This window comes from Eschrichtius robustus, chromosome 5 (assembly GCF_028021215.1).
Source record: "Eschrichtius robustus isolate mEscRob2 chromosome 5, mEscRob2.pri, whole genome shotgun sequence".
Lineage (NCBI taxonomy): Eukaryota > Metazoa > Chordata > Mammalia > Artiodactyla > Eschrichtiidae > Eschrichtius > Eschrichtius robustus.
Genome location: NC_090828.1, coordinates 69,119,833 through 69,191,921, shown reverse-complemented (window position 1 = coordinate 69,191,921; position 72,089 = coordinate 69,119,833).

The window sequence follows — 72,089 nt, the reverse complement described above, 5'->3', positions numbered from 1 at the left end:
CAGAACATTTTTTTTTGAAATTGCTAGGGCACCAGAAGTTCACCACTCATCTACTGCTTTAAAATATTAGAATATTCTAGAAAATGAAAATGAAATGTAAGAAAGAGAAAGATATGAGATCCAAAATATAGTTGGTCTGACCCAGGAGTACTTTAAGTCCTAGAAAGTAGTTTGTCCAAATTTCATGATGCATCCAGTAGTATAAAGAGTATATAGTTCTATTTTTAATGAGGAAATTATATAATTGGAAACTCTACCTGTTCAAGAAAGTCATAGCCCCAAATTTTGGGGTATTGATTGATTGTAAGATAATAAAAGATGTTTGACTTTGACATTTAGATTATGCCTCTTTAAGAGAAATATATTTAGTTCAAAAAAACTGTACTTGCTTTTCTACAGAACCAATGACTACATACTGCATCCTATACTCTACAGAACTCATTATTTTTATAATAATAATATTTCAAATACTAATCACGCAATTTTCAGAATTAATCTAGATACAAAGTATAGAAAACTAAATTATTCTATATAAATATACATAAATTTTATTATACTATGTTATTATATTATATATACTATTATTATATAGTATAAAATTAGATAAAAGAAAAGAAGGAAGGGAGGGAGGGAGGGAGGAAGGAAGGAAGGGAGGGAGGGAGGGAGGGAGGAAGGAAGGAAGGAAAATAGAAACAAATGACACAGCTAACAAAAGTTGGGAGGGGTACAAGAAAGAGGCATGGAGAAAAAGACAGAGTATCAACATCTTCTTATGTGTAGATGTGTTATATATAACACCAAAAATCTATGGATTAAGAAATAACATGTTAAGAATAGAATTAGATTTTTAGAGGTAACCCATATAACTAAAGATAAAAATATAATTCACAAACTTTGAAGGAGTTTAAAAAGAAGAAAATATTAGTGAGATCAATTCTTTTTCTTTCTTAATGAGAAACCAATAGAAGCCACTTATGATTGACAGATTAGTAGAATTGAGAGCTTAGTACTTAGTGTTACGGAGGAAAGCAGTGGAAAGAGTTGACAGGAAAACTCACTTTTAATGTTATGTCTTTCTATACTTTCAAATACTTCTTTTTAAAGTATAGTTACATATGTAGGGGACATATTTTCAAGCCAAGGAAGGAAGCTACATGGAGAAGATGGCAGCCAGTCTTGTGGAATCCTCTGTTCATTAGCAGCAGAATCATATATTGACAATTCACTGTTCCTTTGCAGAATATTGTCAATTTTAGCATATACATTTTGTTGTTTACATGATGTAGCTTGATAAAGGCCCCCCAAAATGTCCCATATCCTAAGAGATGGCTTGTATACAGTGTACAGAAAGTACATAGTAAATATGGATCAAATATTTGATTTCTCCATTACTTATTGCTGCATAAATATTTCTAAAACACAAGCTTCCTACTTTATGTTATCTTAGAGGTGTAATACACACATACACACAAACACACATGCACACACATATTGAGTTTCCTTAAAACGATAGCCCTATCTATCACCTGCACCATGGAATTACACCCAAGAAGAAAATGGAAAAAACTAAGCCGTGTTTTATTTTGATATGTGCTGCTTTGTTATTTAGCCATTTGGAATTTATGCTACATGACTTAAAAGAAAGAACAAATCATAAGTATTTGGGATCATAACAGACAAAGGAGTTAAAACAAATGTAAGTTGAATATCTAACCTCAAGAGAATGGTTAAAAATGAACATTGTGAAACAGATGCACATTATATAAGATTGACATATTTTTAGACTTAAACATTACATGTCATGCTGTTTTGGAGGAAATTTTTAACCTTATTAAAAATGCTAGAAACATGTATGTAATTTGTAATATCAGGAGTCAAAAAACGAAGGCAAGGAGGATGGCCTTGGACTGACTGTATACACTAAGATATTTAGTCATTTCACAGTTGCTTTTTGTTATGCTTAACCCTCAATATAATGTTTAACTTTCAAACAACTTCTCTACAAAATTTTAAGTTCCCAGACAGCAAGTAGTAATATCTTATTCATTTCCTTAACAACCTCAACATCTAGCAGACATGTACATAAAAGACAGTTAATAAATATTTATTAAATAATTCATTGAGTTCCATACTATGTGGGTAGTATGGGTAGTATAGGAAATATAATAGAAAAATTAAGCCATTTATCAAGAAATTTGATAAAAATTAGAAAAACAGAGAAATCATGTACATGAAAATATTTCTAAGAGAAAAATCTGAGCAAGAATGGCCGGGTACCATCATCAAACAATCTGCAAACAATAAATGCTGGAGAGGGTGTGGAGAAAAGGGAACTCTCTTGCACTGTTGGTGGAAATGTGAATTGATACAGCCACTATGGAGAACAGTATGGAGGTTCCTCAAAAAACTAAAAAAAGAACTACCATATGACCCAGCAATCCCACTACTGGGCATATACTCTGAGAAAACCATAATTCAAAAAGAGTCATGTACCACAATGTTCATTGCAGCTCTATTTACAATAGCCAGGACATGGAAGCAACCTAAGTGTCCACCAACAGATGAATGGATAAAGAAGATGTGGCCCATATATATAATGGAATATTACTCAGCCATAAAAAGAAACGAAATTGAGTTATTTGTAGCAAGGTGGATGAAACTTGAATCTGTCATACAGAGTGAAGTAAGTCAGAAAGAGAAAAACAAATACCGTATGCTAACACATATATATGGAATCTAAAAAACAAAAAAAAGAAGTTCTGAAGAACCTAGGGGCAGGACAGGAATAAAGACACAGACCTACTAGAGAATGGACTTGAGGACATGGGGAGGGGGAAGGGTAAGCTGGGACGAAGTGAGAGAGTGGCATGGACATATATACACTACCAAATGTAAAACCGATAGCTAGTGGGAAGCAGTCGCATAGCACAGGGAGATCAGCTCGGTACTCTGTGTCTACCTAGACGGGTGGGATAGGGAGGGTGGGAGAGAGACACAAGAGGGAGGAGATATGGGGACATATGTATATGTATAGCTGATTCACTTTGTTATAAAGCAGAAAGTAACACATGATTGTAAAGCAATTATCCTCCAATAAAGATGTTAAAAAAATACATGATGTCCAGGTATATCTCACATTATATTTGAGTATGATAAGAACTTTACATTAGAGAAAAATAATTATAAAATGTGTTAAACTGAGGAGGAGCTTCAAGATGGCGTAAGAGTAAGAAGTGGAGATCACCTTCCTCCCCACAAATACATCAGAAATACATCTACATGTAGAACAACTCCTACAGAACACCTACTGAACGCTGGCTGAAGAACTCAGACCTCCCAAAAGGCAAGAAACTCCCCACATACCTGGGTAGGGCAAAAGAAAAAAGAAAAAAACAGAGACAAAAGAATAGGGACGAGACCTGCACCAGTGGGAGGGAGCTGTGAAGGAGGAAAGGTTTCCACACACTAGGAAGCCCCTTCGCAGGCGGAGACTGCGGGTGGCAGAGGGAGGAAGCTTCGGAGCCACGGAGGAGAGCACAGCCACAGGGGTGTGGAGGGCAAAGCGGAGAGATCCCCGCACAGAGGATCGGTGCCGACCAGCACTCACCAGCCCGAGAGGCCTGTCTGCTCAGCCGCCAGGGTGGGCGGGGGCTGGGAGCTGAGGCTCGGCCTTCCGTTGGATCCCAGGGAGAGGACTGGTGTTGGCAGCGTGAACACAGCCTGAAGGGGGCTAGTGCGCCACAGCTGGCCGGGAGGGAGTCCGGGAAAAAGTCTGGAGCTGCCGAACAGGCAAGAGACTTTTTCTTGCCTCTTTGTTTCCTGGTGCGCGAGGAGAGGGGATTAATAGCGCCTTTTAAAGGCGCTCCAGAGACGGGGGCAATCCGCGGCAATCAGCGCGGACCCCAGAGACGGGCATTAGACGCTAAGGCTGCTACTGCAGCCAACAAGAAGCCTGTGTGCAAGCACAGGTCACTATCCACACCGCCCCTCCCGGGAGCCTGTGCAGCCTACCACTGCCAGGGTCCCGTGATCCAGGGACAACTTCCCCGGGAGAACACACTGGGCGCCTCAGGCTGCTGCAACTTCACGCTGGCCTCTGCCGCTGCAGGCTCGCCCCACATCTCTACCCCTCCCTCCCCCGGCCTGAGTGAGCGAGAGCCCCCGAAGCAGCTGCTCCTTTAACCCTGTCCTGTCTGAGCAAAGAACAGATGCCCTCAGGTCACCTACACAGAGAGGCGGGTCCAAATCCAAAGCTGAACCCCGGGAGCTGTGCGAACAAAGAAGAGGAAGGGAAATCTCTCCCAGCAGCCTCAGAAGCAGCGGATTAAATCTCCACAATCAACTTGATGTACCCTGCATCTGTGCAATAACTGAATAGACAATGAATCATCCCAAATTGAGGAGGTGGACTTTAAGAGCAACGATATATATATCTTTTTCCTTTTTCTCTTCTTGCGAGTGTGTATGTGTATGCTTCTGTGAGTGATTTTCTCTGTATAGCTTTGCTTTTACCATTTGTCCTAGGGTTCTGTCTGTCCTTTTTGTTTGTTTGTTTTTATAGTATAGTTTTTAGCACTTGTTATCATTGGTAGATTTGTTTTTTGGTTGGTTGGTCTCTCTTTTTTCTTTTATTTTTATTACTTTCTTAATTGTTTTTATTTTTAATAATTATTTTTTATTTTAATAACTTTATTTTATTTATTTATTTTTTCTGTCTTTCTTTCTTTTTTTCTCCCTTTTATTCTGAGCTGTGTGGATGACAGGGTCTTGGTGCTCTGGCCGGGGGTCAGGCCTGTGCCTCTGAGGTGGGAGACCCGAGTTCAGGTTATTGGTCCACCAGAGACCTCCCAGCTCCACATAATATCAAATGGCAAAAATCTCCCAGAGATCTCCATCTCAATGCCAAGACCCAGCTCCACTCAATAACCATCAAGCTAGGGTATTTGGACACCCTATGCCAAACAACTAGCAAGACCGGAACACAACCCCACCCATTACCAGAGAGGCTGCCTAAAATCATAATAAGGTCACAGACACCCCAAAACACACCACCAGATTCAGACCTAACCACCAGAAAGACAAGATCCAGCCTCATCCACCAGAACACAGGCACTAGTCCCCTCCACCAGGAAGCCTACACAACCCACTGAACCAACCTTAGCCACTGCGGGCAGACACCATAAACAATGGAAACTACGAACCTGCAGCCTGCAAAAAGGAGACCCCAAACACAGTAAGTTAAGCAAAATGAGAAGACAGAGAAACACACAGCAGATGAAGGAGAAAGGTAAAAACCCACCACACCAAACAAATGAAGAGGAAATAGGCAGTCTACCTGAAAAAGAATTCAGAATGATAATAGTAAAGATGATCCAAAATTGTAGAAATAGAATGGAGAAAATAAAAGAAACATTTAACAAGGACCTAGTTTAGTTTGCACTAAAGAACAAACAAACAATGATGAACAACACAATAAATGAAATGAAAAATTCTCTAGAAGGAATCAATAGCAGAATAACTGAGGCAGAAGAACGGATAAATGACCTGGAAGATAAAATAGTGGAAATAACTACTGCAGAGCAGAATAAAGAAAAAAGAATGAAAAGAATTGAGGACAGTCTCAGAGACCTCTGGGACAACATTAAACACACCAACATTCGAATTATAGGGGTCCCAGAAGAAGAAGAGAAAAAGAAAGGGACTGAGAAAATATTTGAAGAGATTATAGTTGAAAACTTCCCTAATATGGGAAAGGAAATAGTTAATCAAGTCCAGGAAGCACAGAGAGTCCCATACAGGATAAATCCAAGGAGAAACACGCCAAGACACATATTAATCAAACTATCAAAAATCAAATACAAAGAAAAAATATTAAAAGCAGCAAGGGAAAAACAACAAATAACATACAAGGGAATCCCCATAAGGTTAACAGCTGATCTTTCATCAGAAGCTCTGCAAGCCAGAAGGGAGTGGCAGAACATACTTAAAGTGATGAAAGGGAAAAACCTACATCCAAGATTACTCTACCCAGAAGGGATCTCATTCAGATTCGATGGAGAAATTAAAACCTTTACAGACAAGCAAAAGCTAAGAGAATTCAGCACTACCAAACCAGCTTTACAACAAATGCTAAAGGAACTTCTCTAGGCAGGAAACACAAGAGAAGGAAAAGACCTACAATAACAAACCCAAAACAATTAAGACAATGGTAATAGGAACATACATATCAATAACTACCTTAAATGTAAACGGATTAAATGCTGCAACCAAAAGATACAGACTGGCTGAATGGATACAAAAACAAGACCCATATATATGCTGTCTACAAGAGACCACTTCAGACCTAGGGACACATACAGACTGAAAGTGAGGGGATGGAAAAAGATATTCCATGCAAATGGAAATCAAAAGTAAGCTGGAGTAGCAATTCTCATATCAGACCAAATAGACTTTAAAACAAAGACTATTACAAGAGACAAAGAAGCTCAATATCAAAAAAACAAACAACCGAATCCAAAAATGGGCAGAAGATCTAAATAGACATTTCTCCAAAGAAGATATACAGATTTCCAACAAACACATGAAAGAATGCTCAACATCATTAATCATTAGAGAAATGCAAATCAAAAACTACAATGAGGTATCACCTCTCACCAGTCAGAATGGCCTACATCAAAAAATCTACAAAAAATAAATGCTGGAGAGGGTGTGGAGAAAAGGGAACCCTCTTGCACTCTTGGTAGGAAAGTAAATTGATACAGCCCCTATGGAGAACAGTATGGAGGGTCCTTAAAAAACTAAAAATAGAACTACCATACATCCCAGAAATCCCACTACTGGGCATATACCCTGAGAAAACCATAATTCAAAAAGAGTCATGTACCACAATGTTCATTGCAGCTCTATTTACAATAGCCAGGACATGGAAGCAACCTAAGTGTCCACCAACAGATGAATGGATAAAGAAGATGTGGCCCATATATATAATGGAATATTACGCAGCCATAAAAAGAAACGAAACTGAGTTATTTGTAGCAAGGTGGATGAAACTTGAATCTGTCATACAGAGTGAAGTAAGTCAGAAAGAGAAAAACAAATACCGTATGCTAATACATATACATGGAATCTAAAAAACAAAAAGAAGTTCTGAAGAACCTAGGGGCAGGACAGGAATAAAGACACAGACCTACTAGAGAATGGACTTGAGGACATGGGGAGGGGGAAGGGTAAGCTGGGACGAAGTGAGAGAGTGGCATGGACATATATACACTACCAAATGTAAAACCGATAGCTAGTGGGAAGCAGCCGCATAGCACAGGGAGATCAGCTCTGTGCTTTGTGACCACCTAGAGGGGTGGGATAGGGAGGGTGGGAGGGAGACGCAAGAGGGAGGAGATATAGGGATATATGTATACATATAGCCGATTTACTTTGTTATAAAGCAGAAACTAACACACCATTGTAAAGCAATTATACTCCAATAAAGATGTTAAGAAAATAAAAAATAAAAATAAATAAATAAATAAAATGTGTTAAACTGATAAGAGTTTTAGACAATGGGGGACTAACCCATACCTTAAAGGTGAGAAGAATTAGTTATAGGGTGTTGGGGTGCGGGGGGAGCTCAGCTCAGAGCAGACCCCTCAAGGCAGGAACAAGTATCTGTGATTGGTTGGGGGGTTGTATGTTAGATAATAATAAGAAATCGTTTTTAAGACAAAGTTTGTAATAATTTTCTAATTTTTTCCTTATTAAATAGAAGACATTTTCTGCATGCAGACTGAGATTTCATGGATTCTCATGAACTTTGGTTTTGTGCTTGTTATTGGTCTGTGGAAGGGTTGGTGCTTATTGCAGCATAAATACTGTTTCTTCAATATTTAGCACATCTAAACAATATGTTCATAAGTATACGTTTTCTTTGATTATTTTGAATTATTAAAATCAGCTCAAATTTGGGGAAAAAGAATTTTTGACGTGTTTATTCTGGAGTGGAAGCATATGCTAGGACTTAGGGCCTAGACAGTTTATCAGACAACTTGAGTTAAAAATTCCAGCCACTTACTGTGTGCCCTATGATTAATAACCTATTTGTGCCTCAGTTTCTTAATCTTTGTAAAATAAGAATAATGATATTCAACTCAAGAGGCTGTAGCGCGGTTTGAATGATTTAATATTTGTAATGTACTTAGAACACTGCCTGCCATGTAAGATAAGCATATCACAAGTATAAGCTATTATATTTATTTGAAAATAATAATTGCACATGGATAAAAAGAGAAGTTTAAGCAATCAAAAAGATATATATTAAAAAATAACTGGGGGCTTCCCTGGTGGCGCAGTGGTTGAGAGTCTGCCTGCCAATGCAGGGGACGCGGGTTCGAGCCCTGGTCTGGGAGGATCCCACATGCCGCGGAGCAACTGGGCCCGTGAGCCACAGTTGCTGAGCCTGCACGTCTGGAGCCTGTGCTCCACAACAAGAGAGGCCGCTAATGAGAGGCCTGCGCACCGCGATGAAGAGTGGCCCCCACTTGCCACAACTAGAGAAAGCCCTCGCACAGAAACGAAGACCCAACACAGCCATAAATAAAATATGGAAATAAATAAAAATTTAAAAAAAAAAAAAATAACTGTCTCATCTCTGACTGTGTTCCTTCTCCCAGAGGCAACCACTATTTCCATACCCCTACATATTTGCATTTCTTCTAAGAACCAGATAGCTCCTTACACTTTTTAAGTGTTCTTTTTATGTCTCTCAGAACATGCTACACTTCTAGTTATGTAGATCTTGAATGTTTCTCTTTAGGTTTATTTTTTGGTGTTATATCTTTGTGTTAATATTAAAAATGACAACTAGTCACTCGATTTTCTAACCCAATATATCCTTAGTATGTGAGAAATCTACTGACTTCTGTATACTAATTTTATGACCAGACTGACCAGCCAATATACTGAATTCTCCTAATGTTTGTGACATATTCAATTATCCTATATTATTTTTATATTTGGATAGTGTTTTAGCCCCAACTAAAATTCTATTCAGATCCCTAGGCTAAGATGACATTGTGCTTTACGTCCACAAGCTCAGATTCTGAAGAAAATAAAGAGAACTGAAAGCAGGTTTCCTTACAGTTTTGGTTTGATAATTTATTTATTAGGTATTTATTCAGGTTCTGAAATATTTGACCACTGAGTGGCAAAGAATATTTTAGATCAGAAAACAAAGAAAATTATATATTTAAAATTTATATATATTTTGAAAAATAGCTGAGATTAAAAGATAAAACTTTATGCTAAAATAAAATTTTATATATGTAAAATTCCAAAGGACAATGACAATAATACATCTACTTTGCTCCCTGGGGTATCTCAGCAGACCTTAATAGAACATTCCATGGTATTTCAAGATCACTTAATAAGAAAATACTGTATTAATTAAGAATTTATTTTTCCAATAGATGTGGATATGCAATGGAAGAATTCCACAAACAACATCAGAAAAAGAGACATTTTTCTCAATATTTCTCAATATTTTATAACTACAGATAGTGAAATTCTCAAAATGTAACTTTTTAGCAGTAGCAGGTTATATTCATGATATATGATATATCATGCATATCATTATGTTTATAAGCTCATCAATTTCTTCTCTTTCCTCTTAGACTATAAGGCTCCTGAGAGCAAGAAGTTAAGTTTTACATGTTGGGTAGCTCTCTACAGAATTGAGATTTGCTTCAAAATCTTTACTGGTTAACCTCTATTCCCCCTATTCTTTTGGCCAGTTGTGTACCAAATAAAGAATTAAAATAGGGTACTTCGGAGTACCAAGTTTAAGAAAGTAAGGATTTCTTGGTGACAAAGTTCCAAATCAGGCCTATTATAATACAGTTGTTACCTCAAATACTTATGATATTATTTGTATTTCTGTTTAGTGTTTAAAAAACACTTTAAAAAATGTACTTATGTGCAGCTCAATTTCTTTGGGGCTTCATAAATTTCCTGGCAGGAAAGATGTATTCCAATCCTCTGCCCACATTGTCAGAATTGGGTTCAGAATTCAAGCTCTCTCCTTATACTATATCCAATAGCAAGAGGTATCCAGGGCAAGATGCAGGTGGATGCTCCCTGATTTCTGCTCTGCTAGCTGTGAAGTTGGCTAATACCTATCTCATGGCAGGTATCCAGAGGATTAAAAAAATAGATTTTTATAAAGCTCTTTGGAGATTCTTGGATAAAAGGGGCTGCCGAGGCATACAGCATTCTTATCTCCCCAGTTGCCACGGAGCCTGCAATTTCCCATGGCATGTTGTATCAACCCAAGAAAAAGCAAGGGTGAGCTGTGGAAAATAGGAGCATTGGCAACTGGAAGGGACAGATAGCACTAGCCCATGTGAACCACACAGGCTGCCTCCTGGGATGCTAGAAGATAGTCAGGATTGTAATTAATGGATAGGGACGTTGATTCTCTTTCTGGGATAACTGTGGCATTGCAAATTAGTGAAATTACACAGTTTGTATTCTGTAATTTTGTTTGACTAAAAAAAAATAACTAATAAAATAGCCTCTAGGAAAACTCAAAGGAAGCATAACATCAAAATGTGTAACGTGAACAGCTTAGCATTGAACTTGAAAGGTATCCTACAGTTAACTATTTCATTTATAGGCCAGGAATTTCTACCAATCAAGTTAAGTAAGGGTTCTTTATAAAGATCATGCTGGGTTTTGCCTATGGATAAAGATGTTGAACAATGCATTGCTAGAGGGAGAAAAGTCTTTAACTTATGCTGTACATTGTTTTAAGTGTCAAAATATATGCTATATTTTGAATTGCTTTAATTCAAATAAGCGCTATTTTGGCTTCTAAAAGCTATTAATTTCAACTGACTCATTTTATAAATACCACCTCTGAAAAGCATATATTTCTCTTCCCTGCAAAAAACTAATTAAGTATTCCATATTGCTATTATATGACATAATGACACTAATTTCTTATCTGTGTGTGGGTGGGGAAGTAAGGCGATAGAAGGAATAATCCTTATTTCTTTTTCTCTGATGGTGCTGGAAATCACTGAAAGAAAGTAAAATGCAGGAACTAAATAAAAATATGGGGGTCGAGAGAGAAAATCAATAAATATCTAAATTATTAAAGAAAAGCTACTACCCAGTGTCTTACTGTCATGCATCATACCCCGGATCTGAAAGCAGACAGGTGAATTGTCTCCAGCCTGCATTGGTTTGGACACTCTTTCCAGCACGCTCATTAGCAGCTCCGAGTCTAGGCTCCCTGTTAGTAGAAAGGCAGGGATCACAGCAGGGAAGTTATATCTCAGGCTTCTCACATTCCTGCTCTATCTTAGCAAAGCTTTACAAAGCCTTTTCTGGCAGCTCATTAGTAAGGTGCACTGATGCATAAGAGACAGTCATTAGAAGTGTTTTTCAACATTGGCTTTTGATCAGGTGACTAGTAGCATTGTGGAGACATTTACTTACATTGTTTTCCATAAGAGATTCTGTTGCTATATTGAGGATGACATACATAAAAATGTTGAAAACTAGCTTGACCTTTCTATGACAAAAAGGGAGAAGAAAAAGAAACTCCATTAGTTCCCTGAATCTTGCCTTTATACTGTCAACTATGACGTAAGAGATGCGTGGACTGCTCCCTCAGCAACTGCTCTCTTTTAGCTTTAAAAATCTAAGCCAAGTTCAAATCTATCGTTTGATTTAGGGTTATGACAAAAGGAACACTAGCGTAAGCAAATACAAATGAAATATCATAAGCTTTATAGGGTCTCTTCTAATGCTAGGCATTTTTTTTTCACCATAAAGGCTGACTTTCCAAATAAGGGCAAAATCCATCATTCACAGCCTAATAAAGCGTTGCAAAAAGTTAGCAGACAAAATTCAGATGGCTCATTAATCTCTAAAGAGAGCTTCCATTGTAAAAATTTGTTAAGGCTACAGGGATAATTTCTTTTAATAAGTAAAAGCATAAGACACTGTGTGTGGAGAAAGCATATGTGGTCAGGTGAACCCCCGCTATAAAATAAGATTGAATTTGTCATTCCTTTAAGAGTCCATTGTCTATAAAATAAAGCAGGTTATTATGGGTAATTGAACTTTCACTAATACATTTTCTTTGATAATTATCTTTCACTACTGATATTCTCTCTTTTTTCTCCCAAAACATTGACTTTGTCAAGTCTTAGTTTGGTGAGAATTTTTATTTCATCAGTTCACAGAGTACACATTTAGCCTGTGGTCCCTTCTGAACAGAAGAAAATCATGTTAAGCACATACCCTAACATGTAACTCAAAAGGACGAGAAGCTTTCTTTGTCAAACTTTACTGAAACAAAGTGCATCAGCTTAATCAGGTCTGTTCTTGGCAATGCAGGAACATGACATGCCAATTACATAAACTTTCAACTAAGTGAAGACTCCTGCTGACTAATTCAGTGTTGATTGTTTTCCGCTACTTGGCTTTGACTGCTTGTTAAGACTTAAGAAAAAAAAGGGGGGGATGGGAGAGGGGGTAAAAATTGTAGGAATTCTCTCCTTCCATCAAACATTCTTATGATTGCCAGCAATTAGTTAAGCTTCTTGGCGGTAAAATGACAAGATGGAACTTGACCAAATACAATGTGTGGAACTCACAGGCATCTGCCCCAGCTGAAAGACATTACAATGTTTGTTAACCTTACGGGTCATTCCTGATTCACTTCTGCAGACAGAAAACAAGATTTATATAACACAGATCAATACTGCCCTAAGACTTTCGCCATTGAGGATGCTAGATTGAGGCACTTCTCTTTATCAGTTTACCATGACACTAATGTATTTTGCCTGTTTCGCCTGGGCAGTGATGAATCTGTTGGCAAGAAAAAACAAATAAGTTTTGTTGTTGAGAGACATGTTGTCCATGATTTGTCTCAGCAGACATGCCAACTTGCTGGCCAATTCATTTCCTATTTAATTTAAGTGGCATATCTGTCTTCCCCTTTCAGGTATGTCTTTTGTCTACGGCACAACCACACTGGCAGTGCTCTGAGAGAGCTTGCAGTAGATCTCTGCAAGGAGATTGACACAGCAGAGCCAGGAACCCAATCTATAATTTTCAGAAGAATCTCTCTGAAATATAGAGCCACCGTCTAACCCAGTGTCTGGCAGGAAACTTACTATTTACCCAATTTCTGGCATGAAACAATATTTTAGCAGCATTTTATAAATAGTTCATGAATTTTATGCTACGTCCAAAACATAAATATGTAGCAAATGTCCTTTTAAAATCAGAGCTTATTTCTTATATGCAGAAATATCTTGTTTACTTTGTGAGGTCAAGCAAGTATTGTTTAATTATGAAATATATGTGGCATAATATGACAATATTTTATTTTGATGTGTTACATGTGGGTACAGTTCCTAATTTCTTCATTACCTCAATTAGTTTTGCTCAATACTCTTACCTTTAAGGCATCGGATAATATTTAAATAGGAGAGAAACAAAACACAAGGTGATTCATTTTAACAGCAATGCTTATATAGTTTAATTTTAAATGAAGCTACTTTTTAAAGGAAGATAACACACCCTATCACGAGACACACATGACATCTAAGTAAATGTTAATAGAAAAGTCAAGGAAGAAATGACTTTACATTTCAATTCATGACAAAGCCGATGCTCTAGGAAAAATGTGTTGAGTGGTGAAACCATAGCATAGGAACACCTCAAACTCTGACAGTCCTTAAGCAATGGAACAGTTAACATAGCACAGCACAGTCCACAAATGTGCCAGCTAAATCTCTATGTCAGAACACATTAATTATAGCAGTCAGTTTACCTTTCTCCTTCATAACATTTTTGATTAAAATTTCACACATTACAATGATATGTGTCTTTTCTATAAGCTGTGAAATTTGCTCAGCCATCAATGGGTTTGGATTTTGTTCCTAAGAAGCTTATAGTACATAAAAAGTTGACTTATGATCTCTGAATAGTGAAATCAAGGAGTTTCTTTTGGATAGACATAGAATTTTATAACAGCAGTGGTGTCGCAGAGCAAAACATTCATTAGTAATATTGTACCCCCAAAAGCAATAACTTCTCTCTTAATATGTTGGCTCAAAATTTATAACTGCAAGCCTTAATTAAGCTGTAGATTATGTTTTGAAAGGTATAGTCAATGTAATGAATCCCTGAAGATGAAAAATAAACAATAAAAGATAATCAAAACATTTATCTATTTAATGGATTTATATAGTTGTGTTGTAAATGTTATTTAACAGATGTGCAAAGATTAATAGAATAATGCAATGATAATTGTAAAAACATTCTAATCATTACTATCTAAATTGACATGCAATACTGCTGTGTTAACTCTTACAACTATGGAATACATGTTTATAAGACTATCAGTTTGAAATCCAATTATTTTTAAGGGTGAAGCACACTGTAGTTTTAGATTCAATACTTTTTCCGATTGGTTATATAACACTGACTCTTCTCCACTTAAAAATCAAAGATGTAATAAAATAAACTTGAGCCAAGATTTCTCTAGTGTTCTATCATTTACCAAGTCTAAAGATTTCATCTGCATCAATCATGTTCTGGAATGACTCTTCCAGAGAGATTCTGTTTTTAATAATAATTTAGAAATCTGAAATATGAGTGTGCATGTGTGTGTTCATATATACATGTACATAAACACATATCCAGCTACCCTCCCACCTACACAGACACACATAAAGTTTCAGCTCCCCTGGAACTGCTAAAAAAATTCAAAGATTAATATGTTTTATACCAAACTTTTCTCTTATTGAAAGAAATTTGTTATTGATTAAACTCCTCAACTCCTTTATTATATGAGAAATAAATTGAAATATAAACACATTTCAACTTTTCTATTGAGTTTAAAAGTTATATGGATTTGAACGTCACTCCTCTTGGACATGAATCCCCATCTTCCCATCATAAAAAGAACACTCTTTTTGATAGAGGAGCTATTTGGAACCTAATCAGTTTTTAAAATTTTAACAATAGTTTTTGCAAAACTCAGTAGTTTATTTTTTTAATGGAAAATTTTTCAAAGGGAGAATAGTCAACGTTTAGAAATGATGGAAAGTATAATGGTCAAATTTAGACAAAAAAAAAAAACCAAAGTTTTGGCTAAATCATAGGTCACTAACTCAAAGACTTCCTAAGTTATAGACTGTAAATACCCTTTTAACATACATGAATAACTGGAGTTGAACCATTAGTGAAATAGAACTGGTCACCTACCATAACACTTTGTCATTTATTGAATTTCTAGCAGTGGGAATCCACAGTAACATTCCCAAACCTGGACTAGGAATGAAACACTTAGGCTTCCTTCTTCTCAAGTCACTGCTCAGTTTCCCACTGAAGAAGTCCAGTTTCATTAATTACAAGGCATTCCAGCTAATCCTAATTCCAGGAAGGTCATTCCAGTTAATCTATAGCTTATCTACTGCAATTTAAGCTCATCCTTTTATTCTTGTCATTGAAAGGGATGAACTACTAGTGACTGTAAACTTGAGGTAAAGTGGTAGGATGTCTCTCAGTCTTCCTTCTCTAAATTATTTAATCTGAATTCCCTTAACCTTTCCTCATTAGTCTGCTTTCAAATCCTCTGGTTATTTCCACTTTTTTTTCCTTCATATTGTCTTCAATTTTCTACATTTAGCCTAATGTGAGGATCTCAAATGCTAACACAGTCCCAAGTTGAATACCAAGGTACAAGCATCAAATTGGCCATGGAAATACTGAGTTTAAATATATTAATAAGCAGTAGAACACAAAAGTAAATACAAATAAACCATTATGTCCAATTTCCATATACTTTCCAAATAAAATAGAAAGTGATACTTATTTAAGAGCCAGTATTTATTAAGAATGTTGGAGGTCACCATACACAGAGATCACACCAGTACTTTTATCAAGCAACATAAACAAGATCAAGAATAAGTGGTATTCTTTTCCAAGAAAATGATACATTTGAGTATCATTGAGATGGATTGGGAGAAAGAAGCTGTACATCAGCAAGACCTTTCTTTCTCTGTCTAGACAGCCTTAGAAAGGTATCATTTCCTGACCTTTGTAGAGGTCATTTGGGAGAGAAACATCCATTCTCACTGCTAACTTAGCTTTGCCCTCCTTGGGAAACGTACATAGGCTTCTGCTCTCCCTTACCCTCACCAAGTTTTGCAGGACCTGATTTCCAATGTCCTATTCCTAGAAATCCTGAATGCTTCTTCCGATTGCTCTGGCACCTGGAAGCTTGGATAATGTAACTCAGATCATCAGTTTTAGATGCTCTAAGAACAGAAACAAGCAAGCTTTGGTCTAACAGAATTCTAAGAGATGAAACTGGTTCAAGGACTCTCGCATTAAAGCAGAGGCATTCTCAGTTTATCCAAAAAGACCACTGTGGGCCAGGGATTCTAACACTTTAGAGTGTATCAGAATCACCTGGAAGGTTTGTTAAAACACACGTTACTAAGTTCCAAGTCCAGAGCTTCTGATTCAGTAGGTCTGGGGGTGTGGCTCAAGAATTTCCCTTCTGCCCAGCAAAGGAAATCATCAACAAAATAAAAAAGTGACCTACAAAATGGGAGAAAATGTTTGTAAATTACATATCTGATAAGGATTAATATCTGAAATACATAAAGAATTCATATAACTCAATAGCAAGAAATCAAACTATCCAACTAAAAATGGGCAGAGGATCTGAGTAGATGTCTTTCCAAAGAAGACATACAGATGGATAATAGGTTCATGAAGAGATTCTCAACATCACCAGTCATCAGGGAAATTCAAATCAAAACCATAATGAGATATCACCTCATACCTGTTTGAACAGCTATCATAAAAAAGATAAGAAATAACAAGTGTTGGTGAGGATGTGGAGAAAATGGAAACTTTGTGCACTGTTGGTAGGAATGTAAATTGGTGCAGCCACTATGGAAAACAGTATGGAGGTTCCTCAAAAAGTTAAAAATAGAACTACCATATGATCCAGCAGTCCACTTCTGAATATTTATTCAAAGAAAACAAAAACACTCATTCAAAATTAGTTCACTGTAGCATTATTTACAATAGCCAAGACATGGAAACAAACTAAATGTACATTGATGGATGAATGGATAAAGAATATCTGAGATATTTATCTATATATCTCCATAAACAAGAATGAAATCTTGCCTTCTATAACAACATGGATGAACCTTGAGGGCATTATGCTAAGTGAAATAAGTCAGACAGGGAAAGATAAATACCATATGATCTCACTTATATGTGGAATCTAAAAACAAAACAAAGAAAGAAAAAGAAAACTGAGCTCATGGATATAAAGAACAGGTCAGTGGTTGTGTGAAGCGAGAGGTGGCAGGTGGACAAAATGGTTGAAGGGGGTCAAAAGGTGCAAATTTCCAGTTGTAAAATGTATAAATGATGGGAATAAAATGTACAGCATGGTGTCTATAGTTAATAATACTGTATTGCATATTTCAAAGTAAACTAGAAATGGATCTTGAAAGTTCTCATCACAAGAAAAATTTTGTAACTATGTATGGTAATGGATGTTAACTGGACTTATTGTGGTGATTATTCTGCAATATACACAAATATCAAATAAAAAGAGAATTTTCCCTTTTAAGAAGCTCTCAGATGATGTTATTGCATGTGGTTGAGGACCACACTTTGAGAAACACTCGTGTAAGCTATGCCTAAACAGAGATGGAACTTCCAGGGCTCCATGGAAAACCAACAAAAATACTGGGAATGAACTGAGTCCATCTCCTCTTTTATCATCTTACCTGGCTTTAACTTATCCTTAGAAAATAATTGGAACTCTAAACACTCAGAATTTTGTCTTCCTCAGGGCTATGTTTTTGTAGCCAAGGAGCAGTATAGGTTAGGACCTAGTTTTAGCTAATACAGTCAGGTCTCCCTGTCCTCGAATTCTGCATCCAAGGATTCAACCAATCGTGAAACAAAAATATTTTTTTGAAAGTTCCAAAAAGCAAAACTTGGATTTGTCATGCACTGGCAACTATTTACACAACATTTACATTATGTTTACAACCATTTCCATAGCATTTACACTGTATTTGATATTACAAGTGATCTAGAGATGATTTAAAGTACAATATGCAGGAGGATGTGCATAGGTTATATGCAGATACTACGCAATGTTATATAAGGGATTTGAGCATCCCAATTTTGGTATCTGCAGGGCCCCTAAAATCAATCCCCCAAGGATACCGAGGGAAAAGGGATGACAGTACTACTTGCCCCTTTCATTGCCTCCTCGTCCCTAGATCTGTGCTAGACTTTTATTCTCAGAGAACCACAGAGGAAGGTAGAACTCAGCAGCAGCATCTCCCATAAATATGTACCTACGAGAACAACAAATCCTTTTCTGGTTCTCCAAATATTTTGGATGACCAAGTAAGCATGACAGTTCTAGCATTTTCTCACGATATTTGTTAAACTCTTCCTCTATTTTGCTAATTCTGCAGATTATGAAAGGTACAAAGATACATTTTTTGGTCTTTAAAAATTTGTAGTTTTGGCGGAAGAAACTGAATAACTTCCACTTGTATCACTTTACTATTAAAAATTATTTTTGTATTATCAAACGTGATCTTCAAGACATCTCTGTGAGGCAAGGATCGAACTTAAGTAATTACTAGGATTCGTACATCTTGGTTTAGTTTCACCAAATAGGCTCTGGGGCAAGGATTTGAGTGCAAATAATTTATCTGGAAAGTCATCCAGCAAGTACTGTGAGGGAGTGAAAATGTGAGCCAGAAACAGGAGAAAAGCCAATAACCTAAAAGTACATAAATGAACAGGCTCCAACTAAAATCCATAATCTATGTAATAATTGGTCAAGAAAAGATAACATTTTCTCAGCAAGGAGCCATTTGTGTCCTGTATTACATGTATATATTATTTTACCATGACCAAGATCTTTAATATTTCATAAATGCCCCAATAATATTACTTTTGAAAATTCACTATTCTTTTCTCCTGCCAGTTTTTGCATCAAAGCTGACCAAGCTGCTCCTACTCTGGAATTTTAAACAAAATCTAATTAAATCAACAAAGTTCGCTGGATGGGGTTAGGCTGTTTCCTGAATGCACATGACTCTGCCGCTCTGCCTGTAAAGAGCTCCCAGCCTTGTTTTCAGCTGACTTTTTCTTAGGGCTGGCCCTTGATCACTCTTAACGATCCCCAGCTGTATCAGTTCCCGGCCTGCTTTAACCCCAGCTGGCCTGGCCTCACATCTCTGCAGTGTCTGGAGGACAAATGAAGCCAAGCTGACCAGCACCTCCTTAATGTAGTCCTAGATAATAGGTGGTAATAGACATTTAAATCATTTCTTTTGTTCCTCTATATGTGCTATGAAAATTAATAACCTGTGCATTAAAAAAAATCAGGAATAAGAGATAATAATGTGGTGTGTTTGTCAATCTTGTTGCTACTATATCACTATTCCCAACCCCTCTCATCCACTTCGTTATTTTAAAGATGTTTACAAACCTGCCAGCATAGTGCAGAGACTATGGCTGAAAGGTTATGGAAATCTGTTCAGAATTGGCCGCAGATGTGGCCTACTTATTTCTAAAACTGACCCCTTCCTGGAGATACCTATTCATGAAAATCACAGACCATATTATTAGTAGGCCATATTAGTTTATTTTTAATTAAGATTAAGAAAGTATCAAAATCGAGTGTTAGGCATGAAGACTGGCAGAGGGTAAGCTTGTCATACTCAGCTGTTAACCTCATTATCAGAAAGGAATCAGGACCCTCTGTCCTATATGCAGATATTAACAGACGTAAACTTAGCTGAAGGCTGGGAGGTTATATGCAGTCCAGAAACTATTAATAAATAAATAGCCAAAACTCACATAGACACACCTTGAATGTTATACATCCCAGCTAATGTCAATCAACTGCCTAACTTTGCTCAATTAGTTTATGCTTGCACTGACACACATTCTCCAGTGTAGGTTCTCATTAGGAATTGTCATTGTTGTTTTTAAGCTCCAATTATTTTTCTTAAAACAGCAACAGCAAAAAGGAAACAGACATGCTTGGTCACTTTCCCAGCTCAGGAGACAGTTTTGATCTGCCAACGGCTTCACGAGTACCGTAATCATCAACCAAGAAGTCAGTCTTTACGATTAGCTTTAGCCACAATATTAGAACGTATTGATGGAAAAAGGAGAAACCACAGACTTGAAAAGAAATGTTTTCAAGTGTCATCCATTAATTTTCCTAAGAATTTTTGTCAGCATGGGCAATGGTAATATAATAAACAAAACTTTATTTTAAAAAATGTACCTGACAGATACATTTTACTTTTCTCTAGACAACTGAGGACAGATCTTTTGCAAAGTTGAAGATACATATGTGTTTGCTAAAGTCAAGTTTTACTTATATTTATGCTTTTATTCTACAGGGAGCCATACCCTGTGTGTGTGCATGCGTGTATACACACATTTACACATGGATATGTATCTCTGTTATTGTATTATTATACTGGTTAAGACTGAGTTCCAAGGTGTTACCTGTTTATAGTCACTTGGAAAAAATTTTAGAGATAATCACACTTTGAACAATGTTTCCAGCTAGATACATACTTATTTTATAATGCTATGTGAATTTATTTTTGGTCCTTTGAGTTATGTGAAAGAAATATGGATCTATTAAATAATGTTATTTGAATTTAATCATTCCACTGCCTTTTCTATGGAAACCAGCTTTTATTTCATGAACTTATGCTCTGAAGTTGATTCTGCACTTTGATATTTATGCCACAAAACTCCTCTGAGAATTGAACCAAAATCACCAAGAATAGAATTCAGCTTGAAGTTTCCACATAGCTGGCTGGCAGAAAATTTGCTTATTATCTTATGCTTGTGGTGTCACAGTCGGCTTCTTGGTGAAAGATTTTCATGTGAACACTAATTTCTACCACTGAGGAAGAACAGGTGGCTTTTTTGTTTGTATTTGTGTGTGTGTGTGTGTGTGTGTGTGTTTGTGTGTGTGTGTGTGTGTGTGGTTAATAGTATAAATTGTTTTACTCCTAGCCCCTGAGATTTTATATTTCTGTCTACTTAAGTCAGGTAGTACTATGTAAAGCACTTATAGACTCTGAATTTCAAAGGGCCATGTAAATGCAAGAGTTATTCACTCACCATAAGATGACAAAGGCCAACATCTGAACTTGCCTTGCTGAAAGGATTTTGCAGCAAATGGTTCAGCGTGCTCTTCATTTAGGTCTGCTGGGGATAGTGTGTCCAAAGTAAATACCCAAAAGGCCTTCCTTCTACTAAGTTCACTCCCTGAATTATCCTTTCTCTGTGAAGGATTAATTTTCTAAACACCTATGAATTTCAAACTAGAAATTGCATGGCACAAATTAATAAAGAGTTTAGCTGTAGGGCAAGCAGTGGCACTTTTTCTAATCAAGCTCAATATGCCCAATGTACTCTGTTAAGATTGTAATAGTTCACCAAATGTATTTGAAGTCACATGGGCATGTCATCACACAAATAGCCTTATTAGAAAAACAATTCCCAAATTAATAAAATCTGAGAATATCATGGCCAGAATGTAAGTATATGACGAATGAGAACCAGCAGTGTCTTTGCTGAAAGTATAAGGTACACTTATCACTTCCATCTGCTGAATGCACTGGTGTCAAGGGTGTTCTGAGAATACTGACTTCACTTTTGCTTTGAGTACAAAACTTACCTAAAATAACATCCTTAGCAATTTAGGCAGACTAGGATTAACATGTTTGAGACTCTCTTCTTCTTTCTTCTGCCTCTTCTTTCCTCCTCTTCCATTTTCTTTCTCTTATATAACCTTAGATGCAAGGGAACAAGTTAAACTTTCAGTTCACAATACCTTGTTATCATCCATCTCTGCAACAGTGATCAACAATGATTTGTTTTTCTTTTTTTTCTCCATTGTCCCCATCTTTCTTACCCTTTTCCTCTTCCCATTAGGTACTCACTCTAATATCAAAGTAAATTTGGAAAATATGTAAGGATCCTTAAAAAGATTGTTTTGTGTATATTTGGATTTTTACTTTTACATAATAACTATTATAATATAGTTCCTGTTTTTACTTTTCTGTTTTTGTGTGTTTTACTTTTTTCACTCAGCAGTAAGTTTTAAGATTTCCTCTTCCTCTGTGTATTTCTAGCCTATTGCTTCCTACTGCTGCAAACTATTTCACCATACACATCTACACATTTACTTACCCACCTCCGTATTGATGTACCCTTAGATTGCTTCCAACTCACACACACACACACACACACACACACACACACACACAACATTGAAATAAGCAACCTTGTACATATCCCCTTATGAACCTAAGCAAGTGTTTCTCTGAATGGCATACATACTCAGGGATGGAACTGCAGAGTCATGGTAGAGACTTTGCACATTAAATTTCACTCAGTACTGTCAAATGTTACTACAGCCAGAGTCTGCTATTTTAATTTGCATTTCTCTCTTTACTAGTAGCAATGCTCTACTTGACCATTTTTCTAGTTTGTTTCCTATCTTTTTCTTCTTTTACAGGAGATCTTTAATTGGCATGAACTACAACCATGTTTTGTATTTTTGGAGTGTGTACAAAAAAATCCATCTGCACTTCAATAGCACAAGGATATGATCCTATTTGATCATATATAACATAAATTTTGAATTTATATAGAAGTTTCAAGACTGACATGCCTGGTTGATAATGTTTTAATACTCTTACTTTTAGACCTTGGAAATTTTATTTGTAAATATTCTCTGCCTTATTTATATTTTATTATTTGGGTCAGCAGCTATTCTATGTCTTTACATTTGGAGATCTCCATTCTAGCACTAACTGGTGACTACTTTTAAAAATTTTACTAACACCTGAAGAACATAAATACTTATAGGCAAAGGATCAATTTCTTAGAAAATGAAATCCAATGGACTGGATATTAGTTCTAAACTCTGTATCTTCCTTCATCTTGTTGGTTACTTTCCTGTTTGCATTTATGTATATATATAGATATATAGATATATATGTGTGTATATATATATATTTCTAAGCCATATATATATATATATAACCAGACATTATGTCTTAAAGACTAGGAGGGACTAGATGGTGATAACAAGTACAGTTTTATAAAATGATTTTGTAAATAACCAGGAAGAAAATTGCTTTTTTGACTCATAATTTTTTTCATAATGTATAAGAATTTCCTAGGTATGTGGAGTTTATGATTCTTGATTTGAGAAATTTTGTGTTCTCAATGATCTTAATTAAAACTCAAAATCCATACATAAAGACTGGAAGAATAGGATTTGTGACAGTGACTCTGAGTGTTAGATTCACTTTTCTGTCACCATGGGTGTAGCAGGGTGGCAGAACGTGATTAGTAAGGGGTTCTCTCCCATAAACTTGAAGCATCTCATCATTACCCTGCTGTGAGATGTGGAAGAGAGTGTGCAGGGCATGTGAACATAGAACACAGAACAGCAGGAATTGTGGGTGAAGAAGATGCTGACTCAGTCTTGAGCATACATGCACTTTGAGTGCACATGGATTTGCTTTGGTCCTTCCAAACACCATCACATGTCCTCTCTAGTGACAAATAACATATATGTGCAAGAAAGTTACCTGTAATAAGGGGTGTGATCCATAATCTTTGTGTACAGCAAAGCAAATGGGTCCACAGAGTAGTAGATTCATGACCTTGGATTCATTAGTTGAGTGTTCTCACCAACTGCACAAACAGCCATGGATGGATACATACAGGAAATATGTCCTGCTGAACTTCAATGCCACTTCGCAGTCAGAACTCAACTGTAGAAATTAGCCAGACAATCTGTACACCAGAGAGCATGAAAGAGGGATAGCAATACAAGAAATTAAGGTCTGATTATTCTCAAAGATTTCAGTTCATGAATTTAACACTGACTAGTAGCAGATACAGCTCATAGAATATAACATGATTTGTGGTTTGTGAGTCATTAATTTATTTAAATTGATCATGTAATTCCAGATTCAGTGTTATTCATGAATCATGGATGAAAAGTCATCAAGAAAGAATTTCTTATTAAGAACAATAAGAAAATTGTTCATGGGTAGTTTTGTTTACAGCTCAGTAAATTAGAGTGCATTAGAAACTACAAAGAAATAATCAATGTAAAAATATTATGATTTATCAATGTTATGATATTTTACACATGATATAAATATTAGATTACATAAAATAATATAATGCAAATATATTATTGAAATGTAAAATACTATCACTATAATATCATCTCTTCTTATAAATGAAATTGAACTAAATTACATTATATAAAGTAAATCACAATAAAATACATATCTGTGAAACCAATTGTTGAACAATGTCAGAATATCTTCTACAAAAGAATAATATAACATACTATATGAATAAATGCACCTTCAGTAAACTACATTTTATTATAGTGACTTAGAAGACAGTGTTATTTGAAGATCAGGATATATTAAGAATATGCTTTTCAAATTTTCAGGGGTAAAATTGATATTAAATAGTATTGAAAACTGTCAGGCTTTTGGGAAATCTTTTATTATATTATATAGCCTTTATCAACTGGAATGTATAGAAAATGAGGAATTCTGATTTAAACGAGAATGAAATCTGATTGAACCATATTAAATAACCATTTATGTAAGACAAAAATAATCAAATTATGGTTCAATATAACAGTTTTTTCTTTGATCTTTGTTGGCTGTTGGTCACTTTCTTATTACAAAAGCATAACTTCTTAATTTAAAAAAACTTGCTCCTTTTCATATGTCTCTCTCTTTAAAAATTAAACATAAAAGAGCAGGAAATGCAGAGAGGCAAGATAGGGGTAGGGGATAGGGGATTAAGAGGTACAAACTACTATGTATAAAATAAATAAGCTATAAGGACATATTGTACAACACAGTGAATATAGCCAACATTTTATAATAACTATAAATGGAATATAACCTTTAGAAATTGTGAATTACTATGTTGCACACCTGAATCTTGTATAATATTGTACATCAACTATACGTCAATTAAAAAAAAAAGACCTTTAAAAGATCCTAAATGCCCAATGTGATGGTATTTGGAGGTAGGACTTTTGGAGAAAAAAAAAATGTGTGTGTGTATGTATATATATATGAGCAGATCCCAGTTAAGGAAGGGTAGGTGGATAAATTGACTCTAACTATAGCTGAGTGTTTAACATATTTAAATCCAGATGGCAACTAAAGAAAACATTTTAGACATTTTCAATATTGTAGAGCAAATATGAAGAGCTGTGCACTGGTATTTGATTTGAATTTTTATTTAATTATTTAAAAGGGTTGAATTTGCAGATCTTCCAAGGTTTTCTAGAATATTAGGAATTCTAATTCTTGGTACTAAATTTTAAAAGTAGCTATACGTATAACACATCTATGATGATAGCTGTATAGAAAATATTTTATTATTTTATTTGTGTGCACATAACTGATTAAACATAAGTTTATATAGAGAGCATATATGATAAGGTTGTTGGTCAAGCAATGTAAACACAGGAAGGCGGAGGAAATAAGAGCAACTGATTTTCAAAAAGTGATATCTTGCATTATATTTAGTACTGTTCTCTTTCAAATGCTTTTTTCGTTTGTTTGTTGCTTTTGAAGCTTGGAGGTTTGAGGCAAAAAATCATGAAATAGAGGTGTGAAAATTCAGATAGCAGTTAATTAGTTTAGTTAGCCTGTTAACACAAACATAATGGATTTTCAGCTTTTCCCTTTTTTGTCCTCTGACTTCAGGCGATTATACACTGGCACTTTTTGAACAAGTTACTGTACATGATTTGAGAAAATAGACTGCTTGCACACTTAAGCCCAATCTAATTAATTCAGTTTATTTAATTATTTATTCATCTTAAATCCAACTGAGTCTACTATGGCCATCATTGAGCTCATTCATATACTGTCATCTTTGATGTTGAAGTAAGTCACCTATTTTCTTTCCATTGTCTCTAGAGGAAAAATTGTATATTGAGCACTATATAATTTAAAAACACTAACTTTACAAAAGAGAGATTATGTTTATTGATTCTTATCTGCATGGATCTGAAAAGTAAGCCACATTCGGGTCTTGAATTTCATATGAGTATTTTAAATTTCTTTTCGAAATTTTATTTTTTACCTTTTATTTTCCTCTACTCAACACATTGGGAAAATCCAAAAATGGGAACTGAGTAAAATAATCTAAATTTCTCAAAAATAAGACAATAGGGTAAAGACGGGGACTTTGAGAGGTAATTTCTATTTCCTCATGTTATGGGAATATGTACGTAAGCTTTCCTGATTCAGCATAAGTGACTCTTATTCCCAAGAATGATAGCTCTATCTTAACTTTCCTTTGTGTTTCTGTATTACAAGACACTGCTCCACTCAAATCTTTTTGCATCCAGAGGGCTATTATTATACCTACTCCCTACAGTTGGGTATGAAAGAGTTGCTCCAAGATCCCTGAACTTTGGGGAGTCTAAGATTTATGCTACAATCAGGTTTGACATCACTCATTTACTCAAGTTTTTTACTAATTATCTAAACTTTCTAGAATTTGGTTTTGGAGAATAGAAATCATCTAAAATATTTCACAAACTATATAAATTTAAAAAATAGAAATGTATAATCTAACTGGGGAAAATGGGCATGACATTTAAACTGACACAAATATGATAATCTTGCCATCCTACAAGTATCACATAGCTCTGAAAAAAGCAGACCATCCTCTAGGTTTTTGCAGTGATTGCATCAATAAATTAGAAACTAAAAATCTGCAACCAGCCAAAAGATGAAAAACACGGCCATCCACAACTGAAGACATCAACTATTTTATGAGTGGGTAATTTTTTCTTGGCCTGAATCCTCAAGAAATCTTGAATATTTCCAAAATATACAATAAATACAACCTACCATGGTTAGCCCCAATTCCTTAATATAATTGACCATAATCATCAACTTCGATACAAGCAAAATATTACTCTCCTATGTATTCTCAGTATTCCACAGAAAGTATTTTATAACATGGTTAGAGTCCCTAAATGAATTATATCTCTCACTTTGAAAAGAAATGAGGACCTGGATGAGGAAGGTGGCAGAAGGATTGGAAAGGGGGAAAATGTTTGTAAGAAACAAAAAAGAAACAGCTATGCGACTTTTTGTAGCAGATGACAAAGAATGGCATATTAGAGATGACTCCAAATTTTATCCTACTCAGGTATGCTTATAATTCTCTATTCTCTGTCCCTTCCCTATTCAGTACCAAGCAGCTAAATATAGATCAAACTTAAATTTTTGTTTGATAACATGCAATTGCATTTCCACTTTTTTATATAAGAAAGTCTACAAATTTTACTGAATGTGTATTGAATTTGGACTGATGTTGTTAACACCAGGTAAAGACGTCCAGCAGGCAGGATGGAAACTCAGGAGAGAATGTGTGGTCAACTACCAGGTAGAGTTATGAGGGAACAGATGTAACAGTACCTTCAATAGGTGAATGTATTGGCACAATGTCGAAGTTCACCATCACTTTGGGGGTTATTAATTATCTATTTAAGGCTTCTCCTTGAATTAATTCCATGCCAATAACTAACGTATTATTAAAATGTTAAGGTTTTTGTTTTTAGAAAAAATAAAATATCCCTAAATATTTGACTTCTATGTATAGCTTTGTCCATACTCCTGTTCTCAAAAGTCAGGAAAGACACAATTTGGGAGAGTGTTGATAGTGACAAATTCAGTTATCTCAAAGACATATACAGGCTGCCCAGGTCTTGCAATCTATTACCACATAGCATAATGCTGTCTGTACCGACTGGGCCAGAAATACTTCATTTCACTGGATAACAATCTTATAAGACAACCTTGTCATTTTAATTTGTCACTCTTTGTCTCCTATATCTCATTGAAGTCTCATCTGTTCGGCCATGTGCCATAGGCTACATCGACCAGAAAAAAATCCTGTCACACTGAATAGAAAAAGGAAAGTCACTAAGAGAAAGTTTGCGTCTAAAGACACTACTGTAGATTCTATTCCCCCAGGCATAGCAGGTGGTATAAATACAATCTAAACTGAGACAGAAAAATGAATTGTTGCTTCTATTTCCTGTCTCCAGTGTCTCTGGGAATGTTATATCTGCTTCTTCTACTCAGCTATTGATTTGGTATCCCTTATCATCCACAGAGCAAAGAGGAAGGGGGAAAAGGAAATAGAGAGTATAGGAGGGCTAATGTCTGATGCATAGTCTGTGCTTGAAAAATATAGCAATTTTCAATTAATGACTGAAAGCCTATCTCCTTCAGAAATCCTTCCTGCTGATTTAAAAAAGAGGTACCATTTTTTATCAGGGGCCCACCCTATATTGGGAAGTGGTATACAAATATGAGACACTTTTATTTTTGTGGTTTAGCCCCTCTCTCTTAATCTTAGCATTTGTAACATTGAATGAACACAACACAAATGCCGTAGTGTATTCTATTGATATATTTTGCCATTTTCCTTTATTTAAAAAGGTAAGAACTTTTTCTGATTAATAATGCCTTTCTTTCTCTCTTTGTTATTGTTTTGGAACAGTAATCACAGATGCCGGCTGAGATTCCTGTAACTCCATTAAAGTATGAATTGGTTTCAAAACTGGAGAAGTGGAGATAGAACCATATATATGTTGAATATATGTTCCTTTCATTACAATTCTTCACTTCTGGTAGGCTTTATTTGAAGACACTTTGCCTTCACAAAACAGGGATTTAATTAATGGCAGCATTTTCCACTTTTTTCTGCAGTGGAGAAGACCACAAAATGAGTACTTACTCCACTGTCCTACCAGGTTTTCTTTTACTCCTCTTCCTTTGTGTGAGTCACTGCTTGATCAGTGAACTCCCACATATTCAGCAGACACAAGATTTTCAACATGAGTGGACACACCTGGGTATTTGCTGGGGCTGTTAAATCTACTTGGCCTTCTTCTCCAATACTTAAAAAAAAAGTCTTCAAAATTAACAACAACCAAAAAATGAAAGCCTAACTTTTAAACTCCCTATATAAATTACTTTGTGACAACCCTTACTTTTCTTTATACCCCTTTAAAACAAAGCCTGAAAAATCCTCATATGAAGCTATAAAAGTGAATGAAGATTAATGTAAAATTAAATGATTCAGTGTTGTATGAATGCCCATTACCATTTTCATAAAATATTAATGACTAGTAAGCATATTTTTAAGAACTGTGGCATAATATTAGAATCATATGTATTTAGTTGCTCATATGCCTTTCCTATATGTTACGTGTTCTAAACTATTTGCTTGAAGGTCAAAGACCACATATGTTTAACCAGTTCTGCATGCCATTAGGTACAGGTAAGATACATAAAAAGGACTTTTTTTTGTAATGATCTGATACTAAGAGTAAAAGTGAGTGCATTGTCAGAGAGAAAAGAAACAAACTGGAGCTGATATTAAAGACCAGAAGACAGGATTTAATTCTAGCGACACTTAAGATATGCAATGTATCTTTGATTTCAGGGCTTTCTCTAGCTTTTCCTGTTCTATAGCTCTGCATCTGACACTACTCCAACATTGTTGAGACTTCCTTGAATTTTTATTTTTAGAATATTGCATGAGAAAGTATCGTTACAGCAATTTTTTACCCTATAAGGATGCAAAATACAAAATGAATAAATTGAGTATTTAATATACATGTGCACAGGTGGGCAAAAAACAAATGTTTTCTGATAAAGAAAGCTATACATTTGCGTGTTCCCTTGCTCAAAGAACTACCGAAGCAACAACAAACACTAGAGGGTGAACTATGTTTCTAAAAATGATGGAATCAATGGGTTGTATAAGAACATAGTTTGAAAAGAGAACATAAAGTTTAAGTTTCCTTAAACTAAGTTTTACCGAATGTATTATGCACTTCTCAGGTGAATCTGTTCACTTGAAAACAATGACATAAACAATTTACATCACAAAATATGGGAAACAAAACAAAACGAATGAGTAGTCATCAAAATTCTGGATCATACAAGTGTTGACTGAAGGCTTCTTCAATAGTCTATTTTACATTTGCTCAAATAAAATACTTGCTACATGTAATAATATCAATGTTCATTTTTGAACAGGTTTATTGAAATAAATAATTTAATTGACATATTATAATAGTCATCCATTGTAAATCACAATTCAATGATGTTGGTAGATTATTTATAAGGATGTGAAAACATCACCACCGTCCAGTTTTAGAGCATTTTCATCAACCTCAAAAGTTTCCTATGCCCTTTAACAGGTAACCCATGTTCCTACTCCCAAGTCCTAGGCAATCACTGATGTACTTTCTATTTCTATAATATGCCTTTTCTAGACATTTCAAATAACTGGAACCATAATATGCAGTATTTTGCCTCCTTTTACTGAGCATAATGTTTTTTTACATCCATGTATCAGTAGCTCAGTATTGCATTGTATGGATATACCAGTTTATCAATTTATCAGCTAATGAACTTCTGGATTTTTTCCTACACTTTGTTTATTTTGAATAATGCTGCTGTGAGCATTTGCAGACATGTCTTTGTGTGAGAATATATTTTGATTTCTCTTAGATAGATGCCTAGAAAAGGAATTTTTGGTTTATATGATAAATTGATGTTTAATTTTCTAAGAAACTACCAAAATGTCTTCCAAAATGCTGGTAACATTTTACATTCCCACCAGCAATGCTTGAGAATTCCACTTTCTTCACATCTTCACCACCACTTGGTATTATTGTCTGTTTCTTTGCTTACAGCAATTTGAATGGATTTGTAGTGGTCTCCCATGATTTTACTTCACATTTCCATAATGACTAATAGCTTTGAGCATCTTTTGATCTATTATGAGTCATTCACCTATTTTCTTTGGTGTATTTTCTACTGATTTCTTTTTCTTTTATTAAATTGAATTGTATGTCTTCTTTTGAATTGTTAATGTTCCTTTATATTCTAGATACGATTCTTTTATCAGATATATATAACTTGCCAAATTTTCTTTCAGTCTGTAGCTTGTCTTTTCATTTTTTAAATCAAGTCTTTTGAAGCATGAAGTTTTAATTTTGGTGGTATACAATGTATCATTTTTTTTCTTTATTGACCATGCTTTTGGTGTCACATCTAGGAACGCTCTACCCAACCCAAGGTCATGAAGATGGTTCTCCTGTGTTTCTGTTGAAGTTTTACAGTGCTTTCTCTTACATTTAGGTCTAGGGTCCATTTTGAGTTAATTTTTGAATATGGTATAAGATAAAGTGTAAGTTTTGTGGGGTTCTTTTGCATGTACACATCCAACTGTCCTCACACCATTTTTTGAAAAAGCTAACCTTTCCCCATTGACTTGTCCTTATGGAAATTCAATTGAACTTAGCTGTGAGAATTTATTCGTGAACTCTCAACTCTGTTCCACCGATCTGTTTCTCTATCCTTATGCTAGTGCCACACTGTCCTGATTACTGTGGACTTAATAAGTTTTAAAACCACGTATTGTAGGTCTTTCAATAATTTTTGTCTTTTTAAAATTTTTTTGACCCTTCCAGGTACTTTGATTTTCCATACAAATTTTAGGATCAGCTTAACAATTTCTACCAAACGAACTTGCTAGCATGTAATAAAGATTGCAATAAATTTGGGTATCAGTTTGGGGAGAACTGTCATCTTGACAATATTGGGACTTTAATCCAGGAAGGTGGACTCTCTCTCTTTATGGAGCTCCTTTAATTTCTCTCACCAATGGTTTACATGAGTCTTGAACATTTTTATTAAATTGTTCCTATGTATTTTGTTCTTTTTGATGCTATTGTGAAAAAAATATTTTCTTAATTCTATTTTCATATTTTTCATTGCTAATGCATATAAATATAATAGATTTGTGTGGGATTTTATATTTACCAGATAATTTCATCTGCAAATACAAATACAGTTTTACTGTTTCCTTTAAAATATTTGGACACCTTTAATTTTTTAAAATTTTTCTTTCTTTATTGTACTAGCTAGAGCCTTTAGTATAATGTTGAATAGAAGTGGTGAAAAAGTGAACATGTTTGCCTTGTTTACAACTGTAGGAAAAAGCATTTTGTCTTTCATCATCCAAAATGATGTTAAATGTGGAGTTTTTTAGATGCCCTTTATGAATATTATGAAATTCCTTTCTATTACTAGTTTGTTGAGAGGTTTTATTGTGAATAGGTGAGGGATTTTATTAAGCGTTTTTTTCTCTATTCATTGATATGATCATGTGATTACACTTTTTTAGACTGCTAATGTGGTGGATTTCATTGATAGTTTGAATATTAAACCAGCTTTGCATCACTGGAATAAACTCCACTTGATTGTGGTATAATTCTTTTATATTAAACTTTTTATATTGAGGTCATCGTAGATTCACAAGCATTTGTAAAAAAATAATACAAAAAGATGCTCGTACCCTTTGTGCAATTTCCACCAATAATATCTTACAAAACTATATTACAGGGCTTCCCTGGTGGCGCAGTGGTTGAGAATCTGCCTGCCAATGCAGGGGACACGGGTTCGAGCCCTGGTCTGGGTAGATCCCACATGCCGCGGAGCAACTGGGTCCTTGAACCACAATTACTGAGCCTGCGCGTCTGGAGCCTGTGCTCCGCAACAAGAGAGGCCGCAATAGTGAGAGGCCCGCGCACCGCGATGAAGAGTGGCCCCCACTTGCCGCAACTAGAGAAAGCCCTCACACAGAAACGAAGAACCCAACACAGCCATAAATAAAAAAATAAATAAATAAATAAACTATATTACAATATCACAACTAGAATATTGACATTTATACAATCCACCTATCTTACTCAGATGTCCCCAGTTTTAGTTACACTCATTTCTGTGTGTTTGTACGTGTGTGTATATATTTTATCATGTCGATTTGTGTGTCAAGCATCACAGTCAAGATACTGAATAGTTTCCTCACAACAAGGATCCCTTGTGTTACCCTTTTATAACTACACCCAATTCCCTCCCACTTCCCATCATGCCCTAACCCCGGGCAACCATGAATCTGTTCTCCATTACTAAAATTTGGTCTCTTCAAAATGTTATATAAATGGAATAATACAGTATGTAACCTTTTTGGATTGGCTTTTTTACTCAGCATAACTTCCCAGAGATTCAACCATGTTATTGCATGTATCTATATTTCATTCTTTTTTTTAATTGCTGAGTAGTATTCCATGGTCTATACATAACCTTAGTTTGTTTAACTATTCATGCATTGAAGGACTCCTGGGTTTTTTCAGGTGGGGGCTTTTTATGAATAAAGTTCCTATGAACTTTCATATATAGGTATCTGTATGAAGATAGGTTTTTATTCCTCTGGGATAAATGCCCAAAAGTGCAATTTTTCAGTCTCATAGTAAATGTGCATATAGTTTTACACGAAGTTGTGGAACTATTAACCAGAATGATTTGCAAATATTTTCATCTGGTCTGCAGTTATCTTCTTATTCTCTTGACTTAGTCTTTCAGAGAGCAATTTTGATGAGGTCTAATTTATCTATCTTTTTTTTTATGGATAGTGCTTTTGATGTCAAGTCTACGAACTCTTTGCTCAGCTCTAGATAATGAAATTTTCTTTTTTTCCTAAAAGTTTCATAGGTTTTCATTTTGCATTCTGTGAAATATTTTGGGCTATCTTTTTGTAAAAGTTTAGGTCAATCTTCTTCTTTTTTTTTTTTTTTTGCCCATGGATGTCCAAGTACTCCAGCACATTTGTTGAAATAGGTACCATTCTCTGATGAATTAAATTGCTTTTGTACCTTTGTCAAAATCAGTTGGACATTTGTGGGGACTTTTTCCTGGTTCTCCATTCTGTTTGGTTGTTCTATGTGTCTGCTCAACCACCAATACCATACTGCCATGACTACTGTAGTTATATATCAATATTTATGTAAGCTTAATATCACCTAGTGTGATTCATCCCACTTCATCTTTTTTTTTCAATATTGTTTCAACTATTCCTTGGCCTATGCCTTTTCACATAAATTTTAGCATAAGCTTATCTGTGTATACAAAAGCTATTGCTGGGATTTTGATAGGAATCACATGGACCACATAGAGCAGTTTGGGGAGCACTGACATCTTAACTACACTAAGTCATCCAGTCCATAAACATGTATGTCTCTTCATTTATTTAGCTCTTTTGATTTCTTTCATGAGCTTTGAATTAGCAGTATATAAATCTTATACATGTGTTAGATTTTATACATATACATTTCATTTTCTTCTGGAGCAACTGTAAATGGTATTGTGTTTTTAATTTCAGTTTCCTCATACTCATTGTTAGTATATAAAAAAAGTATTTGATTTTTGTGTGTTGATCTTGTATCCTGCAAACTTGCTGAACTCACTTATTGTTCACAAGTTTTTGTTTTGTTTTGTTTTATAGATTCCTTGGGATTTTCTATGTAAACTATCATGTCATCTGCAAATAAGGCCAGTTTTATTTCTTCCTTTCCAATATGTATGCCTTTTATTTCTTTGCCTTGTCTTATTGCAGTAGCTAGAACTTCCAGTACTATGTGGAATAAGAGTGGTAAAAGTAGATATACTTGCTTTGTTCATGTTAAGGGTTAAGTATTTAGTTTTTCATCATAATTTAATGTGCTTGCTATATTGTTTTGTAGATGTTCTTTATTAGGTTGAAGAAGTTATCTCTATTACTCTTTTGCTGAGAGGTTTTATCATAAATAACTGATGAACTTTGGTCCAATGCTTTTTCTGCATTAATTGATGTAGTAATATGATTTTTCTTCTTTAGTCTATCAATATGGTGGATTACATTGATTGATTTTTGAATGTTGAATCAGTGTTGCATACCTTGTATAAATCCCAATTAATCTTGGTCTATTTTATACATTTATTCATTTTACCATTGCTGAATTAATTGGTTATTATTTTATGAGGATTTTAAGTCAAAGTTCATGAAAGATATTGGTCTCTAGTTTTCTTTTTTTGTATTATCTTTGTCTGGTTTTGCTATCAGGGTAATCCTAGCTTCATAAAATGAATGGATAAATATTCCTTCATCTTCTATTTTCTGGCATATATTGTGTGAAATTGGTGACAAGTCCTTTTTAAACATTTAGTAGAATTCTCCAGTGAAACCAGTAACACCAGAGAATTCTTTTTCAGGAGGTTTAATTGTGAATTCAACTTCCTTAATAGTTATAGAACTACTCAAACGATCTGTTTTATATTGAGTGAGTTGTGGCAGTTTACATTTTCTAAGGAATTAGTCCATTTCATCTAAATGAATCAAATTTATGTTTGTAGAGCTATCCATAGTACTTCCTTATTATCCTTTTGATGTCTGAAAAGTCTGTAGTAACATGCCCTATTTCATTCCTAATATTAATAATTTGGGTCCTCTCTTTCTATTTCTTTGTCAGTCCTGCTAGAGGTTGGTCAAACGTATTGATTTTTTTAAAGAAGAGCTATTTGTTTTATTGATTTTCTTTATTTTTTCCATTTCATTGACTTCTGCTCTTTATTATTCCCTTTCTTTCTGCTTGCTTTGCATCTATTTTGCTCCTAGGTTTCTGGTTTTTTAATGGAACAGCTAAGATTATAGATTTTTTTCCTAGTTTCTCTATGGGAGAGCTTAGATTAGAAATTTCTTCTTTTCTAATGTAAGAAATTTGTGTTATAAATTCCCCTCTCAGCACTGCTTTAGTTGCTGCCCCCAAATTTTGATGTTCTGTGTTTTCATTTTCATTCAATTTAATGGACTATTTTACATTTACATTGAGAATTCTTGTTTGACCTATGAATTTTTTAGAAGTGTGAGTTTTATTTTCTAGGTATTTTCTAACAGGCAATATTCCTGTTATCCTTCTGTTACTGATATCTAACATTGTGGTCAAAAAACTCTGTATAATTTCAATTCTTTTAAATTGTTGAGATAGATTTATTTATTTATTGCCCAGGATATGGTCTATCTTGGTATATGTTCTGAGGACACTTGAAAAGAAGGTGTATTCTCAGGTGTTGGGTGCAGCATTCTATAAATATCAACTAGATCTTACTGACTGATGATGTTATTGAATTCTTTTATATCTTATATTTATCTTTAGTGTTTCTATTATTTGTTGAGAGAGAGTGTTGAAATCTCCAAGTATAATTGTGAATTTGGATATTTCTCCCTTCAATTTTATTACTTTTTGCTTCACACATATTGCAGTTTTTGTGTTTGGTGCACTCACATTTAGGAATAATATTTTTTCTTGATGGAATTACCTCTGTCTTTATCTCTTCCAGGTAATTTGCTTTGTTCTGAAATCTACTTTATTTGATATTACCTACTCCTGCTTTCTTTTGTAATGTTTGCATGGTTTATCTGTTTCCATTCTTTTACTTTTATCCCACCTATATGAATATAGTTAAAATGATATTATTGTGGATAGCATATAATTTGGTTATGTTTGTTTTGTCCACTCTACCAATCTATCTTTTAATTGATGCATTTGACCATTTTTATTTAATGTAATTACATTAGATAGTATTATAAATTTTCCTTAAATCTAACATAATTTAGAAATTCAAGCAGAGTAGGAAAATCTGTTACATATTTTGTTTCATCTGTTATTTTTTCTTCTTTCCTGATGTCCCAAGGTTCCTTCTTTTATCATTTCCTTTCTGCTTAGAGAACTTCTTTTAGCCATTCATATAGGATAGGTTTTCTCAGAATCTGAGAATTTTTTTATTTACTCTTTATTTGTGAAGGATATTTTCACTGGATATAAAATTCTGAGTTGACAGTTCTTTTCTTTCAGCTCTTGAAAAATATTGTGCCACTTCCTCTGACCTCCATGGTTTCTTGTGAGAAATTCATTATCATTTGGTTTGTTTCTTCCCTCTAGGAATTGCATGATTTCTCTCTGGCTGCTTTCAAGATTTTTTTCTTTTAGTTTTCAGAAATTTGACAAAGATGTGTCTTGGTGTGGATTTACTTGAGTTTATCTTGTTTGCAGTTTGCTCAGCTCTTTAATCTGAAAGTTTATGTCTCTTACAAAATTTGGGACTTTTTCAGCTATTCTTTTTTGAATGCTCTTTTAGACACATTTATTTTTCTCCTCTCTCTGGGACTATGATGACACAAATATTAGATCTTTTGTTATAGTACACTTTCTTAAGGTTCTGCTCATTTTTTCAGTCTACTTCCTCTGTTGTTCAGATTGGGTAGTTTCTATTTTGCTGTCCTCAAGCTAATTCTTTCTTCTGTTCTCTTCCTCCTACTGTTAAGCTCATTCATTGAGTTTTTATTTCAGTTGTTGTGACTTTTTACACAATGTTATAAAATGTCCTAAATGTTCTAAAATTTCCATTTGGTTCTTTTTTCTTTTATTTCTTTTCTGAGTCTTTCTATGTCTTTGATGTGACTTTCCATTTTTTAATTTGTTTCAAGCAAATTCATAATTGCTAGTTGAAGTATTTTTGGTTAACTGCCTTAAAATTATTGTCAGATAACACTAACATCTGTGTCACCTTGATGTTAGCATCCATTAAGATCATCTTTTCTTATTCACATTGACATCTGCGTGGTTATTTGTATAAGTAACTTACAGATGAAATCTAGACATTTTGTGAATTATTATGTAAGACTTTTGATATTATTTTAATCTGTGTTTTAGCAGGCCTCCTACAATGATGTGACAGTGGAAGAGGCAGCACCACCTTCTTACTTCAGGTCAAAGTACTGGTTCTCCACACTGCCTCCAATGACCCCTGGAAGGGAGGGCTCTTTATTACTGCTGGGCACAAGTATGAATTCAGGCTCTCACTAGATCTACATTGATACTACATACTGGGAGGGAGAAGGGCACCGGATAGCTACCTATGTTGTCCTCCACTTACACTGAGACTGGGGGCCTCCTTATCACCCCATGGAGATGAAAGTCCCAGCTCCCTAATAAGCTTTCTCTGATACCACCCCAGTGCAATGGGAAATGAGGTGGAGGAAATGAATGTTGGGGCACCTCATTACAGCTTGGCAAGGGTGAAAGTCTAGGTTCTCCACTTGACCTTTGCTGGCTATGATGGGGATAGTGTTTGGCTGGAGTAGTGTGGTTATTGTATAAAAGTATTTTGTCCTACCAGACTTCCCCCTTCTTGCTTCTTTGGCTAGAAAGAGAAGTCTTTTATTGAGACTAAGGTCATTCCATGTTGCCACCTTCTCTGGCACTCAGCCTGGGAGATATGAAGCAACCACATGGGACACTACTATGTCAGTCCTTAGGGCATAAAATCTCTAGGCAGTTGCCTTATTGTCTAAATTTTTCCAAATTCTTTTTATGTTTATTTTATATGTAATTCCTAGATTTTCAGCAGTATGTAGAAGGAGGAATACAGAACAGTATGTCTACTCCACCCTAACCTTGCTTTTATTTTTGAATAATATTTTTGCTGGATATTGAATTTTTGGTTGACAGATTTATGTTTGTTTTTGTTTTCTTGTTTTTAATTCCAGCACATTGTATATGTTATTCCATACTTCTGGCCTCCATTATTTCTGATGAGATGTTAGCTGTTAATTGTCATTATTCTCCCACATAAGTGATGTGTTGTTTTCTCTTGCTGCATTTGAGGTTTCTTTTTGCCTTTATCTTTCAAAAATTTATGATGTGTATATACATCACATCTTCTAATATATATACATCTTACCTTTTTTACTTATCCTTCTTGGGGTTTGTCAATCTTCTTGAGTGTACAGATTATGTTTTTCATCAAATTTAGGGAGTTTGGGTCATTATTTCTTCAATTATTTTTTTCCCACCCCTTCTCTCTCTTCTGTCCTTCTAGGACTCTGATGACTCTGATTATATATACATTGGTATACCTGATGTTGATCCACAGGTCTCTAAGACTGTTCATTTTTCTTTTCAGATTGTGTAATTTCCGTTGATTTACCTTCAAGTTCACTTATTTTTTTTTTCTGCCATCTTGAATCTGTTGTTGAGCTGTTTACTGAGTTTTTCATTTCAGTTATTATACTCTTCAACTCCAGAATTTCTAAAGCATGTGTATGTATACTGTATTTCAGTTATTATACTCTTCAACTCCAGAATTTCTAAAACATATATACATATACATACACACACATATTAGATATATACATGTATACATACACCTAATATGTCTGTGTGTGTGTGTATACATATCTCCTTACTGAGAATCTCAATTTAATCAATCAATGATTAGCTAGTATGGCTACTGTTCTCTACTGATAGGTCTATGTCATTTCCAAATTTCAGGCCTTTTTTTTCCAGCTTTATTGAGATATAATTGACATATAACATTGTGTAAGTTTAAGGCATACAACACGTTGATTTGATATACTTACATACTGCAAAATGATTACCACTATAGCATTAGCTAACATCATCACATCACATAGTTACCATTTCTTTTTTTCTGTTGAGAATATTTAAGATCTGCTTAGGTTTTACCTTCTATGTGGGCCCTTTCAAGTCTCCTATGTGCGTGTGCACAGCCTCCAGGTTGGCCCGGAGTGTAAGAATATCTTGGAGCTTCTCTAGTCTCCACAGAGCATGTTTACAACCTCAACAGAACTAAACTGGGCTTACCTGGCAAACACAGACTAACTATGGTGAATCACTGGCCCTCCCCTTTTCACCTGCCTTTGTGAAAGCATGTCTACTAACAATGCTGCTGGGGATGGGCACCACCCACCACTTCAAATTTAGCATACTGCAAAGAAGCTGCCAAATCATCTTATACTAGCAGAGGTAGTTGGTGGGGGGGTGGGGGGATGGTGGTGGTATGTATGGATAGGAAAGTAGCCTCAGCCAGAATGCCATAGATTCAAAATAATATTGCCCAAAATTCAGCACATTTTTAAGCATAAAATCTTCTCAAATTGTTTTATGGCAACTGTCAATTTTCTGTGTGCTAAAATAGTTGTTTTTATCTAGTTTTATAGTTATTTTGAAGAAAGAATTTAATAATCTCCTCACTTGGCCAGAGTCAAAACCATGTTCTATTTTAACCAAACTTAGGTAAAGTTATCCTTGTATGAAAAATGATACAGTTTCTAAACATCTCACAAGAATTTCTCTGATAATATTTTATCTCCTTTTAAAAATCTGATTTTCTATCTAGTTGCCTGGATTTTTAGTACAATATATTGTTTCATGTATATTATTTAAAGGCTGAGAAAATGTTTGCGAAAGTCTGAGCTGTTTATATAATATCAAATATTTCAATCAGTTTGTTTTAAAAATCAGTCTATTCAACTAGTTGATCTAATAATTTTCTTTGGGTGGTTTCCTTCAGTGAGGACAAAATCAGTAATATACAATAGATACTGCTTACATGGACCCCAACATGACTTCTTTTTAACAAATGCAAATAATCATTGGAATGCTGTTCTTGGTTAAGTCTATTTTTAATTGTTGTTACTTATCCATGTAATATAAACGTTTATGTTATCATGTCATTTGCTTTTCCCTTACAACTTGGTTTTCAATGGCTGCATAGCATTCCATTTTATGAATTTACTATATTCTGATAAACCAATTCTCTACAGATATATGCTTAGGTTATTTACAATATTTTGATACTGAAAATAATAAAATGATGAAAATTATGTACACTCTCTTTTGTGTGTATTTCAATCATTTTAGGATAACTTCCAGGAAATACATTAATGGGTAAAGGTTATGCACATTTTTAGGCTTTTGATACATATTGCCAAATCGCCTTCCAAACAGGATATATCAACTTTGGTCCTAAAATCAATAGACAAAGAGAGCCCATTTTCCTAGACTATCATTTATGCTGGGTGTTAATTGGGAATTTTTTATTGAATTTTCACATCTTCATAGCTGGCATTGCTATAAAATAACAATAATGCTAAAAGATTCTCAATAATGCCTCTTAAGAAATGCATAAATACACAAAGAGAGAACATATAAAAGCCCTGGGCATCTGCTTACCATAGTACATAAGATATTAAGTACGTAACCGTTTGTCCATCTATAAAACATGTTGTACCAGGATTAAACTGTATCCCAAAAGAGACATTAACTTGTATTATACTGAAGTATTTATTATTGCAGCATATGTAACAGATAATATTTGTTTACATTTTTAATTACTTACATTTTCAGCCAAGAAAATCTCTGAGGAGAATGCTTCATTTACGAGAGTGTCCTGGCAAAAGACAACATAATGTAATCACATATTACCAACAATTCCATGACAATGATGCAGTGGTTTTAAAAGGACTTCCAAATAAAAGCTTAATTATAGCAAGCTATAAAAAAAAATTAAACACAAGATACAATAATGGCACTAAAATTAAATTAAGGAAAAAATCACACAGTACCTAGAGATGTGAATGGAAATGAAGATACTGAAACTAAATATCTGGCGTATTGTCCATTATGTTCTGGATTCACATTGTTGAAGTCTAATTGCTCGTTGCTCAGAACTCACAATGCTAAATACAAATAAGCCATAGGGCTACACTCAATCAGAATTGATGCAATGTATTGAATAAATAAGGTACATTTTATTAAAAGTCATTTCTATTTTTTCTATTCTAGTAAGGTTGGTTGGGGGGCAAGTGGAGCTGGGGGAGCAGGATGACATGAATGAGAATGGCAGGAACCACATGATCTTATCCATTTTTCAATTAAACATGCATAACAGTCAGTAAATGGGCTGAAAATATCTAAAGCACAACCTTTCTTATTGGTTTGGGAACATATTTTCAATTGAATATTTTAATAAATCTGTATCTGGCGCCTAACAGTCCTAAAATTTTAAATAAAGTGAGATAGCCATGGTGAAAACTTCAACTCATAAAAATTTGGTGAAGTACAATCAGAAATATACATTAGATAGAAACCAGAAGGTTGTATCTTTACATTAGTGGCTAAAGCTGTTATTCTAATATGCATGAGATATTTTTGCTTTATGCGTTGTGGAAATCTAGTATAATTTATCTCTTCACAAAGCTGTTCACAATGTGAAAGAAGACAAGTCTTGTTATTCACACTGGATTCAACCACCCGGTGATACATGATATGAGCTGATCTGGCTGCTCTCTATTTATGAGCTTACTCTCTATATAGCATACTCCTTCCAAGTGGAGTCACTAAAGATGTTCATTTTTAAAACATCTCTAAGAAGGTAAAAGGAGGTTTGGGTCAGTATGAGGGAAACTACAGAAGAGGAAATTGTGTTGTGGTACAAGAGGATTCAAGAAAGGGTTATGGATCTGGCTGGATGCATTTAGAGGACGTAATTAAAATGCAAACACCAAAAGGAGAGTCAAAATTATACCTTAGCTGCAATTGGATTTGTTATTTCATCTCAAAATGCTCGTTATATATATTTCATACCCACTTTTCCTCAACTGGCTGATGACAAAGGGTCAACACAATTATCTGAATAAAATGAAAGGTAACGAAGTGCAAATGACTTCCTTGAGATCTATTATCTTAGTGAAATCAGAACTAGAACATATGTTGCATTTTATTTTAGTATCCAGTGCCATAGGTTTGTGTTTCCTAGATTTCCTAGGGCCTTTGAGGAGCCACTTGTAACTCCAGAGTTGGTATAAAGATGATTTTAGCCTAAAGACATTTGAGATTTAATAGATGCAGGAAGAAGCCTTCTCAGAGCCTCCCTTATCTGACTAGAAGCAGAAACTTCTGAAAAATTAGGACTGCTGTGCATCCCCTCTTTGAGGTTGCTTCTACTTTTAGGAGAGAGACTAAGAATAAACCTATCGTAAATCCCTTTACTGGGGGAGTTTTATGGCTGGGAAGACCCTACATACCTGTATAGACAAACATTATCACAAACTTTCTTATCTCCTGTTTGTTCTCCTAAGAAAAAAACATTGATCTGTTCTAAAGAAACGTATTAGTTCTTCCCATTGGAGTCTTTTCTATCTCTCTCTTTCCTCTACTAAGCTAGGTATATTAGTCCCAAATTCTAACCACCTTTTTAAGGTACTCATCACAGACCACTCCATTTATGCATGCATAAATAATGTTGCATGCATAAATAAATCTTTTCTCCTGTTAATCTGTCTTTTGTCAGTTTAATTTCCCATGCCCAGTTACTGAACACAAGAGTGTAGAGGAAAGATTTTCTGCCTTTACAGGCAGTTATTAAAATATAGTTGCCTGGGACCCAACATAGGCTTATCGAATCAGAATCTCCAAGGAAGGGTTCTGAAAATAAGCATTTTAAACAAAGATGCATGTTATTTTTGTCAAGAAGTTTGGGCAACTTTGTATTGTGAGCCTACTGCCATGAAGATCAATGGTTTGACCCTTAAAGGAAGCACTCTGAGAATCAAAATATATAACTTCCAATTTGAGATGGGAACCCCTTTCCCAAGGTACAGCCTTACTAATAAGACCCTCATCTTTAACTCAGTCTACAAGTCAAATTTTATAAATTTTCCCTGTCCTAACTTAACCAGCCCTACCTATCCAAACAAATATAATAAGAAAACAACATTAAATTTTTCCCACTTTATCAGAAAGAACAACAACAATACTTTTATCATTTACTAAGTATATACTATATGTAAGTTAGCATTCTAATTATTAAACTCATTTAATAATTTAACAACCCTATAAGGTAGGTACAGTTATGAACCCTATAAGGAAACTGAGGTAGAAGTAGGTTAAATAACTTTCCCAAGATCATACTACTAATAAATGCCCAAAGCACAACTTTGAACCAAAAGAGAATGGTGCCAGAGCCATGCTTCTGCTTAAACTTACAACCTTCTATGCACCCAAATAGCCTACATTTTGTGGAGAGAGAAAGAAAAAAAAACCAATGCCTTTTAATTTCTCATAATATGGAGCTTAAATGTGCAAAGAAACATTTCTCCGCAGAGAAAACCAAAAAATGTTTGATAAAATATTAAAAACGAAAAAGGATGTCTAAGATAGTGGGAAAATAAGAGATTTCCTAAGAGGCAAGGAACAATTAGAAGCCAGTTCTATGGTAGTGAGGAAGCCTTGAAGCCTTTGCTTTGGAGGGTATTTGCTGACCTTCCTGGCCAAAGATGCCATCTGAGAAAGCTGGACCGAAGTTAGGTAGAGATCAGATACTATCCTCAAAAAGCTAGAATGCCCGAAAGTATAAAGCTTCGTATAAGTGACCTAAGAAACAACCTATCACTTTAAAGAACACTTACAACTGTTTTGGCTTTGCTTCTGAGTGAACTTAGAGAAACTGGGGAAGAAAGTTTCCCCTGGAAATTTCTAGTCATCACTCTATACTCATACGGTTTGGGAACTGGAATTCAAATTCCAATTTGGATTCCCAAAACCCCAAGCCAAATGTTTAGTTTAAAATGTTACTCAGTTAATTATCCTCCCAGGCTCCTAGTAGAAGCATACAAATCTGCTATGGAAGGTCCATCTTTAACCCAGTCCTGAAAAAATTCCCACGGATTACATTTATAGACACATAGGTCTCATAAATTAAAAAGTCACTAAAACAAACAGAAAAAAAACATTATAAGCAGAAACAAAAACTTCAAAATTAAACTTACATGGGGCTCCCCTTGTGGTGCAGTGGTTAAGAATCCATCTGCCAATGCAGGGGACACGGGTTCGAGTCCTGGTCTGGGAAGATCCCATGTGCTGCGGAGCAACTATGCCTGTGCACCACAACTACTGAGTCTGCGCTCTAGAGTCCATGACCCATAACTACTGAGCCCATGTGCCACAACTACTGAAGCCCGCGCACCTAGAGCCTGTGCTTCACAACAAGAGAAGCCACCTCAATGAGAAGCCCGCATACTGCAACGAAGAGTAGCCCCCGCTCGCCACAACTAGAGAAAGCCCGTGTGCAGTAACGAAGACCCAATGCAGCCAAAAATAAATAAGATACAACATTAAAGAAATAAAAAATGTTTAAAATAATCAAACTCACAAAGATATTTGAATGAACAATATAGAATACAAAATAAGAATATTTAGCATATTTTTTAAAAAACACAGAATTATTCATGTGATGAGGAATTAGAGACTGAAGATTTGCAGAAGTGTGAAACAGAATTTCTAGAAAAGATAAAACATAGTAAATGTAATTAGAAGTCATGAAATAACTAAAAAAAAAAAAAAAAAATTTAGACAAGGCTCAAAGGGAAATCATGAAATTGGAAGATTTTTAAAGCAGCCAGAGATAACACAGACTACCAGAAAATAATAATTGCACAGATAACTGGCTTCTCAAGAAGAACACGAGAAAGAAGGAGGTCAAATGATTTCTTCAAACAGCAAAATAACTGTACATAATGAATTACATGTCCAGCAAAAAATTCAAAGAAGAAAAAGTAAAGATTTTTTTTTATAGTAAGAAGACTAAAAGAATTAATCCTAAGAGTTCTTATCACAGGGAAAGAATATGTTTTCCTTTTCTTTTATTTTGTATCTATATGAGATGATGGATGTTCACTAAATTTATTGTGGTCATCATTTCATGATGTACATAAGTCAAATCATTATGCCGTGAACCTTAAACTTCTACAATGCTGTATGTCAATTATATATGAATAAAACTGGAAGGAATAAAAAGAAAAACACATTCTGGTGTCAAATGAGAAAGAAGGGTGTTAGTAACACATCTCTCCTATAGATCCAGTTGCTAGAAAAGCTTTCCTTTTTCCTTCTTTTCCCACTTAGGTGTTATCATATAGTTTCCCATTGTTTTTCAAGAAGTTCCCATTTGAGGACCTTTGAACTGCTATTCTCATTTTCCTAGAATATTCTTCCACCAGATAATTGCTTGACTTGGTCCCTCACTTGGTCCCTCACTTCAGGTTTCTAGGGAAAAAAAGGAGGAGGGAGAGAGGGAGAAGAAGAAAACTGAGAGTTAAAAGCTAAGGAAATCCTGAAGTATGTACTTCTTTCAAGAAGAAGGGAGATCTAAGATGAAAAAAGGAATTGCATGAGGGAAAATGTCAAACCAGACATATTTTCTCTATAAAACTATAATAATAACTACTTTGTGGGGTTGGTATAAAATCAGGACAGAATAAAAATCTTGTACAACAATAGCATATTAGGAAGTGGATGACCAGAGTTTGAACATTCTAAATGCTAGCATTATTTGAGAGAAGGGTAAAGATTTTTAATAAATGTAGATTTTGTTAAATTTATATACATGTTAAAATATCTAAATTAATAAAATTATAACATATAACTCCCCAATTAGTAAAGAAAATATTAAAGTTATTATTTGCAAATGATATGATTTCTCTCAAAGAAAAGCCATAACATACTATTGGCCAATTGTTGGAATTTAAGAAAGAATTTTCTTAGGTTAAAAAATATTCAAGGGACTTCCCTGGTGGTCCAGTGGTGAAGAGTCTGCCTTCCAGTGCAAGGGACACAGGTTCAATTCCTGGTCAGGAAACTAGGATCCCACATGCTGAGGGGCAACTGTGCCCGCATGCCACAATTACTGAGCCTGGGTGCCTCAACTAGAGAGCCTGTGTGCCTCAAACTACAGAGCCCACGCACTCTGGAGCCCACTCTCCACAACTAGAGAGAGAAAACCTGCAGGCCACAACTAGAGAGAAGCCCCCATGCCGTAACAAAGAGACCATCTGCCGCCACAAAAGATCCCACATGCACCAACGAAGATCCTGCATGCCACAACTAAGATCCGGCAGCCAAAAATAAATTAATTAATTAATAAAAAATATTTTAAAATTCAATATATGAAGGCATACAAGTACAAATCTATATAACAAAATGACATAAAAATGTCATTAATATAAAGATAAATTTACAAAAACATTAAAAAATAAGGTACCATAAATAAATCTAAAAATGATGTGTAAGAACTTTATGTAGAAAACTATAAAATATTATTGAAAGACATTTAAGAACCTAACAAAATGAAGAAGCATGGCATGTGTATGGGTAGAAATAATCAATTCTGTAAAAATATGAATTCTAGCGAAACTGATCTATATAGATTCAATGCAATTTCAGCCAAAATCACAACAGGATTTTTTTTTAATTAAGGTTGATGATCTAATTCTATGATACATATGGAAGATTAAAGATAAAAAATATCCAATATTCTCCTAAAAGAACAAGTTAGAGAGCTTCCCTATTAGATACCAACATTAACTACAAAGCTAACACTTAAAGCAGTGTCATATTGGTGGAGGAACAGATAAATAGACCAATGCAATAGTTTGAGAGTGCTCAAAGAGCCTGCTGAATACATGTAGATTTAAAGAATGAAAAAGCTAGATATTCAGATCAGTAGGGAAAGAATGGACTCTTTAGTAAATGGTGTAGTTATAATTAGTTATCCCTTCAGAAATAAATAAAAACAAAAAATAAAGGCTACTTTAAACCACATACAAAATCAATTACAGGAAGATTAGAAACATATATTGCCAAAGCAAATTTTTTACATTTTTAGAGGAAACTATCATCTGGTTAGGCAGCACAAAACATAAAGGAAAAATAAATTTGACCTTATTAAAATGGGAACTTTATAATCCTTAAATGACAATGTAAGATAGAGAAAAATACAAACTATAACTAGGACTGAAAGAAGATAATTACAAAACACATACAACACAAAAAATTAGCATTTATAATATACAAAGAATTCCCACAAATCAATAAAAAACGTCAACAGCTCAATAAAATAAAGGACAAATGACATAACAAGCATTTCAAAGAAAATAAAAAACAAATGGCACACTAACAAATTAAAAGTTATTCAATCTCCTTAATAATCAGAGAAAATTAAATCCATAATGATGTATCTCACCCATCACATTGATAATAATTAAAGTATTAGTAAATTCTAAATCTTGACAATGATTTAGAGTATGAAACTCTCATATACGAATGAAAAAAATTTTTTAACGTTTTTATTGGAGTATAATCGTTTTAAAATGGTGTGTTCGTTTCTGCTTTATAATGAAGTGAATCAGTTATACATATACATATATCCCCATATATCTTCCCTCTTGCATCTCCCTCCCTCCTACCCTCCCTATCCCACCCTTCTAGCTGGTCACAAAGCACGAAGCTGATCTCCCTGTGCTATGCAACTGCTTCCCACTAGCTATCTATTTTACATTTGGTAGTGTATATATGCCCCTATATACACTACCACTTCTCACTTTGTTCCAGCTTACCCTTCCCCCCACCGTGTCCCCAAGTCCATTTTCTAGTAGGTCTGCGTCTTTATTCCCATCTTGCCCCTAGGTTCTTCATAACCTTTTTTTTTTTTTTTTTAGATTCCATATATATGTTAGCATACAGTATTTGTTTTTCTCTTTCTGACTTACTTCACTCTGTATGACAGACTCTAGGTCCATCCCCCTCACCACAAATAACTCAATTTCATTTCTTTTTATGGCTGAGTAATATTCCATTGTATATATGTGCCACATCTTCTTTATCCATTCATCTGTCGATGGACACTTAGGTTGCTTCCATGTCCTGGCTATTGTAAATAGAGCTGCAATGAACATTGTGGTACATGACTCTTTTTGAATTATGGTTTTCTCAGGGTATATGCCCAGTAGTGGGATTTCTGGGTCGTAAGGTAGTACTATTTTTAGTTTTTTAAGGAACCTCCATACTGCACTCCACAGTGGCTGTATCAATTTACATTCCCACCAACAGTGCAAGAGGGTTCCCTTTTCTCCACACCCTCTCCAGCATTTATTGTTTATAGATTTTTTGATAATGGTCATTCAAACCGGTGTGAGATGATATCTCATTGTAGTTTTGATTTGCATGTCTCTAATGATTAATGATGCTGAGCATTCTTTCATGTGTTTGTTGGCAATCTGTATATCTTCTCTGAAGAAATGTCTATTTAGGTCTTCTGCCCATTTTTGGATTGGGTTGTCTGTTTTTTTGATATTGAGCTGCATGAGCTGCTTGTATGTTTTGGAGATTAATCTTTTGTCAGTTGCTTCATTTGCAAATATTCTCTCCCATCCTGAGGGTTGTCTTTTCGTCTTGTTTATGGTTTCCTTTGCTGTGCAAAAGCTTTTAAGTTTCATTAGGTCCCATTTGTTTATTTGTGTTTTTATTTCCATTTCTCTAGAAGGTGGGTCAAAAGGATCTTGCTGTGATTTATGTCATAGAGTGTTCTGCCTATGTTTTCCTCTAAAAGTTTTATAGTGTCTGGCCTTACATTTAGGTCTTTAATCCATTTGAGTTTATTTTTGTGTATGGTGTTAGGAGTGTTCTAATTTCATTCTTTTACATGTAGCTGTCCAGTTTTCCCAGCACCACTTATTGAAGGGGCTGTCTTTTCTCCATTGTATATTCTTGCCTCCTTTATCAAAGATAAGGTGACCATATGTGTGTGGGTTTATCTCTGAGCTTTCTATCCTGTTCCATTGATCTATATTTCTGTTTTTGTGCCAGTACCATACTGCCTTGATTACTGTAGCTTTGTAGTATAGTCTGAAGTCCGGGAGACTGATTCTTCCAGTTCCGTTTTTCTTTCTCAAGATTGCTTTGGCTATTCGGGGTCTTTTGTGTTTCCATACAAATTGTGAATTTTTTTGTTCTAGTTCTGTGAAAAAATGCCAGTGGTAGTTTGATAGGGATTGCATTGAATCTGTAGATTGCTTTGGGTAGTAGAGTCATTTTCACAGTGTTGATTCTTCCAATCCAAGAACATGGTATATCTCTCCACCTATTTGTGTCATCTTTAATTTCTTTCATCATTGTCTTATAATTTTCTGCTTACAGGTCTTTTGTCTCCTTAGGTAGGTTTATTCCCAGGTATTTTATTCTTTTTGTTGCAATGGTAAATGGGGGTGTTTTCTTAATTTCACTTTCAGATTTTTCATCATTAGTGTATAAGAATGCAAGAGATTTCTGTGCATTAATTTTGTATCCTGCTACTTTACCATATTCATTGATTAGCTCTAGTAGTTTTCTGGTAGCATCTTTAGGATTCTCTATGTATAGTATCATGTCATCTGCAAACAGTGACAGCTTTACTTCTTCTTTTCTGATTTAGATTCCTTTTATTTCTTTTTCTTCTCTGATTGCTGTGGCTAAAACTTCCAAAACTATGTAGAATAATAGTGGTGAGAGTGGGCAACCTTGTCTTGTTCCTGATCTTAGTGGGAATGGTTTCACTCTTTCACCATTGAGGACAATGTTGGCTGTGGGTTTGTCATATATGGCCTTTATTATGTTCAGGTAAGTTCCCTCTATGCCTAATTTCTGGAGGGTTTTTATCATAAATGGGTGTTGAATTTTGTTGAAAGCTTTCTCTGCATCTATTGAGATGATCATATGTTTTTCTCCTTCAATTTGTTAATATGGTGTATCACATTCATTGATTTGCGTATACTGAAGAATCCTTGCATTCTTGGGATAAAACCCACTTGATCATAGTGTATGACCCTTTTAATGTGCTGTTGGATTCTGTTTGCTAGTATTTTGTTGAGGATTTTTGCATCTATGTTTATCAGTGATAGTGGTTTGCATTTTTCTTTTTTTTTTGACATCTTTGTCTGGTTTTGGTATCAGGGTGATGGTGGCCTCATTGAATGAGTTTGGGAGTGTTCCTCCCTCTGCTATATTTTGGAAGACTTTGAGAAGGATAGGTGTGAGCTCTTCTCTAAATGTTTGATAGAATTCGCCTGTGAAGGCATCTGGTCCTGTGCTTTTGTTTGTTGGAAGATTTTTAATCACAGTTTCAATTTCATTACTTGTGATTGGTCTGTTCATATTTTCTATTTCTTCCTGGTTCAGTCTTGGAAGGTTGTACATTTCTAAGAATTTGTCCGTTTCTTCCAGGTTGTCCATTTTATTGGCATAGAGTTGCTTGTAGTAATCTCTCATGATCCTTTGTATTTTTGCAGTGTCAGTTGTTACTTCCCCTTTTTCATTTCTAATTCTATTGATGTGAGTCTTCTCCATTTTTTTCTTGATGAGCCTGGCTAATGGTTTATCAATTTTGTTTATCTTCTGGTTCAAAGAACCAGCTTTTAGTTTTATTGATTTTTGCTATCATTTCCTTCATTTCTTTTTCATTTATTTCTGACCTGATCTTCATGATTTATTTCATTCTGTTAATTTTGGGGTTTTTTTGTTCTTCTTTCTCTAATTGCTTTAGGTGTAAGGTTAGGTTGTTTATTTGAGATGTTTCTTGTTTCTTAGGGTAGGATTGTATTGCTATAAACTTTCCTCTTTGAACTGCTTTTGCTGCATCCCATAGGTTTTGGGTCGTCGTGTTTTCATTGTCATTTGTTTCTAGGTATTTTTTGATTTCCTCTGAATGAAATTTTTAAGTAGCACAATTTTGCAAAACAATTTGCACTATCTAGTAAATTTAAATGTACACATATCCTTTGATTCAGCAATATCAATTCTAGATATATAGCTTAGAGATACATACAAGAATTTTCACAGCAATACATTAATACTGAAAACAAATAAATTTTTAAAACCTGGAAACAATCCAGAGGCCAAGAGTATAATGGATTAAACAGTATATCTTGAAACAATGTATCTTATAAATTACACTATCATTTGAGGTAAAAATAAATGATCTAAAAATTGATAAACTTTTAAAAACTCATAAAATCAAATGAAAACAGTAATTCATCAAATGATACAGACAGTATGATTTTTATGTGCATAAAATTCAAAAATAGTAAAAAGTAAAGTTCAAAATTAAAAAAATATCAGGGTAACTACATATATGATAAAACTATAAATAAGACAAGTGAATTGTTCCCATATGTTTTATGTTTGTCATATATGATATGTTTTACACCAAACAATCAAAATCAATGACAAAAGACATGCTCTACAAGTAAAATACTTATTGCATAATGGTGGCTCTATCTTGCATGCCCTTTAAGCTTTAACTGTAGTTCTAATTTTTATATATGGTTTGCTCAGCTTGCTACAGAAAATTACAATCAGTTAATATAAAATTTCATTTTTCCCAGTGAGTCTTACTACTGTCATGCAAGAACACAATTTTTATGCTTACAGATGTAAAAAGATGTGGCTTGAGGGTTCCTACAGTTTCTATTATATTATGTTACTTTAAATATTAAATATAGTTCCAAATTAAATACGTGCTTAAAGAGAGAAATAACAATGGAGACTATAATGATATACAAATACTGTTAGCTCTTTATGGAAGAGTCAAATCTATGTTTTGTTTTGTTTTGTGTAATTTTGTTTTATTGTCCTTTGGAAGGTATAATGATGATAATCCAAACCTTTTAAACCTTTCAGGAGACATAAAATTTGAAGAGAATACAAACTCACTCTTCAATTTTTGTGACTAAAATATATCACCATCTGCTTGGAAAAATTAATGAGTGACATTTTTCTTCTTAAAATATTTTTCAGTTTCTTGTAAAATTGCATATTTCTCATGAATAGAAAATCTAACAAGAGTCAGGTGGACAACCAAAATAGGCATTATAAGTAAGGAAACATTATGTACCCCAGAAAAATCTTTTTGGACTTCCAAATAATATCCATATATGGATTATACCTCATTAACTAAAGAAATCATTTTTACTTAATAAGTTAATATTAATTCACCTGCCTGTTTTCAGTATGATCATTTTAGACAGTTACTACTACATGCATAAATCCATACAGAAATGCGTGCTTGCATACTCATACACACATGAAGTATCAAGTCAAAGTTTAGTTATGGCTATAACTAATCTAGTAAATGAGATGAAAATAAAGCAAAAATCATTTAGTCATAAGAAAATTTTAAGACCTTGACTTCACAGTGAAATGGAACTTTTAAAAAGCCCCAAGCTCTAATAAAGCAAGGATTCATTACCAAAAGTCTCTATGAAAAGGAAACAAAGAATATATTAATGACTTGAAGAGACTAAAAATAAGATGACCTCCATCTTTAAAAGGATAACATGGAATTATGAAAATATCTGGTAAAGACACATTTAATACAATTTAACTTGAGAAATTGCATTGCCTTCAGAAATTACCATCCTGGACATATCACCCTGAGACATATCCCTGGTCATAGATTAATCTGAACATTCCAGCTTTTGTTAATAATATTCTAAAAGTATTGTAGCACCGTTTAGTTACAATTCCATTCCAAATAGGGACAAACTTAATAAAAAGGTTTTCTAAAAATAAAATAAACCTAAGTTTATTTTGGGCTGTATCTCTGTATTAATTAGGACTGTAAGTTTCAATTAACAGAAATGAACTCAAGCTAGATTCAGATATAAGGAAACAAACAGAAAAGTCCCAATATTATAAATAAATCACAGGTATATTATAACTCCAAAGGAGAAAATATGCAGCTGAACTTTATGAACAAGAAATTTCACTGGCAGTTTCTCTCTCTGTGAACTGGCTTTCTCGGCCTCTCAGTCCCCACCATGCAGTGGGTAGAAGAGAGTCACCCCACACTTGTAAGTTCACAGTTGCCCCTAACTGAACAAGGATATACTACAATCAATTATGAATTCCTGGGAAGAAAAAACTGTTTTCTTCTCAGGTTGAAGAGTTCTCTTTTGGTTCAGCTCGAATAGGAATACTGATTATGTACTCAAGTATAGCTGACAAAAGGCAATTGCAGTAGTGGCTATTTATAAATTGGAAAAATACTCCAGGGGATTATTTATTATAATCCCAGTAGGTGTTTATACCCCACTACCCTGGGCCCATTTACTAACCCAGGAATTTGAATTATCTCAAGGAGTCTGTATTTGGACCTGTCGTAATTGTATTATTACAACATTGTACAGATTAACAGACTTATGCTAATGTATACGTTTTTGGCTTAATAGGACATTTTCTTTGTATTTTGAAGGGAATCAAGTAGTGAGCTTCCTACTCTTGTGACTGCCCTGTGAGGAAGACTGTGAGATAAGTGGACCTTAGGGTACCCGTCTTCCTGACTATATGGCTGATCCAGTAACCTTTGAAGGTAACATGAAGGAAGCAAGTAGAGTTTTATTGTTTACACTGGATTTATCTTTTGTGTATACTTCCTTTCACAGATGGTGAGCTATTTAGGGGCCAAGAAGACAAAGTTTTCAAAGGTACTATAGCATAGAGATTATATGTACTGCTGTTAGAGATATACTATCACAGTCCAAACTATAGCTTTGCCATTTACTAGTTACATGGCTTCCATCAGGTTAATTAACCTATCTGTTCTGAAGTTTCCTCATCTTTAAATCTGGGATAAAAATAGATTAAATAAATTCTAGTAAACTGCTTAGAACCATGCCTGGAAGATTGTAAGAATGTTCTGGTTGTTTTATAAGGGGTGATTTTACAAGGTGCTACATTCCTGGCTTGCTAACTCTGTGTAAGAAAGCCAGGTACCAAGGCTGATCCACCATGAAGGCAATTAAAGTTGTTTCTGAGGTGTTTCTGACTTTCCAAGGTTCATCAACGTATCTTTGTATTTTTCTCTCCTTAAAGCACAACCCAAACTGTATAAGTTTCAAGCCGAATAGAACTTAATTCCACCCCTGGTCAAGTAGGGTGGACCCAATCCAGATAACTATTCAGAACTTTAAGAATAACTACTTTATTCTTATAAGAATAAGAGTAACAAGAACTTTAAGAATACAGGGGAATAACAACAACTTTAAGAATACAGGAGTTATACAGTAAGGTTGTGACCATGACAAAGTGTAGAAAATGTTATTATTTTAACTGCTGACTCCAGAGTCCCTTTAGTGGAGAGAGCTATCATTGAGAAAAGAGCAGAATTTCTTGAAATAGTGGATGGGACTTCCAGACCCTGGCTGGCCAGCACTAAGCCGCGAAAGGAAAAAGAAATTAGAAGAAATTGCTCTATGTAATCAAAGGCAGAAGAATTTGAGGTTCCCCAAGCAATCTGCAAAATGAAGGTAGAGGAAGGGAAAGGGGAAAAAGAAAAGCTGCACTTTGAGCAAAGTGCAGGGAGTCTTCTAAATTCTCAATGAAGTCTTTTAAATTAGTAAAAGTTGTGGGAGTGAGTATTTATTTTGGGAACTGAAGAGGCAGCTGAGTTCCACCCCTGGTTAGCCTATGAGGACACAAGGCCTCAAAAAGTGTAATGACCCTGGGAGTATGTATAAATCTCAGAGAGTGTGCCATAGTTTGTGTGCTCCCAGAGACAGATGCTGAGATGAGGGTTCTAGTGCAAATAGTTTATTTGGGAGAAGAAACCCCAAACAGGAAGGGAGGAAATGAGACAAGGAAGGAAAGGCAGACGCAAAATGTTCATTATTAAGCCATGTACCACTGTGGGTGACTGGACTTAATCCTGTTGGGGAAAAGGAAGCCAGTGTGAAACATATACCTCAGAGTTATTCTCCCCGAAAGACTGGGGTATTTATGTATCATTCCTGTCAATCATTGATTAAGGGCTACTCTCAGAGGGTATTTCTTGGCACTTCTGCCCTAAGAGATAGAAGTAAATATGCAGGTGCTGGAAGCTGAAAGCTGAATGAGGATATGGGCAGGGCACCAACATCATTTGCCCCAGTGGAATTTTGATTTCCATTGGCTCTGGAATTGACAGGAGTTTCAAGAGAAGTCCACTAGATTTCTGAAGCTCAGAGGAACTTCCAATGTCTCCTGAACTGCATTATAGCATTTTACTTAGTTTTAAATTTACACCCACAAAGCACTGATTTTTTTAAATAAAGTCTTTACACAGATATGGCTGGGAAATAAAGTCATGTGAGAGTGAGCCAGATATGCATTTTTCCCCTGAATCATTCAGCTTCTAATGATTCTCTTCTAAATGTCCACTTTCTTTGTCCAAAGTTTTTCTATATTGAGATGGTTTCTCTTTTGCATAATGCCACTAAAATTAGTTTAAAGACCCTCGCCCTCCAATTTTTAATGCATAACCTTTAAAATGATATTTAAAGACATCTGTTTTCGCCAAGAATTGCTTATCTATTTGAAATGCTCTTACTTCTGTCTCTATTTCTATAATTCCATAATCTGCAGTATTAGGGTTTTATTCTTCTTGTTTTTGAAAAGAAAGAAAAAAATTCCAGATGCAGCCCAAACAGAAGAGATTCCTAGAATTATAAAGAAATGCAGATACCATTCCATTGTCAGCATAACACTTTTAAACATATGCACACCCCTTACTCCAATTCTAGTAGCTAAAAGCTTAACTGCTTAACCATCTCACGTGGTATTGAGTAGTCTCCGTAGGCATCATGTTTGATATGTGTAAATGTTCAATACATACCTATAAACTGATGTGTAGGAAAAAGAAAAACGATCACTGACTTCATTTATTTTGAAATGATACACTTAAAGTTTAATAGAAACAGAAATGTGAATAAATTCAATAATTTGGGGAATATGCATTGTCCTTCTTTCAATCATCTCTCTAAAAGTTATTAATTTTTGGTTTTCCATCTAGTGTTTCATTTAGCTTTTTATTTTCTCATAGTTTCAACCCCAGTATTGAATTTTCTTTGGCCTGAAAACATTTTAGTTCCTTTCCCAGTGAACAACGACTTCCTTTTCTTCCATCCTTTAACTTCCACAATAGAGTCTCTAATACTGGGGGCCATCCCGGCCTCCATGATTATGAAGACAGCTCTGGTTCTCTTCCTTCATAGTTCCACAAGGGTTATCAACCTGCTTTTTCTCTACTTCAGGTAGAAGTTTTTCTTCTGTACCAATTATCCTCCTATCTTTGTCCTCTGAAGAATTGGTCTTCCACTCCCAGCTATTTTCTCTCTTAGGGTAAGTTTTCTGTCTGGGTCATTTTGCTTATTTCTCTACCCTCTTAAAAACTGGATTCCTTTGCCTTAGAGGATTCTCAATTTCACATACTATTTGACATGTTTAACATTTCTTCGATTCTAAGAGAATTTTGTTTTGCTGCTATTTGAGAAGTGCAAAGCAGGTCATCAGTTCAAAAACACAGAAACATATGTTACCTAAAGAAAGAACCCACAGCTTTATTTTGCAGGTGCTATAAAAATCATCTTGTGGTGAATTATCCAACTGGGTTTTATCTCCCCTTAACCACTAGTAGGTACAAATTCTGGAAATTATGAACACTGCAAACACTTTACCAATGATTAAGAAGTATTTCTTAATTATAGTCAACCAGTGCTATAATTTGTTGGCTATACCCTAATATTTATCTTCCTAACAACACTAAAGATGATTGACTACATATATGAAAACAGATTCTTTATGAAAATAACTTTCATTGCCTAAATATTTGTCTTAAGAACACCAATATTTTCTTAGAAAAGGTTGACAGTTGTCACAAACCTGTGGTATAGGAGGACAGGACAATGACATCCAGAAGATAGGAATGAAGTACACAATGACCTTTTGACTCACCCATGAAATGATTATTCTCATATAATCAATTAAGAAGAGGGAACCCTGGCAGTCCCACAGGATGAATGTAATCTTTCCTGCCATGGGGCAGAACATGTATGTACTTGGAGGGATTCAGACTTTTCCCCAAACTGTAGTAGCAGGTAATAGGGAATTTAAGTCAGAGCAAAACTTTTTGAGATTGCCTAGAGACTCTCTCCACCTACCCCCTGGACTTGACAGTAAAACCAAGAAAGCATATACAGTAGCAAATCTGGCAAGGAGAGACTTTGGCCAAGTTTCCTATCCTGGGCCACCAGGAATATTTTCTCATTTAACCTATACACATGAAGCTACTATGGTTTCTTCATCCTTCTCAGCTGAGTCATTGTAATTAGAAGGGGGTTCAAATCAAGATCAGTATCAAGCCTACACTTCAGGGAGCTGACAGCCCCTCAGACTGCATAGACTGCAGAGCGGGAGAGTGTTGGTCCTTTATAAGTGATTAGGCAGTGACTAATTACTGACTGACCATGGTGACAGGCATTCAGGTGGGGGGATTCCAGGCCTCCTAGTTGATGATGGAGGGATGTTTCTTAGCTGTTGTTATGTTTTATCTTCTCAAATATGTTACTGTTATTTGATATGTGACAACAGATTTCTGTTCTGTCCTTCACTCCCTGCCCACTGCACCCTTTCTGCACAGTTAAGCAGTGTTTTATTTTCTGCCTTCTAGCCCCTCTATACTCATGTACTATAAAATACAGTGGCATTATTCAACATTCATTGAGAGTAGAAGACTTTGTAGTTTACGATGGTGATATTGATATCCGTACTCATCAGTTTGTATAGATATATGCGATACTAAAAAACTTTAGTTGGCAAGAATTTTTTGAGCATCTAACTATCTAATATTAACCATTGAGGAATAGAAATCATCTTAGTAATAATAAAGCATCAACCCTGCCCTCAAAGAATCTATAATCTAATGGGCAAGTAAGCAAGTTGCTGTAGCGTGATATCAACCTACACAGAGAGTGCTGAGAAAGGACCCCTAACACAGACTCGGGATGAAGGGATATGAAATAGAGTATAAATATTACATGGTGGGCCTCTTGGAGGAGAAGATGCCTGAATTATGTTTACAAGGATGAACAGGAAATATTTAAAATGAGCATAGGAGGACAATCTAGGCTGATAATCAAGAAGATAACATGATATGCTTTAGGAAACTAACAAGTATGGCTTAAGTACGCTTTAGGGAACTAGTAAGTATGGGTCAGGCATGTTGAGAGTTGAGGCAGAAAAGATAGGCCGGTGTGGGATCATGGAGATCCTTAGATGCCATGACCAGGAGCCCAGTATCTAACAAGGTGGGAGACAGAAAACCAATGAATGATGCTATGGATTGAATTGGGTCCCTTCCTCAAATTTATATTTTGAAGCCCTAACCCCCAAATACAGTCAGCCCTAGCCCTGACTGTATTTGAAGATGGGTGTTTTAGGAAATAATTCAGGTTAAATAAGGTCATAAAAGTAGGGTCCTAATATGATAGGATTGGTAGCCTTATAAGAAGAGAAAGAGATCACTCTCTTTTCATTTCTCTATCTCTAGATACAGATATAAATAGATATAGAGAGATATAGATATAGACAGATACAGATATAGACAGATAGAGATAGAGATAGATAGATTGATATAGATATACAGATAAACAAAAATAGATATAGATATATCTACATGTACCCACAGAGGAAAACCTACATAAGAACATAGGTAGAAGGCAGCTGTCTGCAAGCCAGAAAGGATTCTCACCAGACCCTGACCATGCTGGAACCCTGATCTCGGACTTCTGGCCTCCAGTACGGTGAGAAAGTAAATTTCTGTTGTTTAAGCCACCTAGTCTGTGGATTTTGTTATGGAAACCTGAGCAAACTAAGACAAATGATGTTAAATAGGGAAGGGGCATGATCAGATGTATATTACGTGAAGAGGTTACTATTAGATAGAGTAGTAGTAGAATGCAGAGGGAGTAAGACTAGAGGTAGATCATTTAGGAGGCTGCATATTACCCAAATAACAAGCAAGGAGAACCTCAACTAAGGTGTGGGCAAAGGGATGGAGTGAAGACACTGGAATGGAGAACTTAGTGACACAATGGATGCTGTGGATAAAAGTTTGAAGTTAGGATGTTAAAATTCTGTCTTATGCTTGGTTTATATGAAGAAAACTTTTCAGACAAATTGTCCACTTTGTAAGTGTTATTTAATACAACCCAGAAATCTGCTTAATTGGGTACATGAAAGCTGCAGCGTGTCACAAAATGCTGAAAGCAAATGAAAGAGTAAAGTCATTGCTGTCAGTTCCTATGGATTCCTGTTCTTCTCACAGGCTGTCTAGCTCATGGCTGTCTTACACACTGGCTCAGTGGGTAAGCCAGTGTCAATTCAAGTTGTAAACATCTGAAAAGATAAATTTCAATCTTGATTTTTTTTTAATATAAATAGAAGTCCTAATATTTTCTTCCTTCACTTCACCTGCTCACCTGTGGTTTGTATCATACCCTGGAAAAGACTGGTATACTGACATGTTGCCAATCAGTGAACTGACTGTGACAGAAAGGGAGAGAAAAGTGATAGGAAAAGGATTTCAACTTGGACCATACTGAGTCTGAAATGCCTATGAGACATCCAAGTAATAACCAGTAGATAGTTGTATATTCAGGTTTAGATACCTGAGATCTAGAGAGATCTGCACGGAAACCATCAGTATCCTATTGGTTATTTATACCTAGAAAAGGATGGCATTACCCATAAAATAGTTTGTAGTATAAGGAGAGAAGAAGGCCATGGATGGGTACCTGAAGAACATGAAGAATAAGAAGCCAAGGAGGAAGAAGATCCCAGGAATGAGTTTGAGAATAAGAATAGCTAATATGTATATAATACTACATACCTAGCAATGTTCTTAATGCCTCTAGATGTGCTATTTCAATTTTCACAACTCCTGGAAGTAGATACCATTGTTACCCTCACTGTTTTACACAGAAATTTTAACTGGTACCCTTGAGTTCACACAACAATTGAAGGAGTCAGAATTTGAACACAGGCAATCTGTCTCCAGAGTCAGAATAATTAACCATTATTTCACCTAAGTAGGATGAAAACCAGAGAAAAGCATGTCACAGAAAGTAGTGTGAGGAAAAGTTTCAAGAATAAGATAATAGTCAATAGTGGCAACTGCTCAGGTAGGTCAGGTAAGATAAGGGTTGAGATGCATGCATTGGATTTAAACACAGAGGAGCCACATTGTTGAGGACGGTTTGAGACAGTGGAGACATGGAGTAGGGTAGCAAGGCTGGGAGATGAGTTTAATGAGAAGATACATGACTGGGAGGAGAGGCTGTGAAAACACTAACTGTTCAACAGTCTTTCCAGAAATTGAACTCTCAGAAAAACGAGAGATGAGATGGCTGTTAGAAGAAAGATACAGGTGTATGGTTTTTAGTTGGCAGCTCCAAATCACTAAGGCACACAGAGGCTAGAACTAACCTTGCTTGCAGACTTACCTAGTATAAAGCTGGGGACTGTATTGAACCAATTTTTTATTGTCAGATGCCCTAAGAACATGCCAGTTTCCTAGACAGTTTTCTACTTTGTTCAGTAAAACATCTGGAAATGTTGCCTAAAGAGCACATCAAGAAATGTCTTTCAGTTCAATACTATTAACGAAAAATGTCTCTTGGTATATCTAGACCTTACCTTATGTAGGCAGTATGAGAGCCTAATCTCCTCATTATTATTAACAGATGACTTCACCTAATCAATAATAAAACAAAACAAAGAAACTATTCAGTATGATATTACCAGTTAAACAGTTCACTTTCCAAGTTGAGTTTCCAAAAGAATAAAACATATTTCTTTTTTTGAAAACATTAGCTAGGTCTAGAGTTCTCAAAAATATATGGAAGTAAACAAGCATTCTTGGCAGCCATAAAGAAATAAAAAGAATTAGAAAATAGTGTTATAGAAAATAAGACAAGAGCTCTGTAAAGTGTCTTCGTGGCACAGATGTCCTCAGAAATTCTTGATAAAGAAAAAGGAAAAATGATGTGATGGCACAAGAGCAAAAAGAGATGCTTTGAATGTAATAGTCCCAATGGAATTAATTAAATGTATATTATGTGTTTGCATGTACATGTGTGTACATATATTTAACTCCAACAAAATCCTAGAAAATATCACTAGGAGAGAAATTTTAAACATATAAACATTTCAATAATATAAAGTAGTACATAATAAGTACTCAATAAAAGTAGGTATTATTAATGCTGTAAGATAAAATTCATAGTTTTAGATGGTTAAAAGTTAAAAACAATAAATTTAAGAACACAAGATTTAGAAGTCCTGAGGCACGACAAACTATGGGACAGAGACTAATTGAGATATTCTACAACCAAATGTAGTAACCACAGGATCACAGAATATTAGAGCTGGGAGGAATTTTAGGAACAAATAGATGTTCCTTTTACAGATGAGGGAATGACATAAATCTGTTAGGTTTCTTGTGAACGGCCTACATGTTGAATGGAGAGCTTGCCTCCATGACATGTGGTATTTTACTGGAGAAGAAAGAAATAATATACAGTAGAGGGAAGATTCATTGGTGGTTGACTTAGAATGTTTTACAAGAAATAAGAAGGACATGTTTAAATTACTTATAAGAGAAAGTGTCCTAAAGGCAAGAGCAATTTAACAATGGAATAGCCACCCAAAGAGGTCATTGAGGAAAACATCAATAAGACATTCAGAAAGAGATTAAATATATTTCTAAAGGGAATAATATAAGTGTCTGGCAATAATATGCACTAGGTACAGAGGTCTGAATACAGTGACCTGTCATTTTCCCCATAGTCCCTGTGTCTATGATTCACGTGAAATAATCATGAAAGCAAATAGAGGTAAGGTGAATATCAAAGGGGGAAAAATCATGAGACAAAATAAAATAGGACTACCAGAACTGACATGATAGCACAGAAGAAAACAATTCTTTTTTTAGAGGAAGACCTTACTTAGCAGCATTCTACAGGTACTTTTTTCTGCCTCTGTCTAGAGGAACAATGGCAATACACTCACTTGCCATTCTGTCAAAAGACAAGATGTTTCAGAACTTTTTCTAATCTTTAATAAAAGCACAGACTGCCTTTTAGTTTTTATGGTCTCTTCATGGAAGGGACCAAAAATGGAACTTCCATAAAACTTATAAAGAGTCAGAACAAACATCCAATGCATTTAGTAACTTATGAAGGTTTATGCTGACAGCAATAATGTCATAAGGCAGAATCATAAAATCAGAAAGTGTTTCAGCTAGAAGGAACTTTAAAGATCTTTAAGCATAAAGCCTCACATGATTGGAAAACAGTAGCATGGGCTTATTCATGCTCAGTGCTAAGGCACATTTTAGAATATAATCATCCACACCATTATCCCCATCACAGTGAGCTAAAACGCACTCCAAGAAAACATAGGTGAATGTTAATATTATCTTACTATGCGAAAAATCTGTCTAAGCAGGAAGTGAAACACAGAAACCATAATAGAAAATAATGATTTTGATTACATTAAAATTTTAAATTTCTATATGTCAGTAATCAACATAAATAATGTTGAAGATCAAATAACAAGGTAGAAAAGTGAATTTGAAATACATATTACAGGCAAAGTTAACGTAACTACTATATACACAGCCTTTTGACATTCACAAGAGAAAGACAAACACCCAGTTTTTCCACATATAGAAAAGATTCAGATGTTCACACACACTCATACAGATACAAGTAACTATGACCATACTAAGCTTCATCACAAATCAACATGCAAATTAAATAAGATTGTTTTAATTGATCAAAGTGGTAGGGATTCTTTAAAAATAAGAACATAATTTTGATGAGAAATTATATTTTTATGAGAAAAACAAACAATCATATCCTGTTGATGACATAAAAATTTATGAAAACTTTCTGGAGAATAATTTGGGAACACAGATCAAAAAAACCTTATTTTGCATATTCTTTTACCCAAAATTCTAAATAATTTTCTAAAGAAAATAATTACGAGTGAGAAAAAAATGGAGTTACAAAGATATTTATCCCAGCACAGTTTATAGCAAAGCAAAATGAGGTAACTTTGGCAAGTTTTTCCTAGTGACCCCTTGATGGCTCCAAGTGCTTATTCTCTAATTTCAAACAAACAATCCAGTGAGTTACGCTTCTAGACTTATGAGCTTGAGTATAAAACTTCTCCTCTGAATTTTATTAGATTAATTTCACGCTGTTAAACTCTTAAGTGTACCTGAAAAATAGTGGAAGACAAAGTTTATGTACAATGAAAAATGCGATACATTCCGAAATAATTCTTAAAGTGCTATATTTTCCCAAGATATTTCAAGAAAATATTTATGTTAGAGATACAGGGATCTCATATACTCCTTGAGTAATAAAACTTTTAGGCATATTCTTAGTGTTTCATTGTGATTGTGTTATTTTAAACAAATTCAAGTTTTATCTTACTCAAAAAAAATAACGCGGCATCAGTGTTTCCTGAGTATAAATTCTAAACTCTAATTGAAAGTAGTATACAAAAGTCTCTTTGATGGTAATTCATGGAAAATGGCTTAGCTCTTAAGTAATTCCCTTTGGTAGGTTCTATGTTAAATGAAAAGTAGAAAAGATTCTGTCCATTGACTTTATAGTTATGTTGTCACTTAATTCTAAGTGCTTAAATTAAAGGAACACTGAAACAAAATATCATGGAACCAATACAATTTTCTTGAATAATACAGGATTTGTTCTTGTTTTAAATTTTTGAAAAAGAAAGGATTATTACTAGTGTTTTCCTTCTTTAATTTCTTGTCAAATGGGAAACTGATACTATGGTATACCTTTTTTTTTTGTACACAGTAGTGCATGATCCTGAGAATGTATTTTCATTATTAATAATTATATGGATGGTATAAATATTGGTTTCTTTGCCAAAAGAAATGCTAAAAAGAAAAGGAGACTGTAACCTTATTTTCTTAGTTATTAAGTAATTAATTAAATAAATTTTAGTTAGGGTCTACTCTGATCCAGTCACCAATTTAGGCAGGGAGAGTATTGTTTCTGACAGAATGTGTTTTAGGATAAAATGAGAGAAGACAGTCATGAAAGATCAAAAAATAATCTTAATTTGAATAATTACTTTTATAATGAAGATAAATACAAAGTGTGTGGGAGCCTAGGAGGATTGCTTTGGTCTACCTTGGGACTTACAGAAGAAGCCACAGAGATGATTGTCTTTGATCTGAGACTCCAAGTAGACAAGCTAAGTTTAGTAGGAAGGTGGTAGTACTGTTAGTGTCTCAAACGGAGAGGTCAGCTTGATGAAAGAAACAGTGGTTCAGAAGAGCATGGTGTGTCCTGGAAATGCTAGTATTTGAATATTGCTGTGCCAAATGAAGAGTGGCAGAAGACAGAACCGGAGCAGTGAGGCAAAGGATGTTCTTGAAATGTAGAGCATTCCTATGCTTACAAGCATGGTGGTGTGGCTGGGAGGAGGACAGACAAGCATCTTGGGCCAGGGTGTAGACACGCTACATCAAGAACTCAGATATTTCATATCTATGAATTTCAGCATGTCTGCTATCATGTGAGGCATTTCCAGGGCACCATTGTTGGGAAGTCACTGAGCAATGGGTTATAGAACTTATATATAGATGTTTGCATTCATTTCTTTGGTTACAACTGCTTGGTTGAACCTCTTGGGAGGAGCCAAAGGGAAGTTGAGAATTGTGATTCACCTCAGCTGTGCTTCATCCCCATTCTTGTGACTTCATACGCACTGTAAGTCACTACAAGCTGTGAAATCAGAACAGGTTTTTTAATATTTCAGAGATAACTACATGAGTTGGAATCAGTGGTATAGCTTTTGAGTAAAACAGTCAGTTCTGTAATCAAATCTTGGCACCACCATAATTCTCTGAGTCCACTTATTTCCCTTTATAAAAGATTAAAATAACCTACTTTAACAGAGTAGTTGAGGGTTATAAGAAATAGAGAAATGTATCTGACATTTATTAGGTAAATGCTATTTTTATTATTCAGCTTCCCATTGCAGAGAAGTAGGACTCATTAGAGTAACGATGGATTCAACATATAGTCTAATATGTTCCCCAGGACCAAGTTTGGAGACCCTGAATTTTTAAAACTGCCTTAAGTGGGGCTTAAGCCAAGAGTCTAGTTAAGTGGTATAGCACCTTGACACTTTATTTTAAACAGTTAAAATGAAATACATATTAGATCCTCTACTTCCCTAAGGAGCAGCCACTAGGTTTTATATTCCTACACATTAGCCTATTGGATAAATAAACACAATAAAACAATGGTGCACTTTTTCTGTTTTTACATTCTGATAGAAATATCTTGAAAATGCTTTGAGTGTGAGTAGTTTTCTAAATATAGCTCTCTACACTAACATGTCTCTTTCATTTAATATGAAACCTATACACAAAGCTATGGAGGCATAGAGGATTTTTATCCATTTGTATGATCAAATACATGTGAGCATAGTGGCCCATTTAGGTCAATTCTGCCAACCTCCACATTCCTTTCTCCCCCCTCTCAGGAAATATCTAATTTATGAGCAGAAATGTGAAATGTTCAATTGAGTCAAAATGAAATGATAAGTAGAAATACCCAACTGTATTTCAGGCAGAATGAAAGGAAATCCTGATTCCAGAATCCTAACAACTGTTAAGACAGCACAGGTAGGGAAGGCCAGACTGTGGCTCGCTTGCAACAACAACAAAACTCTAATCTTTAAATAATGGCATCAGAGTAATTTCAAACAGATTAGAGGATTTGAAAAGCTCCCAGATTAAGCAGCTCATATTTCTTTTCCTTCCCTCCAGGGAATACTTATTTGGTATCTAAAGTTTATCTCACAATACATTTGTTCTCATTTTTCCAATGTATGACCGAAGCATCCATGGACAAATACAAAATACAGTACATGTCATTAAAAACTATTTTCTCCTTTAATACTTCGGCTCTTCTGAAATAAATAACTGGAGAAATTATCCAGGAGGATTTTGTTAATTATTATGAAGAAAAGAGAAAAATTATATCAAGGGTGAAAAGATCTACAGAGAATTTTAATTTCAAAAACTTTTTTAAACTGTAAGATCTCATAAGTTACATAATTCACAGTTTTCCTTTTATTAAACAGAGACCTTATAATGCTTTTGTATTTTCTTGCCACTGATAAAAGATAGCAACAGGGAACAAATAATTATACCGAGTATTTATCAATTTATCATTTTATTCCATTTTACGGTGCATCTCCCATTATGGGAACTATAGATTTTGTATGTGGCTCTGCTTAAGACTAAGCTTTATAAGTAATATATTTTCTCATTTTAATTAAAGGGAGCAGTTGTATTAGTTGTGGGGGCTGAGGTGTCAAGAGGGGAGAATAGAATGCATTCATAGAAAATGTTCTTATTTTACAGTATGAAACTGTAAGACCCATTTTTAACCATCCTTCTGAACAGTGCTTGTGTAGTTTGTAAAGACTCATGTCTTAACATGACTAGAAAATAAGATTAAAATTAGGGAGGGACCTTCAAGATGGTGGAGGAGTAAGATGTGGAGTTCACCTTCCTCCCCAAAAATACATTAAAAATACATCTACATGTGGAACAACTCCTACAGAACACCTACTGAACGCTGGCAGAAGACCTCAGACTTCCCAAAAGGCAAGAAACTCCCCACGTACCTGGGTAGGGCAAAGAAAAAACAAAAAACAGAGACAAAAGAATAGGGACCGAACCTGCACAAGTGGGAGGGAGCCGTGAAGGAGGAAAGGTTTCCACACACTAGGAAGCCCCTTTGCGGGTGGAGACTGCGGGTGGCGGAGGGGGGAAGCTTCAGAACCACGGAGGAGAGCACAGCAACAGGGGTGCGGAGGGCAAAGCGGAGAGATTCCCGCACAGAGGATCATTGCCGACCAGCACTCACCAGCCTGAGAGGCTTGTCTGCTCACCCGCCAGGGCGGGCAGGGGTTGGGAGCTGAGGCTCGGGCTTCAGAGGTCAGACCCCAGGGAGAGGACTGGGGTTGGCTGAGTGAACACAGCCTGAAGGAGGTTAGTGCACCACAGCTAGCCGGGAGGGAGTCCGGGAAAGTCTGGAACTGCCTAAGAGGCAAGAGATCATTGTTTCCAGGTGCACGAGGAGAGGGGATTCAGAGCACCACCTAAACGAGCTCCAGAGACAGGCGCGAGCCGTGGCGATCAGAGTGGACACCAGAGTTGGGCATAAAACGCTAACGCTTCTGCTGCAGCCAACAGGAAGCCTATGTGCAAGCACAGGTCACTATCCACACCTCCCCTCCCGGGAGCCTGTGCAGCCCGCCACTGCCAGGGTCCCATGATCCAGGGACAATTCCCCAGGACAACACACAGCGCGCCTCAGGCTGTTGCAACGTCATGCTGGCCTCTGCCGCCATAGGCTCGCCCCGCATTCTGTACCCCTCCCTCCCCCCAGCCTGAGTGAGCCAGAGCCCCCTAATCAGCTGCTACTTTAACCCCGCCCTGTCTGGGCAGGGAAGAGATGCCCTCAGGTGACCTACAGGCAGAGGCAGGGCCAAATCCAAAGCTGAAACCCAGGAGCTGTGCAAACAAGGAAGAGAAAGGGAAATTTCTCCAGGCAGCCTCAGGAGCAGTGGATTAAATCTACACAATCAACCTGATGTACCTGCATCTGTGGAATACCTGAATAGACAACGAATCATCACAAAATTGAAGCGGTGGACTTTGGGAGCAACTGTAGACTTGGGGTTTGCTTTCTGTGCCTAATTTGTTTCTGGTTTTATGTTTATTTTACTTTAATATTTAGAGCTTATTATCATTGGTAGAGTTATTTATTGATTTGGTTGCTTTCTTCCTTTTTTTATGTATATATTTTTTCTTTTTCTCTTTTTGTGAGTGTGTATGTGTATGCTTTTTTGTGTGATATTGTCTGTATATCTTTCCTTTTGTCCTAGGGTTCTGTCTGTTTTTGTTTGTTTGTTTGTTTTGTATAGCTTTTAGCACTTGTTATCATTGGTGGATTTGTTTTTTGGTTTGGTTGCTCTCTTCTTTCTTTTTCTTAACTTTTTTATTAAAAAAAATGTTTTTAATAACTTTATTTTATTTCATTATTTTCTTTCTTTTTTTCCTCCCTTTTCTTCTGAGCCAAGTGGCTGACAGGGTTTTGGTCCTCCGCCTGGGTGTCAGGCCTGAGCCTCTGAGGTGGGAGAGCCAAGTTCAGGACATTGGTCCACCAGAGACCTCCCAGCCCCATGTAATATGAAATGGTGAAAGCTCTCCCAGAGATCTCCATCTCAACGCTAAGACCCAGCTCCACTCAACAAACAGCAAGCTACAGTGCTGGACATCCTTTGCCAAACAACTAGCAAGACAGGAACACAACCCCACCCATGAGCAGAGAGGCTGCCTAAAATCTTAATAAGTTCACAGACACCCCAAAACACACCACTGGACACGGTCCTCCCCACCAGAAAGACAAGATCCAGCCTCATCCACCAGAACACAGGCACCAGTCCCCTCCACCAAGAAGCCTACACAGCCCACTGAACCAACCATACCACACAAGAGAAGGAAAAGACCTACAATAACACACACAAAACAATTAAGAAAATGGTAACAGTAACACCCATATCGATAACTACCTTAAATGTAAATGGATTAAATGCTCCAACCAAAAGACACAGACTGGCTGAATGGACACAAAAACAAGACTGTATATATGCTATCTACAAGAGACCCACTTCAGACCTAGGGACACATACAGACTGAAAGTGACGGGATGGAAAAAGATATTCCATGCAAATGGAAATCAAAAAAAGCTGGAGTAGCAATTCCCATATCAGACAAAATAGACTTTAAAGTAAGACTATTACAAGAGACAAAGACGGACACTACATAATGATGAAGGGATCAATCCAAGAAGAAGATATAACAATTGTAAATATTTATGCACCCCAAATAGGTGCACCTCAGTACATAAGGCAAATGCTTACAGCCATAAAAGGGGAAATTGACAGTAACACAATAAGAGTAGGGGACTTTAACACCCCACTTTCACTAATGGACAGATCATCCAAAATGAAAATAAATAAGGAAACACAAGCTTTAAATGACACATTAAATAAGATGGACTTATTTGATATTTATAAGACATTCCATCCAAAAACAACAGAATACACTTTCTTCTCAAGTGCTCATGGAACATTCTTCAGGATAGATCATATCTTGGGTCACAAATCAAACATTGGTAAATTTAGGAAAATTGAAATCGTATCAAATATCCTTTCCTGCCACAACATTATGAGACTAGGTACCAATTACAGGAAAAAAACTGTAAAAAATACAAACATATGGAGGCTAAACAGTACACTACTAAATAACCAGGAGATCACTGAAGAAATCAAAGAGGAAATCGAAAAATACCTAGAAAGACATGACAACGAAAACATGACGACCCAAAACCTACGGGATGCAGCAAAAGCAGTTCTAACAGGGCAGTTTATAGCAATACAATCCTACCTCAAGAAAAAAGAAACACCTCAAATAAACAACCTAACCTTACACTTAAAGCAATTAGAGAAAGAAGAACAAAAAACCCCTGAAAGTTAGCAGAAGGAAAGAAATCATAAAGATCAGAGCAGAACTAAATGAAAAAGAAATGAAGGAAATGATAGCAAAGATAAATAAAACTAAAAGCTGGTTCTTTGAGAAGATAAACAAAATTGATAAAGCATTAGCCAGACTCATCAAGAAAAAAAGGGAGAAGACTCAAATCAATAGAATTAGAAATGAAAAAGGAGAAGTAACAACTGACACTGCAGAAATACAAAGGATCATGAGAGATTACTACAAGCAGCTATATGCCAATAAAATGGACAACCTGGAAAAAATGGATATTCTTAGAAAAGCACAAACTTCCAAGACTGAACCAGGCAGAAACAGAAAATATAAACAGACCAATCACAAGCACTGAAATTGAAACCATGATTTAAAATCTTCCAACAAACAAAGGCCCAGGACCAGATGGCTTCACAGGTGAATTCTATCAAACATTTAGAGAAAAGCTATCACCTATCCTTCTCAAAGTTCCAAAATATAGCAGAGGGAGGAACACTCCCAAACTCGCTCTACAAAGCCACCATCACCCTGATACCTAAACCAGACAAAGATGTCACGAAAAAAGAAAACTACAGGCCAATATCACTGATGAACATAGATGCAAAAATCCTCAACAAAATACTAGCAAACAGAATCCAACAGCACATTAAAAGGATCATACACCATGATCAAGTGGGGTTTATCTCAGGAATGCAAGGATTCTTCAATATATGCAAATCAGTGTGATACACCATATTAACAAATTGAAGGAGAAAACCATATGATCATCTCAGTAGATGCAGAAAAAGCTTTAGACAAAATTCAACACCCATTTACCACTGCAACAAAAAGAATAAAATACCTAGGAATAAACCTACCTACGAAGGTAAAAGACCTGTATGCAGAAAACTATGAGACATTGATGAAAGAAATTAAAGATGATACAAACAGTTGGAGAGATATACCATGTCCTTGGATTGAAAGAATCAACACTGTGAAAATGACTATACTACACAAAGCAATCTACAGAGTCAATGCAATCCCTATCAAACTACCAATGACATTTTTCACAGAACAAAAAATTTCACAGTTTGTATGAAAACACAAAAAGACCCGGAATAGCCAAAGCAATCTTGAGAAAGAAAAACGGAGCTGGAGGAATCAGACTCCCTGACTTCAGACTATACTACAAAGCTACAGTAATCGAGACAGTATGGTACTGGCACAAAAAGAGAAATACAGATCAGTGGAACAGGATAGAAAGTGCAGAGATAAACCCACACACCTATGGTCACCTTATTTTTGATAAAGGAGTCAAGAATATACAATGGAGAAAAGACAGCCTCTTCAATAAGTGGTGCTGGGAAAACTGGACAGCTACATGTAAAAGAATGAAATTAGAACACTCCCTAACACCATACACAAAAATAAATTCAAAATGGATTAAAAACCTAAATGTAAGGCCAGACACTATAAAACTCTTAGAGCAAAACATAGGCAGAACACTCTATGACATAAATCACAGCAAGATCCTTTTTGACCCACCTTCTAGAGAAATGGAAATAAAAAACAAAATAAACAAATGGGACCTAATGAAACTTAAAAGCTTTTGCACAGCAAAGGAAACCATAAACAAGAAGAAGAGGCAACCGTCAGAATGGGAGGAAATATTTGCAAATGAAGCAACTGACAAGGGATTAATCTCCAAAATTTACAAGCAGCTCATGCAGCTCAATATCAAAAAAAAAAACAAACAACCCAATCCAAAAATGGGCAGAAGACCTTCATTTCTCCAAAGAAGATATACAGATTGCCAACAAACACATGAAAGAATGTTCAACATCACTAATC